Below are 72089 nucleotides of genomic sequence, written 5' to 3' on the forward strand. Positions count from 1 at the left end.
AGTCTATGTAGTTGTTGTTTGTTTTATGACTATCATTTGGACACTGCTTTACAGTTTCTAAAATGTTTTCATGTGTCTTATTTTCTTAATTCATAAAACATTATATTATACACTGTGCTCTCTTGTATCAGAGTGGTCTTGAAATTTATTTGGTTAAATAAAATATAGCTTAGTTAAGAGAGAGAAACTACAAATAAAGCTTTCAACCTTCAAAGAAACTAAGACCAGAACTTCCTAGTAGCCAAAGAATGTTGCATCTTAATCCCCAGCATGTTGTAAAACACATCTTTGAACTCTTCATTTCCCTATTCTACAGAGGAAGAAGGGAATTAAAATTGAAAAGAAATATAATTGAGTTTAAATACCTTCTAATAAAAAGAAACTGTAAATGGGGCAAAGGACACTAGGTCAAGCAGTTTTCTTTAGCTTACTCTACCTCAATTAACCTCAGAGTGGATGGATGATGGATACAGGGTCACAATATGTAGCCTAAGCTAGCTTCTTCCTTCAGCCTCCCAAGTGCTGGGATTGCAGGCATGTACTACTAGGCTTTGCTTCACCTTTATTTCCTTCCTTACTGATAGGGTCTTATGTAGCCCAGGCTGCCCTGGTTCTCATATGAACCTAAAGATGGCCTTGAACTCCTAATACTCCTACCTCCCTGCCCAAGTGCTAGGATTACAAGTTTGCACTACCATGCCAGGCTTTTGTGGTCCTGGGAATCAAATCCAGGCTCCCTTTTGTGTTAGAGAAGCACTCAGTCAACTGAGGTCCATCTTTAGCCAGCCTCAATTCTCAAATGAGTTTGTAATCATATTTCCCCTGTTTCCTTCTTAGGATTATCTTAGAATGTACATAGAAAATGGAAGAACTTGCTTGAAAATTACTGATACTCTCCCAAAGTGTTGGACATTTGTCATTTGAAAAATACTCCTCTGATAATAGAAACAGCAGTTTGTTGGTTGGGCTCTGCTTTTTTTTAACTATAAAATGCACAGCACTTAGTGCATTTGTATTTGGCAGCAATTGAGCTATTATAACTATGGCTGACTCAACCTGTCCATATGCTGGCCCAACAAGAAATGCTGGTTTTCTGTTTTTGTTAGGATATTAATTTCAAAACAAAACAAAAATACATCATATCCCATTTCCCAGTTATCATATATAAACTACCTTCTCTGTATTCCCCCACTTCTTGGTAATTTGCCAACTACCCTTGTAAGTAGTTCAGTTAATAACAACTCACTACCTTGATTCTACTCTCCTAGAAAGGAGGTTGGATGGGTTGCTTCCTGTTTTGTTTGTTTGCTTGGCTGATTGCAGTTGAACCCAGTACCTCACACATGCTCACCAGACGTTCTCCCACTTGCTACACTAGCCTGAACTCATCACCTTAAGAGAACGTTTTCTATCCTCAGAATTATTATTAGAAACTAAGCCTGTGTGTAGTTTGTTACTGTGGGAAATGCAGTGACACTCTTGCTTCTCCCAAGCCTTCTCTTCTCCAGTACAGAGCTCAGATAGACAAGTCTATCTTTCCCTGAGGTGGTGTCCCCCTTCAGGTCACTCCTCATAAGTGTTCTTCAAATGTGGCTCTTTGGAAACTGAAAGCTTCCCTCCACTGTTCACTCAGTAGCTCCCAAAGTGTGTGTGTGTGTCCTGTGATGACATTCTTTTTTTTTTGTGGTTTTTGAGACAGGATTTCTCTGTGTAGTTTTGGTGCCTACCTGGATCTCACTCTGTAGACCAGGCTGGCCTCAAACTCACAGAGATCCACCTGGTTCTGCCTCCTGAGTGCTGTGATGACATTCTTGATGTGAGACCTTTGAAATCACCTGTGCATCACTGTCTATCTATAGCCTATGGTAGTGGCTGTGTCTCCTGTAAATACTACTAAAGGCTCTTAACTGCACTTTGAGAGGAATTTGGAGCAATTCCAGTCTCCTTCACTTTTAGATGACAAATACAGACACCCATAGATCATTTACCCACAGCATGAGACAGAGTTGAAGCACACCACATTATTCCACTGAAGATTACCACTAATACATACCATTTTCTTTGCAGTACCTTAAAAGATAAGACCTGAGCCAGGTGTTGGTGGCACATGCCTTTAATTCCAGCACTCAGGAGGCAGAGACAGGTGGATCTCTGTGAGTTGAAGGCCATCCTGGTCTAAAACACAAGTTCCAGGACAGCCAGGACTAATACACAGAAAATCCCTGTCTCAGAAAATAAAAGGCAAGACCTGGTTTCCTTAGAGTTAGCATATGTCTGGCCAGTGATTTCTGTAATGTAATTACTACCTGCTATATTCTGAATTATAGGATCTTGTACTGGCAAACCAGTGGTTTAAATTTCCAGCCGGAACATTTTCTGAGTATTTGGTGCCAAGGAAATGGTACTAGTTGTAGAATATATTGCATATTACTATTCATGTCAAATGAATTTTATACCATAGTAAGTTTTATGAGGAAAAATATGGTTGAAAATTTGAATGTTAGGTGATTGTGAGTAATGTTGTAATACATGAAAGGGTGCTGTGGAATGCTCTGTGTAAATAAAGGTTCTGATTGCCAGTGCAGTGCAGCAAGTATACGGGACGAAGAGAGAAGAGAATTCTGGGAGTGAAGGCTGGAAACAGACACCTGCAGCGCCACCAATGAGAAGCAGCATGAAAAGACACTGGGCACAAGCCATGTGCAAAGTATAGACTAACAGAAATGGGTTAATTTAAGAATAGAAAGAAGTAGATAAAAGAAGCCTGCCACAGCCATACAGTTTCTAAACAATGTAAAGTTTCTGTGTCTTACTTGGTTGGGTCTTGAGTGCTGTGGGACTGCGGGTGAGAGAGATTTGTCCTGACTGTGGGCCAGGCAGGAACTCTACCCAACAAAATGGAGAATCAGTTATTTCAGGGCAGTGGCGCTCTGTGGCTTTTCCTTTAAAGTCCTTCTAAGGACTCAATTCAGGTCAATAAACTTTTATTGAATACTCATTGGGCCACACCCAGTAATGCACTCTCTGGATAGAGATAACTATGAATGCGCACTTGTAGCATGAATTCTAATTGGTCTTAATAATAAAAACCTAGAGTAAGATTTAGGGGTAATTGCTGAAAGATCAGAGAGACACAAGAGCAAGCCACAGCTCCTTACCTCATCAACTCCTCAGCCTGAAAGGGGCTGAGCTCCTGTCCCTCCAGCCTTGTATTCCTATCTCTGCCCAGCCATAGCACTTCCTGTCGCGACCTCCCTAGTGCTGGGATTGAAGGCATGAGCCTCCACCGCCTGGCTCTGTTTCTCTTTTAGACTGGATCAATCTCATGTAGCCCAAGGTGGTCTTGAACCCCTGGTCTTCCTACTTCCTCCTCCCAAGTGCTAGGATTAAAGGTGTGTGCCACCACTTCCTGGCCTCTATGGCTAGCTCCACACTCTGATCTCAGGCAAGCTTTGTTAGAGCACAAGCAAAATATCACCACACCCACTCATCTTAGGGACTCCCAGTTCATGCAGTCTTTCTCAGAGGTTATTGTTTATACTGAATGATTATGTCTGGGATAGATCAGCCCATAACTGTAATTTTCTTAAACAGTCATCTCAAGTAATTAGTAAGCAAGAGTTTAACTCTGCACTGAAAAAAGTTCAGAGGGGTTTTGAGTCTTTGTGTGCATAATAAAGGATACTGAACTATACAAATGTCCTACTCCAAGAACATAATGGTGGGATTGTCCTCTCTAGCTCTGTTGTTGCTGTTGTTTGGGACTTGTTCTTCCCATGTCAGCCAGGACACATAGACCAGGCCTGCTTCAAAACTTGGGGCAACCTGCTTAAGCCTCCCACTTTCTGGAATTAGAGGTATATGCAATGTTGCCTATTTGTTCCCTGGACTTTTAAGCTGGTTTTTATGCACCTATGTGAAATATGGGAAAGCAAGCCTGCAGAATGATACCCCTGGGAACCCTGGCATCATAGCTTGCCATAGCTCTCACCCCACATTGCTCTTCTGCCAACACTTCTCCCGTATTTCCTCCTCTCTGTGTATGTGTTTTTTCACACTCTGGTTCCTCTTATACTAGCAATGTATCAGTGTCCAGGTGCTTCCCCTTCCTTTTTCCATACCAGCACCCCTAGACATTTCAACTTCATTCAAAACTATCGTTTTTCTAGGTACTGACAAGTGCCAGTTAGTATTTAAAAAAGCAAGAATGGGCTGTTGGTTGATTAATGACCACACACACACCAATACAAAACAAACTATAGGATCAAACACAGGAATCAAAAGTAATATTGGGATCTGGGAGTGTGGCTCAGTTGGTAGAGTACTTGCCTAGCATGCTTGAAACTCTGGGTTCGATCTCCAACACTGCATAAACCAGGTATAGTAGTACATTCCTATAATCACATCATTTAAGAAGTAGATGCAGAGGAATGAGAAGTTCCAGGTCATCCTCAGCTACATAATGAGTTCAAGTCCTGCCTGGGCTACATGAGGCTCTCTTATTAAAAAAAAAAAAAAATGTTTTTAAAAAATAATGGGCCAAATCTGGTGGTATATGCCTGAAATCCCAGCACTCAGAAGGCAAGAGAATAGCTAGTTTGAGGTTAACCTGGGTTTCAGAGTGAGATGCTCTCAAAACAGACAAAAATCTGGAGGTTCAACTAATAGTCTGTCTTTATGATCTGTGTTTCTAAAGGTGATTTCTATGGCACCTCTCCCGGCATTGCTTCTTGAATACAATGACTTGGCAAGTGACGTCTCAAGAATGGGTCTGTACTGCTTCTCCATTATATCCCCAGGGCCTAACAATGTGCTGTGCATACGGTATTCGGTTAATATCATTCAGCTGAAAGAAATTCAGAGGCAAACTCAGAGAGATTGGGATGAAATTGCTGAGACTTTTCAGCTTATGATTTTCTCCACGCTTACTCTCATACTATACAGGTTTCTTGCCTCCTGTTTAAAGCAGTTACTACTTAAATCATCTAATTCAACATATGTCCATTGGCTGCTCTGCCTGTCCATGTTGATGACTCAAAAGCAAGTTAAAATGTAAGTTGATGTCTTCCAACCCCATGGAGGTGGTGAATAACTTCTGATTTCATCTGAACACACCTCTGGTTGTGCAGTGCTCCGATACTGCTGCAGAGATCTGCCAACTGAGAATTGGATGCCATTCACATAAATAACCATTCCTATGTAATGTGTATTTGGATATAAGCATAATATTTTGTATTTGAAAGAAGTGCATGCTTTTTTAATGTTTTTTGTTGTTGTTGTTTAAATGATAAATAACTAGATACTGAAAAAAAACTGAGTTGCTTTTTACACCTATTACATTTTTCAGGCCTGAGGTGGTACATTTTTATAATCCCAATATTCAGAACCATGAGCCAGGAGTATTAACCACAAATTTGAGGACAGCCTATATAGCAAGACTCTGGAGGGTGCAGGGTTAGGAAAGAGCAGGACTGAGGGTGTGGCTCGGTTGTATAGGCCTTGTTCTTGTTTTGGTTCCCAAGACCTCATAAAACTAGACATGGTGGCACATGGCTATAATCCCAGGAGCACTCAGGAGGTAGAGACAAGAAGACCAGAAGTTTACCATCATCCTTGACTACAAGAGACTCTGTCCTTAAAGAAATCCTAAAAAATAGTGTTTTCTTTTTGTTTTTTTTTTGTTTTTTCCTTTAGAATATCTACTTTGTAACAATCTATCCTTCCAGCCTGTATTGTACCTCTGTAATAGAGTTCCTAGCATGCTCAAGGTTCTGGGTTGAATCTCCATCACTGCAAAAGAAATAAAAGAAAACATTTTAAATTGGCGGTGGTGTTGGACATCTTGTAATCTCAGTACTAAGGATAGTAAAGCACAGGATTGCCATGATTTCAAGGCTAGCCTGGGCTTCATAGTAACAATCCAGCAAGAGAGGAACATCAAGACTATGTCTCTAAACACCAAGCCAAACAAAATGCACTTCCTTTGCCCAAGCTCACCCTCTCCACTTAGCCAATGGGTTCCTAGCAAACATTTTGAAGCCTTTGCTGAACAGATAGACACACCTACCCAGAATGGACCTGTCTCATTTAAGTGCCTCAAGGGTCAGAGAAAGAAATGACAGTACTACACACACACACACACACACACACACACACACACACACACACACACCCCACACACACACCATGTGCTAGCAGGTCACAGATGGGGTAGATGTTGGAGGTGGGCCAACACATAACCCTGGGTTGGGCCTGGGTACTTGCAGGGTTGGTTAGCCTAGCCGCTCTCTCCACCTTCAACACCAGGGTGGGCTCTCCAGGATCGCCCTGGCTAGTTCGCCCTTTGCACAGATGAGCAAGGGGCGGGACCAGTTCTCCAGTTTTCTCCCTGGTTAGTACTTAGATGGGAGGCTCTTGTTTTTTAAAGATTTGTTTTTATTTATGTGTGTATCTGAGTGTAGGCCACATGTGTGTGGGTATCTTTGGAGGACAAGAGAGGGCATCAGATTCTCTGGAGCTGGAGTTATGAGCTGCTCAATTAGGTCCAATGAAAGAGCAGAAAGTACTCTACTGTTGAGCCATCTCTCCAACCCTTTTTATTTAAAAAAGGCTTTTTATGATAATTCAATTTCTTATCGATAAATTTGCCCATTTGAGCTAAAGTAAATTTAAGATGGGCATGTGCTTTTACTGTTAAAGGAAGACAGGTTAGGCTGGGAATGTAATGTTGGAGAGTGCTTGCCCAGCATGCATTAGGCTCTGGGCCACTAGACTGTGTGACTTAGAGGATTCTCTTTTCTATTTAGGTGTTTTTTGGTTTTTTGGTCATACTCACATGTTACCCCAGAATGTATGTTAATCAAGAGATTATTTAGATGAGGAATTCCTGATAAATAAGATGCTGTAACAGGGTAAGTGTCTTCTTTGCTTCTTAGTATTCTTAATATCCTAAGTCACAAGAAATAGAACAACAACAAAAACAGAACAGGTATGTGAGGCTTGCTTACAGAGGAGGTTGGTCAGGGATCAGGTATTCTGGAACTATCCATTAGATGAAAGAGGTCTTTAAGGACCAGCATGTTGTACAGATTTCCAAAGCATCTATCTTTAAATATTCTACCTTCAAGAAATATATATATATATATATATATATATATATATATATATATATATATATATATATATATATTTGTTTTTTTCAAGACAGGGTTTCTCTGTGTAGTTTTGGTGCCTGTCCTGGATCTCTCTCTCTCTCTCTCTCTCTCTCTCACAGAGATCTGCCTGCCTCTGCCTCCCGAGTGCTGGTACTAAAGGCGTGTGCCACTGCCGCCCAGCTTTCAGGAATTGTATTATGAGTTCCCTTGTTTTTAGTTTAGTTTTAGTCTAAACTAAAGACTGGAAGAGACTTAAACACATGGGTGTGCTTAGATGAGCCAAAGATATGCTATTGACCTCATCATGAGCAATGATGACCAGACCTATGAAAGTGAGAGAATGGCCTCAATCCTCAGAAACAAAGCCCAATGTTTTGGGCTTTGTACACACATTTGTCATCATCAGACAAGGTCTCAACATGTTGTCTTGGCCTAGAACTCACAGAACTCCACCTGCCCCTGCCTACTGAGTGCTAGGTTAAAGACATGTGCCACCACACCTGGCCATCACACTCTTTCAACCCTGGTCTATGCCAGAGCATGCCATCTCAAACACTTTTAAAAACATTTATGGAAGACAGGAATTGTTAACTGCTAAGTTCATTGATTGGATCAGAGAAATTTCAGGGGAAAATCTTTGAGATTTTTTTCCCCCTAGAACATTATGAAAATATTACATTACAATTGCTGCCAACATATTTCTAACCACTCTAGGAAAAGAAAACAACAAACAAATTTCCAACTCTTCTGAGATATACTAGACCCCAGATATTCTTGCATGCCATTTGACTTCAACTGCTTTCCTTTTTTAGTCAATTCTGTTTAATATGCTTTATATGTCTAATCCCAGTGGAGCTGTCCTTTAGAAGGGTGCTGAGCTGGAAGCTGTTTTAATTCTGGCTTTTGTTTCAGCCACTAAATGTAATGCCACATGATTATTGACCAAACAGTAATCCAGTTTTTAAAAAAAGTCTTCCAGGTTACTATATCGTCAAAATTAACCCTGAGATATCAAATTATGTCGAAACAGACCACAGATGTTTGCCCTGTTGCATCAACTGCTTGAGGACTCATTCAGAAGATGCATCTTAGTGTCAGGAAGATATGTTTGGGGTTTATTTTTGCTACACAACACAAATGTACAAGAGAAAACATCCTGTTCCCTATCCAATGCTTGGCAGGAGCTGAAAACTTTGTGGCTCATCTAGCACTTAAAAATCATCTCCATTCCCAAAGAGAAGGGACCCAAGACCTTTTGTCTATCTTTCTGTAAGGGGAAAAATAGCATAAGAAGAAAAGTCAAACCCATTGAACACGCCATTGTGAACAAAAACCTGACTAGAGGAAAGGTGGTGTTTTCCTTAGGTTGCAAGTGGTGGTGTGCTAGAGCTGGCTCATGCCAGGTGATGAGAATGGATTATTCAGTTGTAAACTATCTTATAAGCTGGTTATTAAATATTATTTAAATTGGAACCCTGCTCATACATTGCAGGTAGGTAAAGCTGCTATGGAAAATAATCCAGCAGTGCTTAAATAGTTGGACAGGGCACTGGAGAGAGATCTTAGCAGATCAGAGCTCATGCTTCTCTCACAGAGCATTGGGGTCTGTTTCCCAGCACCCACATGGTGGCTCACAAAAGTTGTAACTTCAGTTCCAGGGGTCTGACACCATCTTTGGGCTCTGTAGGCTCCTGTGCACATATACTCATTCAAGAAAACAGTCATACATATAAAATATGAAAATACATACTTTTTAAAAGTTGAAAAGACCAGATCTGAGGGGGCTACTATTATGGTTTGGGGTTGAAATGTCCCTTACATGCTCAGGTTCTGAATGATTATTTACCAGCTGGTGATGGTATTTGGAAGGCTATGGAACCTTTAAGAGGTGGGGCCTAGCTGACAAAAGTAGGCCCCTAGGGCCAGGACTTTGAAGACTATACTTGTCCCCATCCCCACCCCATTCCAGCTCCATTCTGCCTTCCTTATTCTGTGCTATGAAGAGTTTCTGTCACATACTCTCACTGCCATCAACTTGCAATGCATGCCAGGTATGGTGGTGCATACCTTCAACCTCAGCAATTGGCAGGCAGATCTCCCAGGAATTTGAGACTAGAATGCATAGCACCAAGCCAGTCAGGGATACAAATCGAGACACTGTCTTTCTTTCCTTTTTCCCCCCTGTCCTAAATTGTTTATTGGATATGAATTTTACAAACATTATGGGTATTAACAGTAATGGTGGAGCTGGGGGAGTATTTCACCTTCTCCAGGATGCAAGGCAGCCACCAACAGTGTAGTGGAAATTGCAGCACTTTTCTCAGGCCACAGCTCTTGCAGTCCATGGATGTCAGCTCACGCATCTCTCCATACTTGTTAACAGGGTGTCAGGGTTCCTTCTATTATTTTTATGGAATGAAGCAATTAGGATTACCTACAAGAATTTATATATGGAATATTCACAAACCCAATTTCAGAACTCTCAAAGTGTCCAGAGTGGGAGGTGTTGCCAGGGCAAATCCTCAGGAGGAAGCACATCATGTTGAACTTCTATAGCTCCTAGATGTATTTGTATCCACCATCTTGGCTCACCTGATGGCTGCCACCATCATGCAGAGGAGACCTTGTCTTTAAAAAAATGGTGGTGGAGTGGGGGAGGCTGGAAAGATTGCTCAGAAGCTAAGAGTACTTACTACTTTTTCAGAGGACCAGTGGAAAAGAACTTAGTCTCTAGATCCCTCATGGTGGCTCAAAGCCATTCATTACTCCAGCTCCAGGAGATCCAATGCCCTCTCCTCTATGGGCACCAGACACATGTGGTTCACACATATACATGCAGGCAAAACACACACACACAAAATCTTTAAAAACATTTTTTTTTTAATCTTGAAAGTACATGTTCATCATAGCTTTCATAATAGCCTAAAATACAAACAACTAAAATATCTATCAGTTGGTGAACAAGTGAGTAAAATTTGGTATATCCACTTAGTGGAATATAGTTCATCTGTTAAAAAAAGAATGAAATTCTGAAAAGTGTTACAACAGCGAATGTGCCTTGGACACATACAAAGTGGTCAGGCATGGTGACAAATGCTTTTACTTCCAGCACTTGGATAGCAGAGGCAGACAAATATCCTTGTGTTTAAGACAATGGAGCTACAGGGCCAGGGCTACACAGTGAGACCCTATCTCAAAAAGAAAACTTGTTTCTTTAAGAAATGGAGTCTCAAAACACTGAGTCATATATGTCTGCAGTTAAATAATCTTAATAACAAATGGAATATTCTGGACAGGGTGGTACACAAATCTGTAATTCCAGCAGTGGAGGAAAGAGGTGCTGGAGACCAAGGTTATCCTCAACTAGAGTTCAAGGCCTTCAGTACATGACACCAGGTATTTTAATAAAGAGGCAGCAGATGTATACTTTCCAAACCATTATTTGCTCTTGACTTTTCATTACATTATTATGTTAGTGTTACTTATGTTACATATCTTTATGCTGGAAATACTAAATAATGGTGTGTTAGTGTGCATCTCTTGACATGAAATTGATGGCCTGAAATGGTCAATGGGTGGTCAGTGGATGAGTGTTTCCTGGCAGATCCTACAAAGCCATTTCCTCCCTCCTGGAGAGCCAGTTTCTAAAACATTCAACAGCTCCTCACAAAGTTTGGACCAGTCATCTTGGGGACTTGCGAAGAAATACCTGAGGCCTTTGAATCTCCTACAAAACCAAAGAGCAGATCTGCAACCTGCAGACCCACATCGTATGCAATGCAACTTGGGTTGCAGGGGCAAGTGGTTGTTTCCTTTGTAGGGGTGGGCCTGGAATTTCTGCATAGGTTAGGCCTCCAACCACGACAATCTTCTTCCCTTTGCTTCTTGAGTGCTGGGATTACAAGAATTGCCAACGATCCTGCCTAGCAGAAGGATTTCTGCTCATATTCAATGAAATCACTTGGAATCGGGATGTGATTTCCCCTGCTTTTCTGGTGATGTGTGGGGAGAGACGTCTAGTGCTAGGACTGCAGGACTGTCAATCAAGCCAGAGTCAGGGTAACCAGAGATTCAGTGCTTAGTCCAGAGAGGAAGAAATCAGGCATCAACCTTACTGGCTGGATGGGGAAACTAAAGGTGAACAGAGTTAGCTCCATGGGGCCTCAGGGTAGAAATCAAAAGGTCAAAGGAACCAAAGATTTTGAAATTCCCCAAGAGTTACTGCTATTAACTAGGCAAGCTCTCCAGCCCTGCTACTTACTAGGCAAGCTCTCCAGCCCTGCTATTAACTAGGCAAGCTCTTCAGCCCTAAACTACACTCCCAGCTCTACAGCCATGTGGGGGGTGTGGGGAGAGGGCGATTTCAGGATTCCCTGAATCTGCTCAGCCTTTTTGGCTGGGTTGATGGCTATGGTATTCTGGGTGTTCCAGTAGTCCATGGTTCTACTTGTCATCCTTTTAAGGATGGATTCTTTCAATCTCACAACAAATACATAATGCCCATGTATTGTGTATCTGACCTCAAAAATTAAGATAGACTCCTGCCCCCAAAGAACTCACAACTCTGGCTAAGTATTTGCAGTAAAGAAGGTGTGGCAGGCTCTAGGGAAATGGGTCTTGACATGTATTCAAGATCTAATTTGAGCTACTTCTCTGTGGAGCAGGTAAGGAGCTGCTCCTTGTTCATAGTACTCAGTATTTTCTAGGAGACTGTGACAACTGGATTTTCAGCAGGATCTGTGGAACAGAGAGATGTTGCTTTGACCACCATGGCAAGAGAAAGGATATCTAAAGAAACACTGATGTGTATCCTTTCCTCCAGCAATCAGACTACTAAAAAAATGAAGAAACACACACACACACACACACACACACACACACAGACACACACACACACCCTTTTTCCAGAGTTTTCATGCTGGAGGAAGGACTTGATTCCTAGGAAGAGATTCCATACAGTTCTGACAATTCAGGGGACCAGCTTCCAGGATAGACTGGAGCTAGGACAATGATGGGTCAGTGATAGCAGTGATAGACAGGACTACACCTTGACCAGAACTGCTTAGTTATGTATGTCTCTTGCCCTCTATTTAAACCTAAGCCTTAAGTCAGTGCTCCCACACACAAGGATGAACTGGAGTCAGGGGCATGGGTCACTGACACTTTTTATTTCTCAATATGGCCACATTGGACACATTTTCTTTCTCAGCTTTTCACTATTAAGTGTCTCTTTATTGGTATATAAGGACAGGTGACTGTAGCTTGCTGAGGTTGCCTGGGACTAGATTTTCAGTTTATGACTCTAGTAACATTGTCACCCCCACCACTATTGATGCCATGTCCTACAAAGCTAACTGTCACAGAACATATAGCACTGGTCTGTTGTTTGTGGTTTGTTTGTTTGTTTTTTGAGACAGGGGCTCACTATGTAGCTCTGGCAGTCCTGGAATACACAGTATAGACCAGTCTGGCTTTGAACTCACAGAGATCTACCTGCTTCTGCCTCCCAGAGTGCTGATATTAAAGGCATGTACCACAATGTCTGGTTGGTTCTGGATATTAACAAAGGTGAAATTGGAAAACTGGACTAGCTTAAACTTTTCAAAGAAGTTTATCAAATATCAACACAAAGGAAGTCCAATTAGGTCTTAGTCACACTCCAAGCCCATCATCCTCAGCCTCGGGTAACTAAGAGGGTAATTGAATGTGTGTAATAAAGTTTGCTCAAAGCAACCAGTAGCACATAATGTCCCCCAAAGGTGCGTGTCCTGAAAGCCATCAGCTAAGATGGCTCATCTGCTCACACTGACTTTTTCACAGCAGCATTCAGCTCTGAAATTAACCTGTCATCTAAATTGAAGGGGAGAAAAGGCATAAGGTCTAGGACACAATCGTCCAACCCGACGAGCAGGCCAGTCACTGACGTCAAGCCCAAAGAGAATGGTATTAATCATTCCAGCCTGGTGGTGTGCAGTTGAGGACAGCTCTCTCCAGCTCTCCCAACCCATTCCTGGGATCTTTCCACCAGCCATGCACCTGCTGCTGGCCACAAACCCTCAACTTTGAGACAGGCACGCATGCGGGCTGCCATTGATAACATTTAAAGCCATACTGCACCCTTTACAGACCAGGCTTTGTGGAGGAGAAAGGAAACAAGGCGGAGGTAGTGTCTGGATCCCACCCCATCCCCACCCCCCCCCAAGATGTGCATGTCTTTAATCTCTGCAGGGTAAACTCCCCTAAAATGGTCATTTCCTGGGAACTTAATGAGAATATAGGATTAATGTCCCAAAGAACTCTGGGGGCTGGCTATTAATTCCCCTTAGGAAATACCAGTGGTCTTTAATCAAAATCGCCTAAATTAAACGCTAGTGAAGCATGTCCTTACAGGGCTTAGGGGGCAGCTGTCACACCAGCTATTTCTGATAGGTGGCGCCCACTTTCATGTAAATAAATCATTCATATAATTTGTCTTCCTTTTTTCCCCACGGAGATGGGGGGCAGGGGACACCAGAGAGTGTGGAAAGGACTCAGTAAAGGTCCAGAGTGGAGCATTCTGTCCAAGGGCTGTTTCCACACCTAACACACTTCTGAGACTCTGAAGACAGAGCCAGAGACCCCCTCACCAGTCCTGCTTGCTTTGTGCAGCTCATTCTGGGCAGCCAGTGATAAGAAAGGGAGGGTGAAAGTCAGGGCAGGGGAGCCAGAGCACTATGCAGGGCCCCTTTCTCTAAGCTTTGCGGAATGATCCGGGTGTTCAGAAGACTTCCCAAAACCCATGCTCTGTAAGTGTTGTGTTTCAAGACCCTTCCTGCCTTTGATCACAAAACACCAGACTTCTGTTTGTTTCCATGAGGACTTACAAATAACAACCCAGGTCTTTGTTAAACAAAAGCAACCTAAACCTAAACTAACAACCAAAGAGTCTCCCAGCCTGTGTCTTGAATCCTGTAAGTCTCAGATAAGTATTCCTACACTCCTAGGACAGGATCAGGCATATTTCTGCTTGACTTTCATCACAAACCCGAGAGGCAGCCAATCCCTGCAGATTTATCAGGCTGCAATCCTGGAGACTTGGCACCATGACTTAGACGTGAATGGAGTCAGCGTTGCTCTATTTTGACTGGGAGACACTGCCCTCTGATTGATTTGGCAGACTAAGTATTTTGAATATTTATGTCTCACAAAGAGTTTAAGGTCCTGGGAGCCAGAAGTTTTAAATGGCCATAATTCTACTGGTGGCTTAATCCCTAAATTAAAAAGTCAAGGACGATATTGTCCCAGATATAGCCTAAGCATTCTGGCTTCATATTCCATGCAACAGCACACTGGCTATTTGAAGGTCAGCGAAAACAATGAGCGCAAGGGGAGTGGTCTCTTCACCTCCCAGGCTGCCTACCTAGCAAAGCTATGCACATGGTAGGGACTGGTTTTCACAAACTGATTGAAGTGGTTGAAGAATTCTCCAATCCAATCAAAATCTACTGAACTAAAGGATGTCCAACTATCTAAAACAACTAGCTTGGCTGCACCAAAACAGAGAAATGAACAAAATATCTAGAAACTAAGGTTCTGCAAAGGCATTGCAAGTTTCTGCTTCTCCAGCTCCTCCATCAGCTGCACAATTCCCCACTGATAAAGTGGGTTACTAAGCAACTTCTCAGAGAAACTAGAGTATAGCCTACCTCTTAATGCTGTTTGTAAGGGTGCTTTGTGAGTTAAAAAAAGAACTCAAAGAGTTTTGGTTTGGGCTTTCTTTTTCCTACGCCTTCCCCCTGGAGCAGTGGTGTTATGTGTGTGCACTTCCTTGTACTTTTTCTCAACACAAGGCGGTGAGAAAGAGATCGTTGTGTTCATATTTATAGATGAGAGATCTCACTGCCTAAGCAAATGAGTAGAAACTCTGAAAGTTTGTTTTTTTTAATCACAGTTTCTTATTCTTCTACACCGTCTTGCTTTTCAATTCACTATGAAATACACTGACTAATTTTTGCTTCCTCCATTCTGCAACTCTTAGAATTTCCTTCTACTGGATTTGGTTTTTCCAGAGGCAATATGGGAGAGAGCCACCTGGACTTTGTTTCCTAGCAATAAGCACCCCCCCCCGCCCCCCACCCTCCCCACGTTTGATTTGCAGGCATTATAGCAAACCTATCACTCTGAAAAAACCGGTGAGACGATCCCTCTCCTGGCCTCCCAACACACCTGGATTAGAAACGGCTGCTCAGTCAGCTGTTGGGCTTCAGGCTATCTGTAAAATGGGCATAATTACTGGCTACCTGATTTGTAGGTGAGCGAACACGATCACTGTGAACAATGAATGCAAAAGTTCCCCCAGCACAGAGTAGGTCTGTTTCCTTCTGTGTCCTAGAGCTGTGAGAGTGGAACATGCAGGGAAGCAGGACGCTCATTTCAGCCAGAATCGGACTTACTGAAACCTGAAACTGTGGGAATGGACAGGAAACTGGAGCAGCCCTTGGATCTCTCTCCCACACTACCCTAGGGGGTTGGAGTGTGTGTGTGTGTGTGTGTGTGTGTGTGTGTGTGTGTGTGTGTGTTCACTCGCCCTAGCACCAACACCAGCACCAGCCGGCAGCATGTCTTCACGACCCTGCCTGCAGCTGGAGGCTTGGGTTGGGGGAGGTAAACAAAATAACAGCCAAGATCCTGAGGGCGCACCAGCTGGCAACAGCTCTCAAGTCCTCCCTGCCTCCATGCCCTTAGGGTCTGGAGCCTGGGTAGTTGGCCTCTGTGCGGGCTGCCCTCGGGGACACCTTGGGGCTATGGGCGTGGCGAGTACTGGCCAGCTGAGGCGCCCTGCTAGGGTTGGCCTTGTGTGTAAGTGTGTGTGTGTGTGTGTGTGTGTGTGTGTGTGTGTAAGTGTGTGTGTGTGTGTGTGTGTGTGTGTGTGTGTGTGTGTGTGTGCGTGCGGGCATGCACAGGCGAGAGCGAGCGCGCGCGGCTGGGTGGCAGTGTTATCAAGGGCGCGCAGGCAGTCGAGCCCACGTGCCGCGCTGCCTTGTCCTCACCCCCGGGGCTGCCCGACCCCTCCTCTCCCCTGCGAGCTGCGCACTGGCAGCCGGCTGACTCAGCAGCCCGCGCCCGCGCCCTTGTCCCCACGAGCTGTCAGCAGGCTCCAGTGAGCCGACATGAGCAGTGTCAGCCGTGGCTACAACGTGGTGTGCACCGGCTGGCTGAGGAAATCGCCTCCCGAGAAGAAGTTGAGGTGCTATGTGAGTGAGGCGTGCTGGCGCGGCCGGGCGGGCTGGCGGGAGGGCGAGCAGGAGGACGAGGGGCGTCTCGCCCGGCCTCCCGGGTGGGGGCGCTGAGAGAGGCTGGGCGCTGCGGGCCGGGACCCCGCGGCCTCGGAGGGTGCGAGCAGCTGGGTGTAGGCGGGGCACCTCACACCTCTCACAGGTGCTGCCGCCGAGGGGCAGGGCGTGATGCTTAGCGCCCGGCCTCCCCGGGAACGCAAAACTGTGCTGAAGTTTGTAGCTATTGTTCCAGGAGACCCAGAGAGTTGACGCCCGGGGCTGGAGGGGGACATGAGTGACCCCGAGTGGAAGGGTAGGCTGAGGGGCCGCGCGGCCCCGGGGCCCACAAAGGGCTAGGCGCTGCGCCCCTCTCCGGGTCCCTTTCTCTGTCCGCCCCTCCCTGGTGGCTGGTGGCTTCCTTCCAGTCGGCAGCAGCTGCATCACCGGCAACGTCAGCAGCATGTGCAGCGCTTTTATTAAGTGACTCATTTTTTTGTCCCCACTGTTCTTTCCCATTATTCCGTATGTCTCTCACAGCCCCCACCCCCCCCCCCACCTCCCTTAACTACCCGCGCGGTCGTCCGCTCTCTGGGGTGACACTGCAATTTGGTCCGCTGTAACTGGCCAGAGTTTTGTGTTGAGCAGCCCTTGGTGTCTGGGGTCTGGAGAGATCATGGTTCTGAATTGCTAGGTGGTGCTAGCTGACAGTGTTTACTGAAATTGCTGGGGCAAGCTGTCCCCTCTAGGTGAGAAACTGACAACTTGGGGGGGAAGCACCCCCCTCCTCCTTGCCTAGCGAGGTCAGAGAACAAAGTGGTGCCAGGATCTGAGGTTGGGGTAGTCCGAGGAGTTTAGAAATGGAAAGTCCGTTAGAGGAGTGCAGGTTCTCCCATGGTCTCCCTCTTCACTTGCCAAGAAACGTCCTTGTTCCGCTGCCTGGCAGTGCTGGACTCTGAGAAATCACTCCCACAGTCTGGAAGTGAGAAGTTGCTTCCAGCTGCAGTGCATCAAGGGAGCTCCCAACAGACCCGGCCCTCTGTCAGCTACACTAGTGGCTGGCCATGGGGAACAGAAGCTTACCAGAGTTTCCTGTCTCTTCTCCCCAGATCAGAATCAAGGGACTTCTGGCCTCTGGACTGAAGAAGTGACATTCTGTTTTTCAAAGGAAGTGTTGTTGTTGGGGAGTGCAAGTGTGTCAATGAAATCAGGCTCTGACTTAGGTCATTTGTGCGGGGGTGGGGGGAAATCTCAGGATTTAGTGCATAGCTTTTGATCACGAACAAAGATTTGACATATAGTAATATAATAGAGGCGTTTAAGCTTTAAAGCTCATTTGGGGGGTTTTGATGTGGATAAAATATTTTAATTACCAAGAGGGAGTTTTGTTTTGTTTTGGTTTGGTTTTGCTTGTTGCTGGAACCCAGGCTTGTAATTTCAGCACTTGCATTTGGGCGACAGACAGGAGGATTACAGGTTCAAAGCCAGCATAGTTCCAGCATTCTAGGCCAGCTTAAGCTATTTGAGTTCCTGTCTGTCTTTCGAATACACATAAGCCAGCCCCCCCAACCCAACACACACACACACACACCCACACACAAGTGAACACCACCAAGATGGCTCAGTGGGTAAAAGTGCTTGTCCTGCAAGCATGGTGACTTAAATTTGATCCCCTGGAAAGCATATAAAGATAGAAGGAGAGTTCTGACTTCCATGTTCATGCTGATGTGTGTACATACACTCACATACTCTCCCTCATATACACAATAATAATATTAATTTAAAAAATTAGGGAGGATTTCTTTTTTGTCTTGGGGGTGTGATTGTTCATGGCTGTAATCCGAGCACTACTTGGAAGGTAGAGGCAGGAGGATCAAAAGTTCAAGACTATCCTTGGCTGCATAGTGAGCTCAAGGCCATTGGAATGCTACAAGACCAGCCAGTGGAATAGTGTCCTGTTTTTAAAAAATGCAATTTTCTAATTAGAAGGGAATGTAACATAGTTGGTAGAATGCTTGCTTAGCATACAAGATGGCCTGGGTTTTTTCCCAGCACTGCATAAACAGGGCTGGGTGGCACAAGCCTGTAATACCAGCATTCCAAGAAGGAAAGAGGATTAGAAGTTCAAGTCATCTTTGAATTGAAAAAAAAAATGCTACTTTAGAGATCTTTGAAACTTTGTTTGTGAAACAGCTTGTAAAAAATTTGATTCTGTTGTACTTGGACTCACGGCTACATCAACCCTGACCATGTAGAGTCTCTTTATTACCTAGCTCTTGAGTGTTTTTTAGACCAGCTTTGGATCAAAATAGACAAGTTGGGGGCTTGTGTCAACCCCAGGTTTTACCCATTTAAACTCCTCAGTGCTCTCTGGTCCTCTGATGACCTCAGCTTCCCCCTTTCACACATTCCCTTTGGCTCCAGTCCCCAAGGCATCTGACACAAGCTACAGCTTGGTGTGACTAGAAGCCCCTCCAGGGGTAGAAGTCCAGTCGTCCTGCTTGAAACAGCCAATCTAAATGACCTATGCTTCCAGAGTGTAGCCTCCTCCATCCACTGAGTTTCTGGGATAACAGTTGGCTTTTACACGAACATCCTCATACTAAGGATTGAGCTGAAGGTCTTGCCTGTGAACTCAAGGTCTTGCCAGTTCTGGGCAAATGGTCCATCACTGAATTTCCAACCCTTACATTTACATTTCCTTTTAAAATCTCTACCAACCGTTTTAAGATATAGCTCTGTTTTTGGTTTGGTTTCTTAGAAGCTCAAATTAATTAGATTCAAACTTAGAGATATTTCCCAGCCATATTGTTACATACATAACCCCTAAATAGTTGTTGTGACTAGTATACATAATAGTCATATTTGGTATTGTAGATTGACATGTCTTCATTTTAAGGGTGCATCAAGCATCAGAGATAAAGGAGAAAGTAGCATATTAAGGCTATTTTGAAAACATAACTCCAGTATGTGGGGAAAGGTAGGCAATAGGGAAAAAATACAACTTGGAAGAAGTTATGTTGTCAGAGATGAGTTGTGTTGTTTTGTTTTGTGATAGAGTCTCATCCTCACACTGACCTGAAACTCATTGTGTAGCCCAGGCTAACCTTGAATTTGGGGTGATCTCCTGATTCTCTCAAGTGCTGGTATTGAAGGCATGTGCTAACACATCTGGCAATGGGGACTTTATTTTAGGGTTTTTTTTTCTCATTGGATTTTCTAATTGATTAACCATAAGAAAGAAGAAATGATCTAGAGCAGTGGTTCTCAACATGTGGGTCGCTACACCTTTCACAGGGGCTCACATGTCAGATATCCTGCATATCAGACATTTACATTAGGATTCGCAATTGCAACAAAATTACAGTTATGAAGTAGCAACGAGACAATTTTATGTTTGGGGGTCACTACAACATGACGAACTGTATTAAAGGGTCGCAGCATTAGGAAGGTTGCAAATCACTGAGCTAGTGAGTATTTGTTGTGTTTTCTAATGAAATTGGATGGGGAGGAGAAGGAATATACTGAGTATTACTCCTGGTGTATCATGTAACAACACTGAGAGTTGACAAAAGAAAGAGCATCATTCCTGTGTATGGCTGTGAGTTCACACATGCATTAGAATGCCATTATAAAGATTGGACAGGATTTTGTGGAGGGAAAATTTACAACATTCAATGTATTATATAGTCTTATAATTTCAAAGTGTTCCAAGATTTGAGGGAAAGAAGATTGGTCACAGCATTGCCCCCTGGTGGTTTATTTGAGGAAAGTTGTATTGGGTCTAATGAACAGCTGCAGGAAGCAAACAGTAACTGTTTGTTCTTCTTTTATTATCTTTATTAAATATGTGTATTCCTGGCTTTGGATTAGTTGACCTACCCATCCCTTCAGTGTTTGCTGATGACCCTGCCTTCTCGTCACAAAGAAGGTGGATCAGGGTATGGCCATCTGCACAAATCACAGTCAAATGTCCTAGTTTACTCAGTATTTACATGATTTCTTTCTTTTCTCCTCTTCTCAGAGTCCATGAGGCACCCCACTGTCAGAGCTAATTCTACTCCCTGTACTTCACCTCATATTCTCTCCTACCTGCTCAGATAATTCTTGCCCCTTTTGGCAATTTTTCAATTAGGTCTTTGAGAATTTGGTACAATGTATTTTGACCATAGTTATCCTTCCCTAACTCTTCCCAGATCCAGTCCCTTCCTTACCCACTCAACTTTGTGTCCTCAACCAAACGCATCAAGTCTAATTATGTTACCCATATGATGTTGGAAGTGTGGCCTGGTTCTGGAGCATGACCAACCCACCATAGGCCAGGATAAAGGGTGCCACCATCCTACCTTATTGATAATTTTAAAGGACCAGCTGTTTATTTCACTGATTTTATCTATTGCTTTTCTGTTTACAATTTCACTGGTTTCTGTTCTCTATTATAACATTTCTTTCTAGGAGCATTTGATTTATTTTACTTTTCTAAGTTTGTATGTAATTTATTTTATTTAATTTCATGTGCCTTGGTATGAGGTATCGGATCCCCTGGAATTGGAGCTATAGGCACTTGTGGGACTCCATGTGGGTGCTGGGAATTGAACCCAGGTCCTCTGGGAGAGCAGCCTGTGCTCCTAACTGCTGAGCCATCCCTCCAGCCCCAATGTGGGAGTTTAAATGACTGATTTGAGACTTTTCTTCTAGTACTAATATACACATTTAGTGCTATAAGTCCCCTTTGAATATTGTGTTTGTTTATTCTAAAATTTTTTGTAATTTGTATTTTCATTTAGCTCAATTTTTTTTTTTTACTTCTCTTGAGACTTACTTTGACTCATGGATTATTTAGATGTATGTTGCTTAGTTTCCAAATGTTTAAAGATTTTCTTGTTATTTCTGTTTCCAATTCTTAGCTTGACTCTATTGTGGGAATAAAAATAAAAAGTAAAATATTATACTTTTGTATAATAACAATCATTTTAAGTTTGTTGAGATTTATTTTATGGCCCAAGATAAGATTGTTTTTCCTTATGTTCCTTGACTACTTGAAATGATGTTTATGCTGCTATCATGAAGTAAGGTGTCTACAAATGCCAATTAGACCAGCTGTGGTGGTACATGTGTATAATACTGCACTTGAGGTGATAGGAGTGTTATGAGTTTGATAGCCAGAATTACATGGAGAGTTTGAGGTCAGCCTAGGGCTACATAGCAAGACTCTGTCTCCAAAATGCAACAAAAATATCACCTCAAATCAGGACATTCTCCTGAGCTTCACAAATGTAAGTGTTTTGCATGCATGTTTGTATGTGTATCATGTGTGCTCTGGTGCCTGTGGGGGCCACCAGGGGGCATTGGATACCCTGGAACTGGAATTACAGATGGTTGTAAACCACCATAAGAACTGGAAACAGAACCCTTGTCCTCTAGAAGAGCAGTAGATGCTCTTAACTGCCAATTCATCTCTCCAGCCCCCTGAGTTTTACTATATTTTATTTTAGAGATAGGAACTCATGTAGCCCATGGTAGTCTTGAATAACCTATGTAGTCCATGTTGCCCTTGAATCTCTTGCACATTTTTTCACTACTATTATATACTATTTCCTCATGTAGAAGTAATCTACATGTTCATCAATGAATAAATGGATAATAAAAATGTTATTTTTGCATATAAAAGAATAGCCTTGCTGGGCAGTGTTAGCACACACCTTTAATCATAGCACTCAGGAATAAAGGCAGGCAGATCTCTGTGAGTTCAAGGCCAGCCAGGTCTACCAAGTGAGTTCCAGGGTAGTCACACTACACAAAGAAACCTGTCTTGTAAAAAAACAAACAAACAAAAAGAATAGCCTTTAAAATGTTGACACATAGATATGTTACAAACTATATGAACTTTGATGATATTGTGATAAATAAGCTACTCACAAAGGACAAATATATGACTATTTTCATAACTTATCTAGATTAGTGATGGAAAGAATGGTGATTTGGAAGGTCTGAGGCTAGAAATTATAAAGAACTGTTTATTGTGCAGTGGATTCAAAGTTTCAGTGATACAAGTTGGAAGAGTTCTGAATAAGGATGGTAATGATGGTGCCACAACAATGTGAATGTCTTTAATGCCAGCTCAGGGTGTTTCATTTACTTGAAAACAGTCAAGATGGTAAATTTCATATTTTGTGTACTTTACCACAATTAAAAATAAAACAACTTCTAGGAGGCTGGAGAGCTGACTTCTGGGTTCAATTCCCAGGGACCACATGGGGACTCACAACCATCTGTAAGTCCAGTTCCAAGGGATCTGATACCCTCTTCTGGTCTCTGTGGGCACCAGGTCATATACATAGTACACAAACATACATGCAGACAAAACACCTATATGCATACAATAATAAATTTTAATTAAAAAAATCTGCATTTGGTAGGGGTTAGGAATGTTGCTAGTGTTACTTTTCTTTATTGCTGATATTTCTAATTCAAGAAAAGACAAAAATGGACTCTCCATAGCCTTAACTCATCAACATCTGAGAAACAGAGGCAGTGGATGTACACAGAGCTTGAAAGCACATCTGTTCCTTCACCGAATGAAACATCTCTGGCATTGCTGTCTATCTCTGGCTGGTCTTTCTCTAGATCACAGGGAATAATGGAATATGATAACTTAGTGCTGCAGCAAAATGTGCAGAAGTGTAAAGCAGGCCGTTGCCAGCATCAAGAATAATTTTGACAACTGTAACTAAAGAATATGTCACATTCTTTCTCTTCCTAAATGAATAAATCAGTACTTAGCCCTGCCTTCAAAGAATTTACAGACAGGGGAGACACATGAGAAGCAGAATGCTGTACTTATATGGATTTATATGATCCTTCAAACGAACTGTAAAGGCAAGAGCTCTAGGTACAGAAGATAACAGGAGTTTTGAGACAGAAGGAAACCTGAGTTGGACTCAGAAGATTGTGGGCTAAAAAGAAGTACGATGTGTAGGATGACAGAGGCTGTGAATATGAGATTAGGAAACAGTGAATTCATCCAGAAAGGAGGGATCAAGTCCGTAGAAGAAAACCGAAAGAGTGTTGAGGAGGGATGTTCTGTAGAAGGCCCTCAATGGTAGGATGACATTTACAGGCGAAGCGCATCCCTCTTACTCACTTAGTCTTTGCCTCACAGCTTGCCATTTTCTTCATTTGAAATGTTAGTGTGAGATGACAGTGTTTATCTTCAGAAGACCTGCCTCAGTGTTTGCATTCTTGAGTGGATTAGTTCCTTCTCTGCTTCCTACTTTATTGCCTGTGAAACTGGAATGATGCTTCTTACTCCATGGAGTTTGAGGATGATAATGTGGAAAATAAATCTTGAGCACCATGTCTAGCACAGAGATGTGTGGAAGTATTTAGTGTTGGAGGAAGTAGCAGAATGGGATGATGCAAATTTATATTTATTAAACCTTTCATAGGAAATCTGACCATGAGCATGAGTGTCTTCACATCCATTTCACACTGGGGTCAGATTCGATGTGCAATGTAAGTGGAATTCTGAAGCTAGAATTGAGTGCTAAGGAGTTAGATTTTCCTGGAACGAACATCTCAAGGGTCTTCCAGTTTGGGGGGCTGGAAATTAAATTACAGTGATTTGCCTGAAGGTGTGACTTGGAGAAATATGTGTGTGCTGAGAGTGTAGAGATGCATGTGAGATTCTGGAACCCACATTTGAGAGTGGTCTAAGATTCAAACACCTTCTAGCGAGTGGTATATTTGTTTTTGTTGCTCTGATAAAATATTATAACTTAGGTATAGGTAACTTAGGAAAGAAAGAGTTTGTTTTGGTTTATAGTTCCAGAGTGTTTGAGTCCATACTGGCAGGGAGGGTGCTGGAGCAGGAAGCTGGCTAATCGCATTTCATCTACACACCAGGAAACAGTGAACTGGGAGCTGACCCTCAGTGTCCTGCAAGGTGGTACCTCTTAAAGGCTCCATATCCTCCTCAAACAGCACCCACCAAATTGGAACTAAGTATTCAAAAATTGGAGTTTATGGGAGACATTCCTCATTCAAACTACTACTAGTAGTAATCCTTCAAACTTAACTCAGAGATCCTCTCCAAGTTTCTCCAAAGCGAGCCTTTTGCTGGACGTGTTTCTAAAATACGATTTTACCTCTAGCATTCTGATACTGGGCTATATTCCTTTTGCACTTTTTTTTTGTTTTTTTTTTCAAGACAGGGTTTCTCTGAGTAGCTTTGTGCGCCTTTCCTGGAACTCACTTTGGAGACCAGGCTTGGCCTCGAACTCACAGCGATCTGCCTGCCTCTGCCTCCCGAATGCTGGGATTAAAGGCGTGTGCCACCACTGCCCGGCTTCCTTTTGAACTTTACACATAATGTAATGTCTCATTCAGCACAGGGTATAGGTATGGTGCCATTGTTGGACAACAGCTCAAAGCAAGGAACTGTCAGTCATTGTTATCAATGTATTGTAACTAAGGTACTCTCAAATTTATGCTTGCTGCTTTTACTGATTTACAAGTTGTTGGAATAATGGGTGTACAGGGCTGGGGAGATATCTTAGTTAATAAACCACGAAAATGTGGTAGTCTGAGTTCAATTCCAGAATCCACACAAAGCCAGATGTGGAGGCACATGCTTGTATTTACAGTACGGGGAGGGGGTAGAAACAGGAAGATCTTTGGGGCTCCCTGGCCAATCAGCATAACTTAATTTGTGAGCCCCAGGTTCCAGATAATGTACCACGGGTAGACTACTCCTGAGGAGTGACACCTGATATTGTCCTTTGGCCTCCATAAACTCTTGTACACACATGCACAGAACATATAAAGAACAGTGAGCTGCTTCCATAATACCCCTCAAATAGATCAATGATGATAATTTGAGATAGTATCTATATGTGTTACAATAAAGAACAGTGAGCTGCTTCCATAATACCCCTCAAATAGATCAATTATGATGTTTTTGAGATAGTATCTATATGTGTTATGCAGGCTGATCTTGAACTTAGTATAAAGTCTTCCCACCCCAGCCTCCTGAGTAAATGGAATTATGGGCATACACTATAATCTGGCTCTCAGTATTTTTTTATACTTATGGGCACACATACTTAAATATATTGAACATTCTGGGTGGTGGTGGTGCACACCTTTAATCCCAGCACTCAGGAGGCAGAGCCAGGTGGATCTCTCTGAGTTTGAGACCAGCCTGGTCTACAGAGCGAGATCCAGGACAGAAACCAAAACTACACAGAGAAACCCTGTCTTGAAAAACTATATATAAAAACATATTTGGACCTATATTATATTTGTTTTTGTTTCTGAAGTTCAGATTGTACTATCCTTAGCCTGTGGGACCCTATTCAAATTGGCTTCTGATATGATACTACTAGTTTAATGGTTTCTTTGCTACATGCTATGACAAGGACTTCCAGGTTTATTTTGTACATATCTTAATCCAGATATGGAATTATCCAGTTCCTTAAAGGATCCTGATTCTTCTTATGAAGAATGTTATATAGAAACTCACTGTGGAAAGTAAAGAATGCTGTCATTTTGTTGGTTGTACAGTTGGTTTTTTACTTGGCAGTCAACTATCAATGAGCTAGCATTTTGTATTCTGCTTCTCCCCATACACTGTAATTATGAATAGGTACATTTACTTCTGCATAATATTTGTCCAGTTTTGAATTATAAAAAAAATCTTGATTATATAGAAAAATAAAGCAAAATGTGCTGTGGATATCACTCTGTATAAATAAAGTGCTGATTGGCTAGTAGCCAGGCAGGAAGGATAGGGTAGGCGGGACAAGGAAGAGGAAAAGGCTGGGAACAGGAAGGTTGGGAGGGGAGAAACTGCCAGCCACTGTCATGAGAAGCAAAATGTAAAGACACCAGTAAGCCACAAGCCATGTGGCAAAGTATAGACTAAAAGAAATGGGCTAAATATAAGTGTAAGAGCTAGACAATGGTAGGCCTGAGCTAATGGCCAAGCAGTTTAAATAATATGAATGTCTGTATGATTATTTTATATGTGGGTTGTGGGACTGCTGGGGCTTGGTGGAACCTGAAGAGAAGCTCTCCAACTATAAAAATGTGAAAAGAATAAAGATTCATATGGTATCACATATTATCAAGACATCACATTTGTTTCATCTGTTCTTTTACTAGATCTTTTTTTTCTTTTTAAAAAACTTATAGCACCTGGTATTCCCAGGTGGCTTCCCATCCAAATACTAACCAGGCTCATCCCTGCTTAGCTTCTGAGATCAGAAGAGATTGGGTGTGGTCTCCTTTTAATATTTCTTTGCTTTCATATTATAAAATCCTAGAAGTGTATGCAAATCTTAAAATTGTCATCTTAGTAAAGATGCCATATATTACATATATATCTCCCCAGTTGGACATTTATGTTGCTTCCAGTTATTTACTATCTTATGCAATGTATCTGTCATGTAGGTGACACTCTTCTAAGAATTTCACTAAGCTTTTAACTGTTGTTACATATATAGCATGTTATAACTAAAATTCACATGGGAGATTTCTTGGAAAGAAAATCAGCATCTTTCGTTAGCCTGCCTTAAAAGAATGTGACAGTTGGAGCTCTGGTGGTTTGCACAGCCCTGTTCTTTGTTCTTTCAAGTTTTGAATAAACATTACATTAGGGTTGATGGCATTTCCTTGAATAAGAAAGAATTGGAGAGGGCTGGTGAGATGGCTCAGCGGGTAAAAGCACTTGCTACCAAGCCTGATGTCTTGGGTGTGACCTCCAGAACCCACATGGTAGAAGGCAAGAGCTGACTCCCCCAAGTTGCTCTTCATACATGGGCTCTGGCAGGTGCATGCCCTCCTCCCTCTTGCACACAGGCAATTAATTGATTAATTAATTATGTTTTAAAAAGGAAACAACTGGAACAAGAACTGAATTGAAAGCAAGATTGTTTTAGCTACAGGTTCTGGGAACTTGCACAGGATGCTGTTTTCATGCCATATATGGTGGCATATGCCTTCTAGTCCTAGTACTTGACAGGCTGAGGTGGAACCTGGGCAACATAGTGAGATGCAATCCCAGAATCAAACAGGAGGAGGGACTTGCAAGGCCTCACTCCTCCCTGAGGGTCTGTAGGCAGTTAATGGTTGCTAGAGGAGGAGGGAACATTTTTTTCAGCAGTGTGGCTGAAGATGCCCAGGTAAGATGCTCAGGCTTCTATTATCACTGTGCTCCTGTAACCAGCTCTAATGAAATTCACTGGGACACACACACACACACACACACACACACACACACACACACACACACATGTAAAAGGAGGTCTTCTTGGAAAGAGGAAGGAGATCAACAGGAATGGGATAGGGACAAGACAGGATAATAAAGGGAGTTAATATGGTCAAAATATATTATAAACATGTATGAAACTTCATTTAAATATATTTTATGTATAATATGCTTAACACATAAAAAAATAGAATTTTAGTGACACTTAAATTTTACTTCTATAGTGTAGTTAGTATAAACACAGGTAACAGAAAAGTAACAATATTGGCAGCACTTGCAGCAAAGGGATACACAACATTTAAATGTATTTCTTTTGTCTTTTTCCTGTATTTATATATTTGTACAGTTTACAAACTGTGAAAGACTATTTACCCTGTGTATTACCTTAAGTTGGTATATTAAAAATATTCTGTGTCATAAAACAGTCTCCTATGATATGGCTTGTTTGTTTATTTGTTTGAGAGAGGGTTATATAGCCTTGGCTAGCCCAGAACTCACTATGTAGTCTAGGCTGGCCTCATACTCATAGAGATCCACCTGCCCCTGCCTCCTGATTGCTATGTAATATTTGTTATATTTTGTAATATTTAATCCTGGGATTAAAGATGTTCACCATCATTTCCAGTAAGCTATGGCTTTTTAATGACCATATAAGTAGAATGGCATTAACATGCATCTTCTCAAGAAATATCACTTTTAACCATTTCATACTCCTTTTAAAGATGTGTAGTTTTATTAATTTTTTGACAGTTTTATATAATGTATTTTGATCATATGTACCTCCCAACTAATTCCTACCTCCCTAACCACTTGAACTTCTTGTCCTATTTTGTCCTTTAAAAAACAAGCCATGGAATTCAGTTGTGCTTTCCAATATACTCCTGAATGTGAGGCCATCAGCTGGAGTATGGTTGACCTACTAGGAACAGCACATTTATAGAAAACTGACTCTCCTTCCCCCAGAGCCATCACCTGTCCATACTTCTTTGGTTAAGGATGGGGCCCTGTAAACTTTCCTCCTCTATGGTAGAATGTTGACTTGCTTGATACAGGCATGCACAGCTACTTGGAGTTCATGAGTGCAGCAGCATTTCATGTCCTTGGTGTTTACTGGTTTATTATAAACAATGTATGTAACTGTAGATGTTTACCTGGCTGTGGATTGATGGGTGTGACCCTTCTTCCACATGACCTTATGTTGGAGGTGCAGTGAAATGTTGATTTCTATAACAAACATACTGGCTTTAATTGCTATGGTCATATTAATTGCATATTGTCTCTCTTGTACTTTCTTATTAGGTTATTATTATTATTATTATTATTATTATTATTATTATTTTGGTTTTTGAGACAGAGTTTCTCTGTGTAACAGTCCTGGCTGTCCTGGAACTTGCTTTGTAGACCAGGCTGGCCTTGACCTCACAGAGATCCACCTGCCTCTGCCTCCCAAGTACTGGGATTAAAGGCATGCATGGCCACTGCCCAGCTTGAGGTTATTATTGCATGAAAAGTGAAGAACTTAGCACTTTGTATCAGTTAAGTTTTAGAATGCTTTACTGGTTAGCAAGAAACAGCATTCATTGCTAAGATAATCATTCAGACACTCAAGTCTATGCTTATATATTTTTAAAATCATTCTGGAGATGAAAAATTCAAGACCAAAAAGCGTTTATTGTTATATATTCTTCATACAGTGTTGGGTCTCATTCAGACAATTTCTTTCAAGTATATCATATATATTGACCATGTTCACTCTTCCCCATTCCATCATTTTAGTTCCCCACTCTTTTTCTGTTTCCCAACTTGTCTTCTCCTTCCATAATCTTTCTTATGCTTTCATGACATAAAATTATATTAAATGGTTTTATTTATCTATAAAAAGTTCTAGGACCCTTAAAGAAAATGTGGCATTTGTTTTTCCGCACCTGACTTTTTTACTTAGTATAATAATCTCTTTTATTCTGTTTTTCAGCAAATATGGTTTTATTATTATTTATGGCTGTGTATGAAAATAATTCAAGTGAATTTTCAGATGCTAAAGATACATATACTCAGATTCTATTTTGGGAAATCCTCAAATAACTGTAAAAAGCATGGTCTCTGAAGTTAGTCCTGGATTGGAGTCCAAACCTCCCATTGTTGTGTGGGATTGAGTAAATTTTTTTCTTTTTTCTTTTGCCTTTCAGAGCTTTAATTTCCTATTGTGACTGGGCCAGAAAGGAAACGAGACTGTCCTTGGGGAGTCTGTATAAAGGGAAAGATATCTAAACACAGTCTTATGGTAGTATCTGAAGAGCTGCACACAGTGATGCCAGGTCTGGGGGAAAGACATCATCTCCTCCAGGAGAAATAAATCAAAGGGGTGACATTTGAGATAGGCCTCCAAAATGAATAACAATCAAATGTCACATGAGGTAAGTCTACAGAGTCACAATTGGGAAGTCCTGAAAAGAGAACCACTAAATTAATGAGCACATCTGGTCAGATCACATACTCATTCCTACTGAACTACAGGAAATTCTCTGCTCAAGTTATTTTTTTCTCTTTTTGATACTGGGCCATATTTATTCCAGATAGCTTTGAACTTGGTAAGTGTATGAGGATGGCTTTGAAATCCCAATCCTCCTTGTATCAACCATATGAATGCTGGGATTATAAGCATGTGATATCACATCTAGCTTCATGTTAAGTTTTCTTGTCTACAACACCCAAAGTCACTTCCTAACTACATTATCTATTTATGTCACAGAGTATCTAACATTTGAACAAGCAATTTCTTTAAAAACACATAGCTTGATCTGCTTGGGAGGCACCCAGGCTGTGGGACCAGGACCTGTCCTTAATGTATGAGCTGGCTGTTTGGAACTTTGGGCTTACACAGAGACACATGCTCAGCCTGGAAGGAGGGGACAGGACATGCCTTTACTGAATCCACCAGGTTTAAATGAATCCCCAGGGGTGTCTTGGTCCTGGAGGACATGGGAATGGAGGGGAGGGGCTGGAGGGAAGGTGGGGGTGGGAGCAGGAGGAGGGAGGACAGGGGAACCCATGGCTGATGTATAAAATTAAAACACAAAATAATAAAAAAATTAAAAAACCATGAGTTGGTAATACATGAAAATATATTCAAACTCAGTAGCAATCAAAGAAATCTAAATGAAATTGTCAAGAATTAAAAAAATTATGTCTACTATCAAAGATGAATCATGGAAACCAAAACTCTACCTATCCTTTCTGAAAGTCTATTTGTTACAGTGCATCCAAAAGCTTTATGAATAACTCTACCCTGTGAATTAGAAATTTCATTTATAGGAATTAATCCTAACTATAGAAATCTTTGTTTTAAAGGGTCATAATATCATTTAAACTAGTCAAGATCTGGGAGATATACATAGAGCATGTGCTTAGCATGAGTGAAACCCTGGGTTCAATTTGTCAGCAAAACAAGCAAACATAATAGACCTTAGTCAAAAGACAAAGAAGCAATATAATAATAAATAGTAAAATACCTAGTGTCCAAGAACAGAAGAACCACATAAATTTGTCACTGTAATAATTATGTTACTATTTTTTTAATATTTATTTATTTGTTTGTTTGTTTGTTTGTTTATTTATGTTTTTGAGGCAGGATTTCTCTGTGTAGCTTTGTGCCTTTCCTGGATCTTGCTCTGTAGACCAGGCTAGCATCAAACTCACAAAGATCTGCCTGCCTCTGCCTCCCAAGTGCTGGGATTAAAGGTGTGCATGACTACCACCCAGGTATGTTACTATTTATAGCACTTAAAATATTCCTCATATTATATTCAATATCTCAGCAACCTATAAAGTAATTGTATAAGAGAATGCCAAATAGGATTTTCTGTTACCATACAAATGGTAAATAGAATGCACAGCTAAACAGTAGAGGTAAGATCCTACAAGGTAAAGAGAGCAGTCAGTAAGCAGGGCAGACGTTATTCTAAGACTTAAAGAAGTTATAGTGTGAGATATTCTAACCCAGCAATGGCATGTGTCCCTCCCTGTACATCAACCTTTGCCACAATCCACAAGAGACTAGGGAGAAATTGTGGGCCCCCTGATCTAGTGGGTTCTAAGAGAAATCAACTACAGGAGTTAAGGGGAAAGAAAAGAAAAAGGGAGAGAGCCCATGCCTGGTGAATATTTGTTTAGGCAGGCAACTTACAGATCTGCCTGCTCCAATCTGGACAAAAGGGAAATGGAATGAGTAGAGGCAGGAAGCTATCACCCCACCATTGGTATAGAGAGAAGTCTGATGGGTCTAGTGGGCTCATGGAAATTTCTGGTGTTAAGCCCACTCTATCTGAGAGGGCTCAGGGCAGTAGAGGAGAGCAGAGAATTGTCTGACAGAGAACAATAGAGCTGAATACAGTCTTTATGTCTGAAGACCATACCACAGTGAAGAGACTCATCCTCCAAATGCATATCTAGGCAATGCTGGTTAAGCAACTGGGAACTCTGTTCAGGAGAATCCAAAGCAGCCAGCAGCTGTAAGTCCTTGTTCCTTACTCCCGTACCCATACCTCATAGAAGAACAAGTAGAGTCTAGAAGGGTACAGTAAAGAAATATCAGCGATTGTGCACATTCTCCACAGTGAGAAACAGAACAGAGTTGGGGAAAAAAATAATACAAAACAAATCTACCATTCACATCTGCAGAACCACTGGAATAGTCTGAGGTAGACCAGATACATGGAAAATTTTCAGTGATGGATTTTGAATAATCTAGCATGGCCAGAAAGTTGTATGGGCTCTGTATGAGGATCATGAAGGAGAAATGATTTGATGAGGTTTAAAAATATAAACACTAGGGCCAGCTATGATGGTGCATATCTCTAATCCCAGTATTCAGGAGATAGAAGCAGTCAGATCTCTGTGACTTTGAGGCACTCTGGTCTACTTAAGTGAGTTTCAGGCCAGCCAGGGCTACATAGTGAAAGTCTTAAAAATTGTGCACACACACACACACACACACACACACACACACATGCACACATGCACATGCACACACACACGCACACACACACAGAGGTGAAGGTTCTTGCCACCAAGCCTAACAACTTGAATGAAATCCCTAGAACCCACATGATAGAAGAACTGACTTGCAGAAGTGGCATGTGTTCTGATCACCACATGCATGTCATGGCATGCACACCCTCCCCACAAACAAACAAAATCAAATAACTGTAATGTATTTTTGAGACAGGAACTCACTATGTATTGCTGACTGGCCTTGAACTCACAGAGCTCTACATGCTCCTGAGTGCTGATGTTTGACACTATTCCTTGCTATAGTCAAAAATATTTTTTTGAGAAAGAGTCTCACTATGTAGCCCTGGCTGACCTAGAACTCACTATGTAGGCCCAGCTGGTCTTGAACTCACAGGGATCCATGTGCCTCTATTTCCTGAGTGCTGGGATTAAAGGTGTGCACTACTATATCCAGCTATAAAAATTTTAAATAAAATAAAAATAGTGATTTACTTTTATCCTAAGTAAATCAGAGCCTGTAAGGGATAGAACTTGAGGTAGGTGTCATTCAAAAGTTCATATGAGTTTGCCTATCCACTGATTAAAAACCTTCATGTATAGAGAAAAATGGAGGTACAAATGTCATGGTGTTCTGGAAATGAATCTTTTTGTGAGACTACCCAAGGTGGCTGTTCAGTTGGACTTTACTAATAGCAATGTTTACAGATTGCTGTTGTGGACACTAATGTGTAAGATGCTTTCCAACTGCTTTTTAAACCAAGGAGAATGATACTAAGTACTTGCTTATTTGTACAAACTTCCATCTCAAAGTTTTCTATTAACTGTAGTTGTGGTTGAGATTTATGCCAGAAAATACTATGCTTTTTGTCACTATGTGTGGTGTATATGTTGATAATGCACAGTGTACCTCTAAAGATGCCTACCCTATAAACTGTTGAATTTGTGTGATAAAAAGTACAACAGAGTTTAGAGCATCCTGAAAAATCACAGAGCAAATATTAGTTAACAAATAACTAAAATGCCTGTCTGTACATGAAAGTAGCACCATTGGTTTACATTGTGAGAGATAAAAATATTCCAGCAAGAAGTCACACTACAATGGTAACAGTAAGGACTTAGAAGAGAGAGATGGCCAAACTTCAACTTTTTAGTCTTCTTCCCCATTTATTTTCAGGCTGACCCCAAACTCCTGGGCTCAAGGTGATCATTTTTTTGGTGACTGAATAATATCCTATTATATATTGATCTGAATATCATGCTTTATTTATGCATTTTCATTAGAGCAGTTTGGTTGTTTTTACTGCTTGCCTATTATGAATAATGCCATTATGACCATTCATGTGTTAGTTTTTGAATGGATATGTTTTTAATTCTCTTGGTCATATGTCTAAAATAATTTTTTGGTCATATAGCATGTTTAACCTGTAAGATCAAAATGGTTCTCAAAGTTGATCCTATTTGAGGTCCTTATTATTCATAGACACAAATAAGTATTTTCTATTTCCAAACATTCAGAGAATTTATTGGAGTTGGGGGAACAGTATTTTTCAGTGTTTTGTGTGTTTAGAGAAATAGACTTTGTTATGGCTAAGTCTAAAGGGGCTTCTAATTGTTATTGGCTTTGAAAAAGAGAAATCAAACATTTTCCATGCATAGTGATTTAACTTTGTATTGAAGACTCCGCAATACACACAGACTTACATAATTGCTCCTTTTTTGAAGGTCCATTAGATATAAATCTTCCCCTTTGAGAATCCAAAGAAGCTTTCTTTTGGAAAACTGTGGCTCAGAAGAAGAGCACTAAGAAAATACAGACTACTCATTGCAAGCAGGGTGCCTCTCTCTGAAGATGTCAACTATATGCTCTTTGGCCTTTAGGAGCCTAGAGTATAATTAGTTAATGGGTAACAGTCAGAGAACCACTGAGAAAGTGCTATAGTGTTGACATAAAGTACTGTGAGAGCACAGAAGAGTGATAGTTAAAAGATAGGATGATCAGAGAAGGTTTTCATGAGATGTAATATGAACTAGGTTTAGAAGGACCAATAAGAGTTGGTCTAGCAGAAGAGAAGAGAAGAACTTTGTAAGAGAGTACACCTTGTAAGACTGGCTACAGCGTGCTGAATGATTGGAATGGAGCTGAAAAATGGGAGAAAAGGTGTTATTTGTAAGCTAATTATTAGGCTCTTAAACGGTAAATCCATTTAATTTACTTAATGTGGTCAAATGTATTCAAATACATGTGTCTTTTGCTTTTTATTAGTGTATTTATGGACTATGAAAACATGGAAAGGAAGAGGTGTGAGAAAAAGTTTATAGAGAAATTAGACAAGAAGTTTGCTCATCAATCTGTCAATATAAGTCAGGGCTGGGAGATATTTCTTAATACCATAGGCAGCCCCTGTACTCCAGGTAAGGAAGTTGAGGCTTTTATCCTATTTCTGATGTTAATTGAACTTTATGCCTTTGGCCAGTTCACTTCTTATTGAGATTCATCCTCAAGAAAAGACAGTACTGCTTGACCACAAGCTGGATTCTATGCGAAGAACAGCTTGCATTTGCTCATTAAATACTTTCAGAGATAAGAAAATTGATCAATAGAAAGACTAAAGAAAATACTGAGGGTTACATTCTAGTAAATGAGATGGATGGGATGGAATATGTTCAGAAGAAATTAATTAAATGGACATAAATCTAATATTCAGGTCACAAGAGGAAAGGGTAGGTTTATATCAGGTTGTAGAAAAACTTGGAATGCCATGGTTTTTTTTTTGTTCTGTAGCTAATAGGGAATCATAAAACTTTCAAATTAAACCTTAGAAATATTCTCATTTAATGTTAATCAAATGTAGGGTGCAATATATTTAAGCATACATCATTATTTTATATACCACTACACAAGAAAACAACAAAAAAGCCATTGTGGGGCTGGAAAGATGACTCAGTGGCTAAGATCACTTACTGGTCTTGCAGAGGACCAACATTTGGTTCTCAGCTATATCATGCATCTCACAACTGCTTATTACTCCAGCTCCATTAGGGTCCAAAATATCTGCTTCAGTGGATATCTGCACTCACATTTGTGTACCTACATGCTGCAACACATGTGTGCACCCATAATTAAAATAAAAAACCCTATAAGAAAAACCGTGGTTTCAGAATGTAGCCTGGACTAGCCTGAAAATCATTCTATAGCTCTGACAGAATCTTTAACCTTCTCCCTCGTCTAGGTGCTGGGATTATAGGAATTTGTTGTCAAGTTCAGCTTGGAAAGAACATTATTAAACTTTACTGGACATAGATGTGCAGTCTGTCACATGCATACATTCACAATAAGGAAAAATACAAGTGAAAGCCTGGCTGCTAGACATGGCAGTTCCTATCTATAATCCAGCAGTCAGTGGCTGAAGCAAGAGGACCATGAGTTGAAAACCAGCCTAGGCTACAGAGTGAAACCCATTTCAAAACAAACTGGTAATACTGGTAATGTATTCCTAAAGTGTCTTCATATTCAGTTCTCTATCTCTCAATCACCTTTTGACTTATTGATCATATTCATCTATATAAATAAATGCGCTGAGGAATGTTGATTATATAACACTTCTTTAAAATATTTTGTGTATTTGTTTTGGGGCTGGGGAGCATTCAGTAAGCATGTGAAAGTCAAAGGACAACTTGCAGGAGCTGGCTCTGTCCACTGTGTGTGTTCTAGGGATCAAACTCAGGTTTTCAGGCTTTGCAGAGTTGTCTAACCAGGCAAGGCGACTCATGACAGTCTTCAAAAGTTATTCACATATTCCACGCATTTAATTGTATTTTGACATCCGTAGAGATTAATCCTTTTCCTCTGAAATGCCCTTAAATTATTTGTTTAGGGTTGTATTTGTGTAACTGCATTACCAGAAAAGACAACCAATTATACCCATGTGCAGACAGTGACAGTTTGTATGACTGAGGCTTATAAGACACCATTTGCAGGAAGAAACATTCTAATTTTGATATTAATTTTTAATACTGAAATATAGTATTGGAGACCTCACAGTGGTGGGATTCTCAGGACCAAAACTTAGAAGTAAGGAATGTAGATTCTGGAACCAAACTGCTTACATTACATGCCAGGCCCCTTCATTTGTAAGTTTTGTGACTTGGGGCAAGTTCCTTCACCTCTAGGTCCTCATCTGGAAGATTTGGATAATAACACTTGTGTTATAAAATTGTTGAGAAGAATAACTACAAAGTACTTAGACTAGTGTCTGATACCTCTTAATTCTCTCTCCCCCATCTTACACACACACACACACACACACACAGACACACACACAGACACACACACAGACACACACACACACACACACACACACACACACACACACACACATATATATACATCTGTCTGTATAGAATTACCATCTGTAGAGCATTTCAGTATATCTTCAAGCCTATTGAATAGATAGTAACTTAGAACACAGAGATAATTCCCTGATAGCCTTATACCTACTCCACAGCAGACCTGGAATGTGTGGCTTCTGACTCTTTCCATTGTTTTATGTTGTCCCCACTTCTTCTGGTTACATTGGTAACATGGACAGAGGATTGTGGCTACTGTTTCTTAGTGTTAGCCTACATTTGGAATAAATACTGGTCTTTTCATTTTTGACATGTCTACATATTGGAGAATGCTGGAATTATTTTGGCCCTAGTACTGTCTATCAAAGATTCGACTTGATTTATGTTTTTTGACAATCACTAGTTTTCTGAACAGAACTTAGTATGCAGGCATTATTCATCTGAAGGGGATGTTTTTACTCACTCATTTTTAAATTTAGTAGGGAAGTTGTATCTAGTATTACATATCAGACTTGGGTAAACCCTGTGAGCTGAAGTTTGGAGTATGACAAGGCCTGTCCCCTCTCTGTAAAAGCCACTTCAGCTTTCTCCTTGTCAAGCATGTCAAAGCTCCTACATAACCTTTTTCCAGCTATGCCTCTAGTTGACTATTAATATTTCTGCTTTCTCCCCCTGTAAGCAGAGCGGGGAGATGGAAGAGACAAGACAAACTTCCCTGGAGTGCAATATACATGTAAGAGGCTCTTCTCCCTTTTTAACCCCAGGCTTAACTCTTGCAAGCTTTTCTGAATAAGCTGGGTTTTGTGAACATCTTCTCTTTTTTCTGTACCCTTGGAGCACAGGGTATAATTAATTATCTGGGGTCATAGCTTCATTTATTATACTCTTCATTGTCTCTCTTTATTAGGAGCTGTGCTAGAGAGATAGACAGCACATGCCAGTACAGCCACCAGGGCTCAATTGAGGCCCTGAAAGGAAACTTCTAAGATGAACACATAGAACATGTAGACATGAGTCTAAAATAAAGATTCAGTTTCAGAGTTAAAGGGCCAGACAAAGATAAGAAGTAGATCAGAAACTCTGGCTCTGCTGGGACAAAGGCAACTACAGAGACAATGTGGTCCTGTTTTGAGATCCCATAGCATGAATCTTTGCTCTGCAAACCGCTTTCTCCAGTAAAATCTCTTTGAGTCATAGGTGCAGTTTCTGTTTACAGCTAGATGCTTCACTGACAAGATGATGGAGACCATTTTTGAACAAATGATTATATTTAGCTTGACTGGACATCTTCTGTGGTTGTAGCTAAAGCTTTTGGAGTCAGACCCACTTGTTTTGAATTTGGTTTTTCTACAAGTGTATTTTAGGCAAATATATTTAGTATCTGTTTCTCTTTTCCTCTCCACTTCTGTTCCCTACTTTCTCCCTTCAACCTCCCTTACTCCCCCCACCACCTTAGAACAATGTAATTCTATCAATGAGGTGGGAGAAAAATGTGCTTCCACCTCAGTATATAAGAAATACTGAGACATACTTCAGGTTCCTTGAGTCCGGGATCTGTAGCTTTTGTGCTGTGTGCCTAGCGCAATGTCATGTTGGCTTGCATTTGTTTATCTTTTAAGTATTCCTTGCATACTTGCTAGATGTAAGACATGGTACCAAAGGTTTTATTTGAGTAATTTCATGTCCTCACACATCTTAATACCATAGACATGCTATTGTTCAATTGAGGAAATATTTATATTTGTCATACTACATGTATGTTCTACCTCTGTTTAGGATATTTTGTATATTAATATATATTTAGGATTATTGTCATATTGCATATAGTACTATGTATACATTCCTACCTCTGTTTAAGCTATTTTGTGTATTGTCACAATCTTGAAGTCATTGTCCTTGTACTGTACATCTGCTTACAGACTGTTTATCTTGTTAATGTGAATTCTTAGTCCTTAAGTTATTTTAATGGAGACTTACTGAGTTATAACCACTCACAATTGTCATTTCTGTAGTTATGTAAGGTTCTTCAGACTTACAGAAACATATGGCAGATGGATAGGTAGTCTTCAAATACTTCATAGACCTAGAGAATATTGCATTTAAATAATTTAGAATTCTGTTGACATAAGACACGATTGCTCCTGACAGCATCGATCTGATCCCGAGATAATGTTGGGCTTCTGAGACATTTCCATTTAGAAGTTTGTCTTCTTCTTGGCATAAAAAAAAAAATGGCCTATTGGGCAAAGAACTGCCCCTGCCTAGACTGTTGACAGTACGAATACTGTCCCTTTGGTACGAGCAGGACACAAGGAAAAACAGCTGTTGAACTCTGCCAAGACAGGGTAGGATAGTCTTTCAAAAAAGCTGCTTCTAAAAATGGTCTGACAGATATTCTAGGCCTGTAGCCAATTTGAACACACCAACAGTACTGAGAAATTCTAGGTGAGTGTCCAGGCTGCCAGATGTCTCTGTCTATGCTTGCAAGACTCCCAAAAGTTACTTGCATCCTTCTCCCATTTCTCAGGTATTATTATATTCCTTCTCAGGTCTTTAATGGGATTAGAGACTAACAGTTATAATTACAATCTCCTTGTATCTTAGCTAGAACATATTAAGTATTAGATTCAGGTTCTTCAATGTAGGACATCTTTTGTAATGATCTCTGTAACAGGTCATTTACCTATGTTCCAGACTCCTCTGGATTTTAGTATTTGTTTCTTGATTGGTAGTGTTCTTGTTGGTATAGTTTCATCTTGTATAGGTCATTATTCCTTAATCCTCCAGGACAATATTTGGTAATCATCCCTATTGTAATAGGGTTTTTATTAGGTTAGAATTTTCTTATTTAGACAAAACAGGGAGATGTAGTAGGTAGCTGTTCCAGCTTTGACGTTGAAACACTGCCCCTAGAGTGACAGCAGGTAACTGCCACACCTGCCTATGACCTGCCCCTGGGGCGTGGCTGTGAGAGAACCCTTAAAGACTCGAGGTGAGTATGTGTTTGGCCCTTCTGGATGGGACATCAAGCCAGAGTTCTCTGCTGGATGGTACCCCATCTCTCCCGGATCCTGTAACCAACCCCTATTGACTGTAAGTGATCCCAGAAATAAACCTCTCTTGATTACCAGATAAATTACGTGTAATTGCCTCATTAATTACAGTAATAGATTAGCATTGAGCTGTGTGCAATCCTTTCTAATTATCTTCATAAGCTTGCTCAGATTGACATGGTCAGGTACAAAGAAGTTGGGTTTTTGTCTGGGATGATATCTGCATCTCACCCTTGTGTCATCCATTTTTGCCTATCACTAAAATGTTAGTAGGGTGAAGCCCTCTGAGGAACTAGATTCTTCTGCTCCTACTGAGAAGGTGTGGTATTGCTCAAAGGTCTCACTCAGCTTGTGTAGATGTAACTGTCTTGTTAAATAAGAAACACAGAGCCAATTGCAGTGTTAAAAGCCAAGAGGTCAGAGCAATAGCTGAGAGCTGAAAACCTTACCCTTCACTGCTGCTCTGTCTTTCCTCTCCACAAGAGAGCTACTTCTGTGTGTTTTTTTTCTTTTTTATAGACTTTCTGTTCTGCTTTCTCATTGGTTGTAAATCTAGCCACATGACCCCCTTGTCACTGCCTGTCTGTACAGACCTCCAGGTCTTCTATGGTTGGTATTGAGATTAAAGGCGTGTTGCCATGCTGGCTGTATCCTTGAACACATAGAGATCCGCCTAGCTCTGCCTCCCAAGTGCTGGGATTAAAGACGTGCACCACCACCACCCAGTTTCTGCTATGGCTTGCTCTGACCCCAAGGCAACTTTATTAATGTGCAAATAAAATCACATTTCAGTACAAATAAAATATCACTATAAGCTTGTAGGTATGGGGTCAGTAGTTGCTGACTTCCCTTGTCTGTACTTCCCTAGTCTGTGCACTTCTATATAATGTTGGAATCACTAGAGGTTCTGACCAGAGTCAGAAGAAGTAAGGGTGAAGGAGGGAGGAAAAGAAGGTAGGCAAGCCAGAGAAATAGTCTGTTCTAGTGAATACATGTGGGTATAGTTCATAGAACCCTTCTAGCTAAACGTTTGTCTAAAGCCTTTTATCATACAGTGTACTTCAACTTTTTAAGAAGAGGACAGGCTTGTGTAATAATGTTTATACTACTGTTATTTTTAAAACCCAAAACCTGGAAGCCCACTCAAATAGGTGCTATGTTGCACAACTGCACAATTCATAATCATTAATCATTTCAGGTGAATCACAGCCACCCTGTGTTGAGTCTTTTTAAAAGTTTGTACATTTTATTTATTCATTCTCTCTCTCTCTCTCTCTCTCTCTCTCTCTCTCTCTCTCTCTCTCTCTCTCTCTGTGTGTGTGTGTGTGTGTGTGGCAGTTGACAATTTGAAGGAATCAGTTCCCTCCTTCCCACTATGTAGATGTTAGGGATTGATCTCAGGCCATCAGATTTGGTGGCAAGTGCCTTTACTACTGAGAAACCTTGCCAGTTCCTGTTTAATCTTCTTATCAATCAGATGAGTTAGGTTATGGAACCCTTATTTTTATAGGCCAGGAAATGATGCTCATAGAAAGACCAGTCTTATTCAAGGTGAGAGGTTATCCATCACTACTCTGAAGGTAATGAGCAGCTGATCAATTGACAAACCAAGGTCTCCTGTGTCCCCATCCAGTGCTGGGTAATGTTATCATCCACTCATTGCAATAACAGAAATTTCTATTAAAAAAAAAAAGAAAGAAAAGAAAACTCACTTGCTCAGTGTTAACAGTCCAAACAGAGAGAAATCTGTTGTGTTGGTGGTCAAAACCCTTTCCTAATGAGCTTTGCATTATTCTCCTGTGGTCTTGTGCTCACACTTAGTAAGGAGGAAGCCAAGGCAAGGAGACAGCAGGGACATTTTAATTAAGTTGGGGGGGGTAGAGGTTGCTTTTAATCAGATCTTCATAGTTGCAGTTTCTAGAAAGTATCTTTAGATCTCTTGCTCTTGCCATATCAGCACTTCAGTTTGGTTCTCAGAATGAGTGCTTAGAGAGTCAGTGATAAACTAGCTGACTTCCCTGTGGAGATACCTACTCCCTGGAGAACAATGGTCTTAAATTAGACGAAAGAAATGCTAGCTTACAGCAGGAAGTGATGTGAACAGAAGGAGTTATTATTGATTAGATGATTCAGAAATCTAAACAGTCTGAAAAAATTGTTCATTCTAATTTTCCTTGTTGAATATGCGTCAACACTGACTGACTGCTTCCCCTGAAGTTATCTCTTTTTTCTCCTTGGTAGCACCTAGTTTCTCTTCAGCTGTCTAAGTGTGCTTCTTAAGAAGTTGGCTTCATCTACCCTGTATTTCAGTGTGGCTAGACAGCACATTCCATCTTGCCCTGGCCTCCATAAGTATTTAACTAATTGGCCCTAGGCAGGTACAGTGTGAATGTATTTTCATTGGTGGGATAGGTGGCTGTGAAGTCTGCATTCTGCTACCAACTTGGTTACTATAAGAAGTGACAATCCTGACTTGGGGCTTACAGTGCAGTTCACGTTGTTATGATATGTAGCAGGTGCCTTCCCGTTAGGCCTGCTGTGAGGACTGAATGGGATCTTGATTATAAAGCACCTTACAGAAAGCCTAGCAGAAGATGTAAATTTGGGTTTTAAATATTTTTATAAGCTGCACAATGACAAAACCCAACTCAGACAAAGTTAAGAAAGAAATAGAAATGTATTTGAGTGATAGTAAGGAAGCTTATAAAACTGGAAGAAGTATTTCGGATACCAGGGCAACTCTGGCCTTGGACATACAATCCTACTTAGGGCTTCCAAAGTTCTAACTACATTTCTTACTGTTCGGTTATGGTTGGTTTGCTTTTTCCCTGTTAGATAAGCTTTCTCCAGATGATAGGCAAGAAGTTTGCAATCAGCTCATGCCACCTCCTTCCCCACTTAGCCTATGTCTGAGACTCTTACAAGGTCTCTGTTCTTAGAACTCTAAATTAAAAGGCCTGGAATAGCCTAGGTCAGACTTCTGTCTACATCTTGCCTAATCACTGTGGCCAGGGATTGGAGAACCATGCCACTCAGCCCAGAGCCACATGTATTCCACCTGATTGCAATGATAGAGAGGTCCTGTTTGTACTGCATAGAGTAGTTTCCCAAAGGGAAATGGAATCATTGCTAATTATAAAGCATGTGTCTACAGTTTGACTTTTTGTCCTATGTATGTTCATCCCTTTTATCTTTCTAATAGATTGGGGGAAGTGAAAGTTAAAAAATGGGGGGGGGGGGATAAAGTATATTCTTGTGTGTTTATATGTAGTAAGTAAATCCCATGCATTGTTTTACTGTATTTATTTAATTTTTATTATTCTGTGAGGTAGATAATATACTCACTTTACCCAGAAACAAGCTCAAATTAAGGAACTTACCCCAGGGTGATAAAGTGATAAAGCCTAACACACTGGATCCACTTATCTCCAAAGCTTATTGGTCATTTCTGTACTATGTTCTTCAAAATAAAGTGAGCTTGACATGCCCCACCATCTCTCTCTAATCTCAAACCCTGGTTAGAATTTGAAATGAGGGGTTGGAGAAACAGCTCAGGGGTTAAAAGCACTGGCTCCTTTTTTGGAGGCCCTGTGTTCAGTTCCCAAATGGCAACTCACAACCAGCTCTAACTCCAATTCCAGGGGATCTGACATCCCCTCTTGGCCTCTGAGGGCATTGCATGTATGTGATGCACACATGCAAGCAAAACACCCACACATAAAATAAAAATGAAATTTAAAAATTTTAAAGGACTTGAAATGAAGGCTAGGGAGATGAATCAATCAAAAGTACTTACCACTCCTATGTGAGGACTTGAGCTTGTGTCCCCAACACCAGCATGAAAAGCCAGGGGCATCCTCGATGCGTTTATAATCCCAGTGCCAGCAAGAGGAAAGTTCTGGAGCCCCATGACCAGCTAGCTTAGACACATAAGATGTAGAGGGCTAGAGAGATGGCTGGCTCAGCAGTTAAGAGCACTTGCTGCTCTTCCGGAGAACTGGAGCTCACCATTGCCTGTAACTCCAGTTTCAGAGGATCTAACACCCTCTTCAAGCCTCTTTGGGCACCTGCATGTATGTGCACATACATATAACAAAAAAAAAAAAAGTCATGTGAACACATGAGCTTGTACACACGCAAATACAACACACATTAATTAATTAATAGGAATAAATTGAATTGTAGGATTTCCAGACATGTCATTCTTGTTCCATCCCACAGTAGAAAAAGGAAGTCTTCTTCCAAACAAGAATACTAGAATGGGGATATAGCTTAATGCTAGAGTGCTTACTTGTCGTACACAAGGCCTCTGGTTCACTCCGCAGTACTGCAACAAAATTAAAACAAAACAAAAATTAATAAAAATAAAAATGAAAAAATAATTTTAAAAAGGCTATGAATTTGAAAGAGAGCAAGGAGGGGTATATGGGAGGCTTTGGAGAGAGGAAAGGGAAGAAATGAATGCAATTATAATCTCAAAAATAAATGAAAAAAGCAGTAGTACTGTGATTGACCTCAACCTTGAGAACACATTTCTGAACATGGTCTTTTATTTTAAATAATGTTTAAAGTCATAGCATGAGCAGGATTTCTGTATTTGAGCCCTACTGCTTACTAGGCAATGTATTCTGTGTCTTGGTTTACTCATCTTTAAAGTGAGGCTTGTGATAGAATTTAGCTCATTAGGCTTATTGTGAAATCTAGATGAGTCAATATATAAAGTGCTGAGAACAGTGTCTTGTACACAACAAGTGTATATCAGCTGTCTCTATTGGGAATATCATTGTTATTCATCATAATGCCCTCCTCTGCTTAATGCAAAACAGATGAACCTTTGCATAGGGAATCATTATTCTGCTCCTTTGGTTCATGCCTGGGATATATATGCTTCACAAAGGAACAAACCCACCTCAACATAATCTAAGGCAGAAATAAACTAATTGTGATCTGGATTGAACAGCACTAAGGGAGAAGCATTTTCCATTCCTTCTTGTCCTGTATATACATGTATATTCCCATCTGTATCACCTTATTATACTTACATGCTGGTCTTTAAACGGGAAAGTTTAAATATTAAACATCCTATGTCAGCCTATGGGACATTGATGAGTCTGATATGCAGAGTTACTGCCTTGGAGGCACTCAGGGTGATATGACAGGATAGTATAAGAAGTATGATGAGCTTATTTGACAGAGGCCAGAAGCCATGGAGATTCGATATATGTAGCTTCTGAATGACTTGGAATGTGGCTTCCTTGGTAAGGACCTAGAACATTGTGGCTGACTTTCAGGGTTGCAGAGGCTCCTCCAGAGAACCTGAGCATACTGTATGATAAACCAGCTGGTAAGGGTATAGCAAATAGGAGATTTGTCACTATGTAAGCTTGATGAGTGTATTGGGGTTCTCTATGAGAAAGAGAACTAATATAATGAATATACGCACACAGAATTTATTATAGCTGCTTTCAGTCATTGGTCTGACTAGTCCAACCACAGCTGTCTCCCAACAGAAAGGCCAATAATTCAACAGATGTTTGGTCTATGAGACTGGATATCTCAGGTGGCCTTTGATATACAACAGAACCCTGAAGAAGTAGTCTCTAATGCAGAAATGAACTTGACAGCAAGAGTGAGGGCAAACAGATGAAGACCAAGAGTTTACTTCTTCCATGTCCTTTATATAGGCTGCCACTAGAAAGTGTGGTCCAGATTTAAAGTGAGTCTTCCCACCTTGAAAGATCGAATCAAGAAAAAATTCCTTATGGATATACCTGGCAGCTTGGGTTTTTGGCTAATTCCATATATAGTCAAGTTGGCAGCCAAGAACAGCCATCAGAATTATTATGGAGTGCTCTAGTTCTGCATCTTTTTTATGCTTCTTCCTAGCTCAGTCCAGATGAGGACCTGATGTTATGATCTGAACCTCATTAGTAGTTGACAAATCTCAAGATTTTTGCTTCTGCATCAATGGGCATATTGGAAACTATATCACTAAATATTAAGCTCTTTGGTAATTTCTGGTCTGATTATGGATCTGTTGGCACTGTAACAATATATTTATTATACTGTTAAATTATTTTTCATATCAGATATTTTACAATGAATACTTCCATGAAGAAAACTATTTCAAGATGAAAGTGAGTAGTTCTAGTCTTTGCTTTCAAAAGTCTCATAAAATGGAATGAGAATATTGTAGCGGTAGTAGCTTAACTCAGTCACTTAAATATTGGAAAATATGCAGTTTATAGTCTTCCTTCTGCTGCAAGTTTTCACTACATGATGTAATTAAAAGAATATTTAAGCTATGTGTGATGATACACACATCTAACCCCAGCACTTAGCAGGTGGAGGCTAGAGTATCAGGAGCTTAAGGCCCTACTATATACCAGGTTTGAGGCCAATCTGGACTATGTGAAGCCCTGTCTTACTTCTTGCCCACTCCCCCAAACCCTCATATTATTTTAGTAAACTCTATATTGTTAGTGATTGGAAATAACTAATTCTGATACTTGTTTCACTCCCCAGCCTCTGCCTTATTTTATGCTTAGAATTAATAAATTACTAACAGGTTCTCTCTTAATTCTTAGTTCCCTGGTGAATCTACCCACCTACTAGAAAGAATAATGGATCTCACCTTTATACTTTTTAGAACTCTGTGTATCCTTTTACTGAAGTACTTTCCATACTTTGTGCTTTCCAAGTCCAAAAGGATATCAGAACCTTTAGGATAGGGGTACTTTTATTCACCTCTGTATTTTTTTAGCATTCAGTTTGTTGCCTACTACATAATAACCATTCAACAAATATTTGAGTGAATCACTGAGACATTAAGAAATTGATGATTAGTGCTGAGGGTATAGTAAAGTACTTGTCACACAAGTTTGAAGACCTGAATTAACCCCAAAGACCCATTAAAGAAAGAGAGGAAGGGAGGGAGGGAGGGAGGAAGGAAGGAAGGAAGGAAGGAAGGAAGGAAGAAAGGAAGAAAAAAAGAAACAGACATTTATACTTACAGTCCTAGCACTGAGGAAGTGGAGATAAGGAATTCCTGGGACTCACTGCCAGCCTGCTTAGCCTTGGTACTCATTCAAGACCAGTAAGAAACCCTGCCTCAAAAAAAAAAACAAAAAAAAAAAACCAAAAACAGTAGACAGTGCAATGACACCTGAGGTTGTTTTCTAGCCTTCACACTCACACACACACACACACATGCGCGCGCGCACACACACACACACACACACACACACACACATTCATACTTGTACACACAGACACATGTACACACACAAAATGATCAGTGAGGCAGAACAATTTGCCTAACTGTATCTAGGCAATAGCAGAATTAAGACTAGAGCCTAGGACTAGAAATAGCCCTGTATATCAGTGAAGTCTTAAATAGATACAACTTTATATTTATAGTGATTCCAGGTAAGGCATAGCAACCTGGGATAAACCCAAGGTTATATATATGCTGGGCCTTGATATATGTGTGTGTGGGTGTGTGTGTGTGTGTGTGTGTGTGTAAGCCAGAGGCCAACACCAGACATCTTCAGTTACTCTCTGCCTTACATTTTGAGATTGAATTGTTCACTGAACCTGGATACTCCTGTCTCCACCTTCCTACTTCCTAGTGCTGGAATTACAGGTGTGCACCACTGTGCTCAGATTTTTATATAGTGCTAGGGATCCGAACATGGGTATTCATGTTTGTACAGCAAGCACTTTTGCCTTGGAGCCATCTCTCAGCTCTAGCCTGGATATTTTAAAGTTCTGCTTTTTCTTTGAGAGTTGCAGAGGAGGTCACAAGATGGGAGGGACACATGTAAGTAGTCAACTGCACGGGAAATGTTTATTGAGGAAGTGGTATTTTTGGAGTACAAAAATAAACCATTATCAACTTGATTTTTTAAGGTGTTTATTGGAAGATGTGACTAGTTAGTATTTTTATCATGTGTAATAATGTGATGTAGGTTCAGGCAAATCTTCTGACTTGTCACATTCCTACAAAAAGTGAATCTCATGGAAGGTTAACTGGAACTTGAATTCTTTTAAATGCAGAAGTCTCAGGCCTGCAGAATAGAGCTTGAGGGACTGGTTTGTTTTTCAACAAGCTCTTGTCCATCCCAACCATACAACACTTCTCAGGGCAATGCTAGAGCAATCAAAAATTAAAAAAAAAAAAAAAAAGGTTCTGCTTCCCAGGAGTTACTAGGTAAACAATTTTCTTCCCAGATTTGTGTGAATTTTGCCATACATATGATATCTAACCACACAGAAGCTAAGAATGAAGAGTGTGGTTAATAATAATAATTGCTATATCTGCTCAATACCAGGGCCAGGCAGTATAATAAGTATATATTTAGTGTTTGCCTACATTTTGGGACCTTTCCCCTATCCTAAGTCCCTTTAACATAGTCAAAAATTTTTAGCTTTACATTTAGAACCTTGATCTTTTGTTTGGTGGCTTCTCGCTTATTTAACAAGAGGCATTGTAATCACCTGGCTTTAGAGCTGGCTATTTCTATATGTACATTACAGAGAAAGTGGAGATGGAGAGATGGCTCAATGGTTAAAAGTTCTTGCTGCTATCAGAGGACCCAAGTTCAGTTCCCAGATCCTACATGGCAGCTTACAACCATCTGTAACTCCATTTCCAGGTAATCAGAGCCCTTTTCCAACATCCATGAGCACCAGGCACACACATATACACGTATATACATGCAGGCAAAACACTTATAAAACAAAAATAAATAGATTCTAAAAGCAAGAACAGAGAAAGCTAACTCACCTCATAATTGTATATAGTCATTATTTGTATATAAATAATTTATATTAACAGTTCCCCTGTTTTTTTTCTATCCCTGCCCCCCTAGTTGGTCCCTTCTGTTCCCACCCCACCCACCCCTAGTCCACTCTCAAGATCTGTCTATTTCTCTTTACCAGGGAATCCTTGTTGTCCCCCTTAAGCCCTCCTTGTTACTCAGCCTCTCCGGATCTGTGGACTGTAGCATGATTATCACTTTACAGCTAATATCCACTTATACGTCAATACATACCATGTTTATCTTTCTGGGTCTCTGGGCTACCTTCCTCAGGATGATTTTTTCCAAGTTCCATCCATCTGAATGAATCTTGTTCACTTCCAGGACTCCACTTTTATATGGTGGACGGAAGAAAGTAAAATTACAAAGATTAAGAAGATACATGGTATTTCCGTAATGAAGAGTTAGCCAGGCGGGCAGAGAGAGGGCTCAGCTGGTGAAGTGCTTGCTGTGTGAGCATGGTGTTCTGAGTTCAGAACCCACAGAAAAAGCCAAGTGCAGCACCACAAGCCAGGGATCCCAGTGTTGAGGAGGGAGAGAAGGTGGGTTCATGGAGCTTGCTGGCCAGCCGATCTAGTCAGATCATTGAGCTCTAGGTTTAGTGAGAGAGCCCATCACAAAACGTAAGGTAGAGAATGACTAAAGAAGACACTGGAAGTCAATCTCTGCCTACCATATGTACACTTATACACATGAATATGCCCCATTTACACACACACACACACACACACACACACACACACACATACACACACACACATCAGCCAAGTATGGTGAGCAGAAGGAAGGAGGAGGAATAAGAACAGGACAGAGGGAAGAATTATTTGGAACCTGGCACTAGTAAACACAGGAGGAGGAGGAGGAGTTCAGGGCCATCCTCATCTGTGTAGTTAGTCTGAGGCCCACCTTAGCTACATGAGAGCCTGTCTTGAAAAATTAGAATAAATAAAAATTTTAAACCCATAGGCTGATGTGAAATTACATTGCAAATCAAAGAGGATGGAATTTTGAACATAGTCTGGTACAGAGCTGATAACCAATGCAAATGTTTTATATGGAGAAAAAAAATGAGACGTGGAGGAGAGAGAAGCAGATACCTCGACTCATAGCAGAAATCCTTCCTTTCTCTTTTTCCCACCGTGGTCAGTCTTAGTCAAGAGTTTGGTTTAGTGCTCTGCACCATGGATGGGATACTTAGAGGCAAGGCCAGGCCTGCCAGACCCCTGCCAGTTCTAATTTGTTTGTTTTTGAGACAGGGTTCCATTATGTAGCACAGACTGGCCCTTAACTCACAGTGATTCTCCTGCCTCAGCCTCCTAAGTGTTAAGATTATTGTTGTCAGTTTTTAGCTTTTATTGTGTAATTCCAGTCCCCAAAGCAGTGCTAAAAAAACACACCATTGGTTGGGCAGTGGTGGCGCACACCTTTAATCCCAGCACTTGGGAGGCAGAGGCAGGCGGATCTCTGTGAGTTCAAGGCCAGCCTGGGTTACAGAGTGAGTTCCAGGAAAGGCACAAAGCTACACAGAGAAACCCTGTCTCTAAAAACAAAAAGAAACAAAAAACAAAAAAAAAAGAAGAAAGAAAAAGAAAAAAAAAACACCATTATTCTCATCTATGTTTAAAGTCCTTTATTAATATTTTATTTAAAAAAATAAAATTATTTTTGTTGCTACTTCATAACTGTAATTTTGTTAGTTATGAAACATAATGTATCTGACATGTAGGATATCTGATATGCAACCCCCTGTGAAAGGATTGTTTGACCCCCCAAGGGGTTGAGACCTATTTCTCTAGCCCTCTGTTACACATCTTACCATCTACAAATATCATTCACAAACAATGTTCCCATCACTTTCACAGGTTTTTTTTTTTAAGTTTTTTTGGTATATCTATAATAATGTATGAATAATTTGATTTAACCTATATTCGGTTGGTAAGTGTCTTGGTGTGATTTTAGTGTTTCTGTAACATCACACCATATACTGTGTAACTCTTGAAGAAAATAAATTTATTTCTTATAATTCTAGAGACTGGGACATCCAAGGTCACGTAGCTGCCTCTGATGAAAGCCTTGTTGTTAAATGGTGAGAGGCATCAACAATGGTAGGAGAGAGTCTCTTAAAAAGTCACCAATCTTATTGTGGGGGCTCCCACTCCTGTTACTTCACTTAACTCTAATTTCCTCAAAAAGAATTCTCACTTTCCAATACCATAAACATACAAGTTTAGGGATTAAGTTTCCTAGTAGTTGAACTTTGAACCTGGTCTAAATCATAATAATAAGCATTTACAATGTTTTCTTTATTTTTTAAATGCTGAAATGACTATCCTTGTAAATGCCTTTGTGTTTCTGTAATTAGCTGGAAATGTGTCTTGCTTTGAAAATGTTTATATAGATAATGGTATGTGTCAAATACAACTGTTTGCAGATGAAAGGCTCTAGACCAAGTCAAAACTCAAACAAAATGATCTGCCCTGATATGACTTCTCTTTCAGAATAAAGTAGAAACAGAAAATAGAATAGAGATGCAAGTTTCACATCCTAGAGTTTAGTAACCAAAAGAAGCCATAGGCCACATAGCTGGTCAGAGGTACATTTTTGAGCTACTCCATTACATTTTATGAACTATTTTGACTTTGACACAGTTTTATGCTGTCCCACATGGCCTGTCAGTGGATATGTAGTTGAGGATGACATTAACTGGATCCCTTTACTTAGGATTTTTTTTTTTTAAGCAGAGTCTATCATGTAGTCAATACTAGTCTTGGTCGTGAACTCATTGTGTAGCTGGAGATAACTTTGAACTCCTGATCTTCTTTGCCTCCACCTCCCAAGTACTGGGATTACAGGCATACACTGTCACCCATTACATTATAAATTTAGGTTTTGCTACCCTAAGTCATGGCTCAAATGTAGCAGAAGCACTGACTTACGTTCAGTTCATAAACAATGAACCAACAGACTCATCTGGAGATCTTAAGGGATGAGGAATTTTCCTGACATTATGATTTACCTAAATTGGAAGATGTTTGCTCAGGGTCTGAGTTTGGAGGTTTAAACCTATACAGTTTATTTTTGTCCCCTGTTCTTGAGCTTTGGATTATGCTATACAGTTATATAGATGATGTAGTCATTCACTGAAAGCCCACCCTTTTTATTAGAGTTTACTTTTTTTGTTATATACTAGCTAGTAAAATTCTTGCTTTTTTTTAGAGTATACTTTGTTTCAAATTTTGTTACAATATTTTTATTGTAACTATGTAACCATTTGTGGAACTTTATTTTAAATTGTAGCAGGCTTCTTAATTGCCAGTACTATATTTCAGTGACTTTGATGCAGACATGATTTAATTGTAGGAAATTTTTTGCTCAAAATAATTTGGAAAATATCCCTTCATTGAGAACTTGAGGTGACAGAACCTTCCTCAGAAATTTTCCAGATAGCAAGCCTATGACAGAGCAGATGGTAATTAATCATATTAATGAACAGTACTATCCTGTAGAACAGCCAGACAAACCAGCAAGACAGCTGCATTAGTAGTATTGCTGTTTATAGACTTTTTGGTTGAGCAAAGTAGTTTTGTCATCCTTAGCAAGGCAGTACCTAAGCAAGAAGTAGCACCACAGTGAGCCACAAGAACGATGAGAAATGAAAAAAAAAATGAATAAGGAATTAAGAACTGGAAATGCTTTAACATACATTCTGTAGGAGGCTCAGGCTAAATGCCCTTGGCTGCTTGATGCTTATCCGATCCACCTCTGCTACAAGTGGTGCCTCCTTGGCCAGGTGGTGGAGGGGGGCAATGGTCATTGTCAAGTATGACCTTCCTTGTATTTTCTGAGCCAGGGTATCTCACTGCACCTGTAGCTTGCCCTAATGGCTAGACTGGCTGGCCATCAAATACCCTATACATACCAACAGATTGGGATCCACTTGCCTCTGCCCCCTAGTGCTGGGTTTGTAGAAACATACCCAGCCTTTATGTGGAGGCTAAGTTAGGTCTGGACTCAGGTTCTTACTCTTGTGCAACAAGCAAGCACTTTACCCATGAGCCATCTCATCATCCCTCAGTGGTCTGCTTTGTAATGTTTTATAAGCTTAACAATTCCTCGCACATAAAAGATGCTGAAATCTTTCTTGAATGATTTCTCTTGAGGAAAACTTAGAAGTCTAGAAGGCTCAACAGCAAAGAGCCCTTGCTACTCTTCCGGAGGACCTGGGTTCTATTGCTAACACCAACATAGTGGCTCACAACCATCCATAATTCCAGGCCTATGGGATCCGATCCCCTCTTCTGGCCTCCTTGGGAACCAGGCATGATTATGGTACACATACATTCGTGTAGACAAAGTACTCATACACATAAAATATACCTGTAAAAAAACTTGTAAGTGAAAGCAGGGAAACTTAAATCTTTATGTTGTGGTGGGAGATCATAAAATGGCTCATTTAGTTATTTCCTCAACCATATTTTCCTTGTGTACACATTCTAATCATATTTTTTCACTGTCAGCAATTTTTTCATTGTTATCAACAATCCCTACCCTTACTTTTCAGTAGCAGCAGTGGATTAGCTCCTCCTCCTAAATTTTAGGCACCCTCTGTTTCAGTGCTCATTATATTATTTTGCAGTCTTATCTCCCAAACTTAGGCCATGATTGCCACATTAGTTAGAACTGTATATGATTTGCTTTTTGTGTGTCTGAGAGCTAATATTTATGTTATATTCCATGCCAACTTTGTATAGGCACTCTTCTAGAGACTCAGTAATGAAATTTGATAGAGTTTGTGTTTGGAGTTGTGTTAAAGCTCTACACCATGTTGTTACTTATACAACATTTGTATAGTGATTGTTCATTGGATCTTGAAGTCAATGCTGAAGGCTGCAATTAGAAAGCCAAAATGTAGAGAAAGTAGGCCAGAGTCACAGTGCAGATGATTGAATGTCCACACTGAACTTCCACAGAACAGTGCTACCTATGCAGAGAGCAACTGGATTACAGAGCGCTTGCCATTCTTGGCTGGGCAGTTTGGACTTGTATATATGAAAGCAAGAAGATAAAGGGGAATGTTTTATGATGAGTTATTTTTGGATGGGGTCTTTCTTTTTTGCTGCCCAAGTCCTCATCCCTTCAATCAGGAGGACAATAGCATTCCTTAGGGGAGTGAGGATTGTGAGTAATATTTCGTTTGTTTGCCTCACCCTGATTCCATTCCTACCTCCCAGAATTTCCTTGTTCCCACCCAGCTCTGCAACAACAATCAATCTGAACTGTGGCTGTACTTCCATTTCTTTTGGACCAAGTAAAACCCCTCCTCTCTCCACTTCCTCCTTAGGGCCTTGAAAAGGAGCCCTTTAATTACTCTAGACTTTAAAAAAAAAAAAAAAAAATCGGAGACCAGCCCCTGCATACCAGGAATGCCAATGGCTTTGTTAGCCTAGCAGGGCACTGAATTAGCACTGCCCTCTAAATCCCAGAGCAGGTGGAGGAAATCTAATTGGCATTCAGTATGCCAAGGTCCCTTGGGGGAATTTCTGATTTAAAATAAAAGGTCAGTGCAAAAGAAGGAACACTGATAGAAAGACTTCATTTTTTTCATGGTGGGAACTTCCTGAAATCGTCTGGGAATCAGATGAACTGGCTTCTAGTCCCTGCTCTGCTCCACTCTGGCTCACTGACTACAAGTAAAAGCCATCTGCACAATTCAGATTTCCTTCTTTCTTGTCTGTGTCTAGGCCTTTGCGAAGCCCCACTTCCTAAATAAATATTTGTTTTGTTAAGAGGGGAAGGGGCCTCAAATCACCCAGGCACTATCACCTGGTAAGCTTTTCCCAACATTCGCATGTCCAAATCACACTTTGTACCCACTGAACCACAAGATCTATTCATTAGCTCTGTTGTAAATATGTAATTTGGGAAAGATTTTTCTGGGAAATTTTGATGAAATTCTTATGCTTTTAAAAGCTTAATTATAGAGAGCTCAATAAAGCCTAGCACCATGTTTGTTTGAACTATTATGATTATTTAGTGTATATGTGTGGTTTTTTTCCTGGATTAAGAAAGGACCTGGAGGGGCAGATAGCTCAGTGCTTAAGAGCACTGGCTGCTCTTGCAGAAAACCCAGGTTTGATTCACAGCACCCACATGTCAGCTCACAACTATCTGAACTCCAGCCCCAGGGGATACGATGCCCTCTTCTGGTCTCCTTGGGCATTAGACATACACACAGACATACATTCATGCAAAATATTCATATACACAAAATAAGTAAACTTATTAAAAGAAAAGACATAGAGGTGAAATTCTAGCTGATTGTAACAATCACACAATAAATATTTTACACAGTGGTGCTTGAGAGCAATTAATGAGTAGTGAAGTCAATGGTAATAAGTTGCTACCATCCTTTTGATACCATCTAGGAATGCAGGAATGGGTTCCTTTTCTCTGTTGATTAAAGAATTATATTAGAATTTAAAAGAAAAAGCCCAGGACAGGTAAGCTGTAAGCAGGAAATCAGCAGCTATCCAGAGGAGAGAAGGAAAAAAAAACTTATGCTGCTGGTGTTAATCCATCATGGAAGTCAGCCATGTAGTGACACAGCCACATGATGGGGAGTGGCTTTAAAGAAAGTGAAGTCCAAAGTGGTAGGGAAGCATGCTTAGAAAAGAGGTAGAAAGAAGAGAAAGGTTATCACGTATAAATGCATGTCTGCTCTCTGTAAGAGACAAAAATCCTGGGAAGGAAAAGTACAGTATCTCATTAAAGGGATAATTATTCTGCCTGTCTCTTCAGGATGGGTTAAGTGATCCGGTCTTTCTATGAGTGGTCTGTCTTCCAGAGGAGTGGTCCCTTGGCCTGGTGATTAACTAGTCCAACTGGATTAACTATGGAATAATTCATTTATATTTTGGGTATCTTGAAGTATTCGATCTCCACCCAGGTCAGAGATTTCATCCTCTTGACCAGAAGGAATTAGTTTTCCCTTAATAGGCCTTTGCTGCTGTTGTGTCAATTAAAAAGAAGGAGAAGAAGAAGAAGAAGAAGAAGAAGAAGGAGGAGGAGGAGGAGGAGGAGGAGGAGGAGGAGGAGGAGGAGGAGGAGAAGAAGAAGAAGATTTAAAAGTGGCATGCATTGTTTCCAACAAGGGTATTCATAAAACTTTCAAGTTCAAGCTGGGCATAGTGGAACACTCCTTCAATCACAGCACTTGAGAGGCAGAGGCAGATGGATCTATGAGTTTGAAGCCAGCTTGGTCTACAGAGCGAGTTCCAGGACAGCCAGAGCTACATAAAGAGAGCCTGTCTCAATAAACAAACAAATAAACAAACTTTAAAGTTCCTTGTGTTTCTAAATACTGTGCTGCAATTTAGATATCATTTGATTAGTTTATAGTCAATAGTACTTGAGCTAGACAGGGCAAGTATTGAAGTAAAGAGAGGTCTAGGAGGAAAAAGTGTAAATGGACAATGTAGAGAAGATACTAGATGGTAGGTTGTGTTCTATGCCCAAGCCTTTTGACTTTGAGCAATTACATTTTCTCCTAAGCCTTACATTCTTTCTTATCACCTTGCATCTCCCCTGTGGATATTACCCAACATTTGCTTCTTAAGACTAACTTAAAGGCTTTAATAACTTCCTGATTCTGGCATCGATGGTACTTATTAAATGCATCATATACTTTAGAACATTTCCTTCAAACATTCAGATCCTTTCTCTGGGCATCTTTACCCACTACTCTGTTGATAGATTGTGTTGTCTGGTGGTTTGTTTCAGGGGTTGCTTATTTTCTTCTATTTTAAAAACATTATAAGCTTCTGGAGACCAAACACCCTTATTCATCTGTATGTTCTCAGTACTTGATATCTAGTACAAGATAGGCACTTCAAAAGTTCTGGCATGAATATCTTTAAGGAAAGTATATAATGAATTAGTCAATAAATTGCTTGATGAATATTTACTGTGTATCAAGCATTGTGGTTTGTGTGGAGATAAGTACAGATATGTATAAGAAAGCACTGTCATCTTCTGAGAACTTTAAGAAGTGGAACCATAAGCACACAGGGTTGCTGACACAGACATCATGTTCACATGTAGCTGCCTGGTTGTTTATGCAGCTAATGTGTGAGTTCCCATTTCTGTTTTTGAATATTAGTCATTGGAACCAGACAGGAAGCATGTCTTTCTATCTTGATAAATTTTCTCAGGAATGTAGGAGAAAATCTTTGTTCTGACACAATGACTGAACAGTTCTAAGAAAGGTTAACTGGAGAACAAAAGAGAAGTCTCACCCTTTTTATACCAAGTAGTAAGAGGTTTTGTAATATTCCCCACAATGATAATGTGATTGTTGGAGTCCACTTGCAGAGACAGCAGTTATTGCCTTAATATATTTTGTGGCTGTGCTTTTTAAGTGCACATACTTTTAGAATAATATATCTTGTTGGACTTTTAACCTTCTATCTTTGAAAATAAATCTCTTTACCTTTTAGCATTTTGCTGACTGTTCACATAGGTATGCCAGCATTCTTTTGAAGAAATATATTATACATAAGTTTTTCCATCTCTTGGCTTTCAACCTTCCTAGAGTGTTAAATTTTAGAATACCTTTTGAAAATATTATACTAGTTACAAGATTGTGTTTTCATATAGTCTGAGCCTCTCTTTTAACTTGTGAATTCACATAATTCACATTGATTATGGTTAAGACAGTAAGGTAATTGACTCTTTACTGAGAATCTGACTGATCTACTAATTTGGACATTGTATTCTGTATACTTTATTAGTTTTCCTAGATATTTTATTATACATATTTGTTGTGGTTTGAAAGTTTCCAGAGTTTCCTGTGATGGAAACTTAATTCCTAGTTTAACAGTGTTGGTGAGTGGGCCCTTTAAGAGGTGATTAAGTCATGAGTGCTCTTCTTTCCTGAATGGATCAATGTTACAATGGATATATGTTTGTTATATATGTGAGTTCAGCTCCTCCTTGCTTGTTTCTGCTTATCTTGCTCTTCTGCCTTTCATTAGAGGGTAATACATCAAGAAGACTTTTGCCAGCCCCTTGACCTTGAACTTTACCTGCCTCAAGAACTGTAAAAACTAAATGACTTTATTCTTTATAAATTACTCATCTCAGCATTGCTATTGCAGCCTGACATATAATAAAATGCTTATTAATTTAAAAATTTTTCATAGAAAATACATGCATATGGCTTAACCATAAATTACTTAAGAAATTACTCCCTTTGGCCCTTCTGCTTCAATCTGCTCAATTCTAATCCTTTGGTAAACAAATCTATAATAATATATGTTAACTTATACATTCTAATACAGATCAAAATTATAAATACAAATATATACATATTCTGGTTGACTTATTTTTTGTAAGTGATACCACAAAGCACAACTTTATTTATGCTTATTTACTTAGCACATCTTAATAGTCATTACATATTAATATGTTAAAAGTTTCCTTCCCCATACTTTTCATTTAAGTATTTGAGTGCTATTACAAAAAAATAGTGGAGTCATTACTAAATCTCGGTATCTATTTATCTCCCTCTTCCTACCCCTGACTGAGTCATTCAGAACTCCTGGACTCAAGAAATTCCGTTACCACAGCCTACTGAGTAATTGGGAATGTGATCCCTTGTCATGATGCCCATCTACTTAAATTTGTTTATAGACATTTCCATTGTTTTATATCTTATTTAAAAAACTGTAAACTATGTGTATGTCATTTTATATATGTCCTTATTCTAAAATTAATTTCTAGGGAGGAATTGCCTGATTAAAGAGAGTGTGTGTGGCCAGGCGTTGGTGGCACATGATTTTATTCCCAGCACTTGGGAGGCAGAGCCAGGCAGATCTCTGTGAGTTCGAGGCCAGCCTGGGCTACCAAGTGAGTGCCAGGAAAGGCACAAAGCTACACAGAGAAACCCTGTCTCGAAAAACCAAAAAAAAAAAAAAAAAAAAGAGTGTGTGTGTGTGTGTGTGTGTGTGTGTATGAAAAATGCCTGCTTAGAGAATATAAGTACTATTATAATTTTGTTTGGTTTTATGTTACTTTACCATCTTACTCTCCAAAGACATAATAGGACTCATTTGGCAAAAGAATACCTGTTTTTCCACAGTCTTGCCAACATTATTGAGTTTCTGGATTTTTTGCCTGTCTACTAGCAAAACAGTATTTCAGAGTACTTTTAATTTGCATTGCTTTTGTAAGTGAGCGCTGGTTACGTTTTCACTATATTTAAATATCTGTCTATATCTTTGCTAATTTTTAATAGGTTTGCTAGTCTCATTGATAGTAGGTACTCTTTATATAAGAGATGGATCTTATATAACAGGAATTATGATGAAATATGTGATCTTTAACAGTTTGTAATTTGTTTATCTTGTAATTTGCTTAGATTTGTAAATTTTATAATCACTATAATGATTTTTTTACTTGTTTGTTTGTATTTGGAGTCAGGGTTTTTCTGTGTAGTGCTGGATGCCCTGGAACTCACAGAGACCAGCCTGCCTCTACCTCCTGATTTTTGGGATTAAAGGCATGAGCCACCACCGCCTGGCTGTAATGATCTTTTTAATGGATCTGGATATCAGATATAAGAAATATTTTCCCACTCTGTGCTTATAAAAAAAATGTGCCACACTATTTTGTATGTCTTGCCTCTCCTTCCCTTCCTCCCTCTTTCTTGCTCCCTCTCTTTCTTTCTCTTCTCTCCTGTGTTGCCCAGCAGCCTAGAACTCTCAGTCCTCCTACCTTAGATTCCAGATGTTGAGATCACAAGTGTGAGCCAGCATACCCAGATCTATCCAGTCACTTGTATTTTACATTGCATTTAAATTTAAATGCCATCTCAAATCTTTTATCCATGGATCTGAGATCCTACTCCTATCATAATCCAAGTATTGATGCATTAGTAACCATTTATGGATTTAATTAAAATACTCAGTTCCATTGGTTGATCCATGTGTATGGCAATCTACTTTGTTTTTATTAATAATACTTCAAGGTGTATTTTTTATCCTGGTTGCAGTGGTCTCCCCTTATTAATGTTCTTGGGTTTTTTTTTCCTATATCAACTTTAAAATTGCTTTCTAATTTTAATATATGTAAAATTAATAAAATATCTTAGTGCATTTGTTATTTTCTTGTGCTGTGATAAAACACCATGATTAAGGCAAGTTGTAGGAGGAAGAGTTTATTTGGGTTTACAGTTCCAGAGGGTCAGAGTCCATGATGGCAGAGCAGAGGCGGCGGCACCTGCAAGCATTGCCAACTGGAGCAGAAGCTAAAGGCTCACATCTTGAACCAAAAGCACACAGCAGAGAGAGCTAACTGAAAATGGCAGGAGTCTTTAAAAGCACTCAAAATCCATCTCTAGTGACATGTTTTCTCTAACAAGGCCATACTTCCTAAACTTCCCAAACAGCTCAATCAACTGGGGACTAACTATTCAGATGTCAGAGAGTATGGGAGACATATACCATTCAAACCACCACAAAGAAAATGAGTACCTTACTAGTATATATATTTTTTAATTTGGCATAAAGTAATACATTTACTCTCTGTTCTAATTTCCCATAGTTGCTGTAACAGGTTGCCATAAATGCCTTGGCTTAAGAATGGTAATTTATTCTCTTACAGTTGCAGAAGTCTAAACTCCAAACTCAAGGTGCCCTAAGGCTGAGCTCTCCTATGGCTGTAGGGATGAATCACCTCCAGCTGCTGGTGGCTGCATCCTTCCAGTCTTTGCCCCCATGGTTATACTATTTCCTCCTCCTCTGTGTTTTCTCTCTGAATCTTTGTTCTTCCTGTCTCTTATGCCTCCTTCCAGGACCTTACACACACACACACACACACACACACACACACACACACACACACACACACATACACACACCCCCCCCACACACAGAGCACACCTTCTGCTACCAATTAGTGTCCATAGTTTTCAGAGCATAGGATGTGAATGTGTCTTTGGAAGCATTACCAACTACCTCATTACACTTGTCTCCTGGATGGTTTAAAAATTAGGCTCTGATCACTTTTCCTAAATTGTCCAAATATACTTCTATCTTGTGCATGTATAACCACACAAATTAGGTGTTGTTCTTATTTTACACTGGTGGTATTCATGTTTGTCACATATTTAACAATATTTGTGTTGTTTTTAGGGTTTATTTGGGTTTTTTTTGTCAGACTTTCCACCTGGGATTTTGTGTGTGTGTGTGTGTGTGTGTGTGTGTGTGTGTAGTACATACTTTGGAATTGCCTCTAATAAGAGGCTATCTATGGCAATCGCTCTGTTTTGTCTGGAAATATTGTATCGTGTGTGTGTGTGTGTGTGTGTGTGTGTGTGTGTGTGTGTGTGTGTGTTATGGAGAATGAAAATGGAACTCAGGGTCTCCTATGTACTAGGTAAGCATTCTATCACCTAGCCACACTCTCATCCCTATTTTACTTTCATATTGAAGGACTTTCATTGGCTATAAGCATTGAAAATTCATTTTTCTCATATTGAAAATGCCCTACAACAGTCTCTAGATTTTAGTGTCACTGCTATGGAGTCTGCTATTTGTCTACTAGACATTGTTTCATTGGTGATCTGTTATTTTGTTTGAATATCATTTTTGCCTTTGGTTCACCAACTTTATAGCAATATATAGTTTTAGTTCTGTTTATTCTGCTTGAGAATATTGAATTTCCTGTATTTGAGGTTTGATATTCTTTCAGTGACTCTGAAAAGTCTTATTTGGAGGCACAGAATAATGTCTCTATCTTCTTCTTTTAATCTTTGGACTTAAGTTCTAAGATTAGTTATATTTTAAATCCTCTTATTCTGTCATTCATCTCTAAAACTTTAATATACTTTTAAAAGATTTACTTATTTTTTACTTAATGTATATGAATGTTTTGCCTGCATGTATGTATATATACATAGGCCGGAAGAGGGCATTGGATCTTCTGGAACCAGATTTACAGATGGCTGTGAGCTGCCATGTCAATGCTGGAATCAAACCAGGTCCTCTGAAAGAGCAGCAAGTGCTCTTAACCATTTAGCCCGCTTTCCAGCCTTATCATTTATTTCTTGATCTTATTTTCCTCCTTTCTCCTCCTCCTTCCCCTTTTCTCTTCCCACCCCCATCCCTTGCTAAAAATTGAACCTAGAACATCCCATGTATTCTACTACTGAACTCTATTTCCAGCTCTCTTGACATTCTTTTTTTTTAATTTTGAAAGTCTCACTGGCTGGACTTGAATTTGCAGTATCTCTGACCTTAACCTCTTGAGTAACAGGATTACAGGTGTGTGCCACTAGCCCCAGCTTCTATGGAATATCTTTCTCTCTCTCTCTCTCTCTCTCTCTCTCTCTCTCTCTCTCTCTCTCTCTCTCCCTCCCTCCCTCCCTCCCTCCCTCCCTCCCTCCCTCCCTTTTCTCTCCCCATCTATCTATTTAGCTATATCTTAAGCTATATCTTATTTGCTGTTCACCTTGACCATTGACTTTTGTTTTTTGAGAGGGAGTCTCTTGTAGTCTGTGTTGGCCTTAAACTCTCTTTGTAGTTGAAGATGACCTTGAACTCCTGATTCTCCTGTCTTTATACACCAGGTGCTGGCTGGATTACAGACATGTGTTACTACACTTATATGATAACATTGACTTTTTTCCATTTCAGTTAAAATTCTACATTCTTTTGTCTTTGCTATTTTTAAAAAACTTTTTTAAGTCTTAAAACATGGGATAGGGGATATAGTGCAGTGGTAGAATATTTGCCTAGAATGTGCCAGTCCCATGAGGAACAGATTTATAAAGGAGTCTTTGTAAGTCTGTCACTTAGAGTGAATCTTAGGTTTCATAATTTGTTCCCCAGACTCAATGGTTACCATAGATGTCACTAGTGTATCTTGTGTAGCCTTGGTGCAGAAGATTATTTTAGTGCCTACTCTCCTCCCTGGAGCTCTGCTTTCATGTAAGTGTTTTTACTGTGGTAAAATATTCATAATTTATACCATTTTGAACATTTTTACATGAACAGTCCGGTGATGTTAACATTCCCCATGTTGAGCAAACAGTGCTACTATCCACTTTCAGAACTTCTCATCTTGCCAAACTGAAACTCTGCACCCATTGAACAATAGCTATACATTGCCCCATTGGCCTCAAACCTTGGTTCCCAGTCTTCACTCTGCCTCTCAGAACCTGCCTACTCTGTTTGCCACATTAGTGAGTCATGCAGTATTTCTCCTTTTGTGATGACTTGTTTCACTTTGCATATTTTCACATTCATTCATGTTGTAATTTGTGTCAGAAGTTCATTTCTTTTGGTGGCATAATATGAGAGAAAAAGAGAGAGAAAGCTATACATACCACATTATTTTAATTTGTGGTTATCCATCCATTGTTAAATGACTTTTGGGTTGTATCCATGCTTTCATTTAATTTTTGTTCTCCACAGATATTAAACATAATAATATTTTAGTACTGCTTCATTTGATTTGTTAAATTGGTTTTCTTTGAACTAAAAGGGGAAGATTCTAAGGTTCTGAGATATGGAGCAGTTGATGTATAGTTTTTATATGTTTTGATTCTTTCTTTGAGCTCTATTAGGTAATTTCCCCTTACATATAAGAAAATCTTTTAAAAACAATAAGAAAAACAGCTCTATTTTGTATTTTGGCATTGTTAATGCATCATTTTGCCAATCTCCCGCCTACCTTCAAGTGCCCCATGGAAGCGTTTGAAACTTGATTCACTGCTCTCTCCATTGGAGGAGACTGTGATTGTTTTGTGTGTTCTGAGCTTGAGCTTCTGAAGATGTTGAGGATGTTGCTGACAATGATCTGATGCTAATGTATGGGTGGAACAGAGGCAAGAATCCAAATAGAGTCAGCCTTCCCTATTTTCCATCACTCTGTCTCTGTTATTGGAGTCTTTTTACATAATAGGATGGTAGAGCTGAGAGTGGGTGGAGCAAGCTCCTGAGATCATTTGATCTGATCTCAATTGTTTCCAGTGATGTTTTAGGATGCACTGGAGCATTGCATTACAGATGAAGATACTGAAACTTATGAGCTACAAGTTATTTCCACACTATCACATATTCACAGCAAAGCCTGAGTGAGACACAGACTTCTATTCCTTTTCCAGGGAGAATTGCCCTTAGACTAAAGTATTAAGTGATTGTGAAATATCCTAAGGACATTTTGTCTTTAAAAATAAGCCGGACCTTGGATGGTTAATAAAAATGAATCAGTGAATGGGGAGTCCTTTTCTCCTCTCCTCAGCTAAAGAGCTGCTGGGCTGTTTCACTTGCACCACATGTGTTCCATTACGGTATAATGATGTAATTACCAGTAACACTGCTGCTGCCTGAGTAGTGGTGGAGAGGCAGCATTAAGGAAAAGACTAGCCCATTCTCTCCTAAGAGCCCACTAGAGTCTATTAGATTGAAGATGCTGGGAGGCGAATGGCTTCTGCAGAGGAAAAGGTCAGATGTAAAAGCTTTTCTGGGCTTGGCATTTATTATTGCCTTTTTGACCTTCAGAAAAGTCCCTTGTGTGTTTGTCCTTGATTTTTGCCTTTTCCATTAATACATGAAAGCTGTATTGCTAGCCAGACCCAGTCTCTGGCATAAATGGTTTCCTCCATAGTGTTATTGAAGAAGGCGTAGCCCCTATCCAGATCACCAGTCTAGTGTCAAGTCCTCATACACTTGAACATTTTAGTTTTCAGCAACACACACACACACACACACACACACACACACACACACACGCCCCTCCACACCTCCACAGGCATGATTAGAATCAGGAAATAAAAGGAATAAGATGGGATACCTTATGCAAATCACTTAACCTTCCTGTAAACTTCTTCAAAAGCATGACTCCTGCTACCTGATTATGAGGAGGTATTGATGGAACTTCTAAATTGTTTCTCCTGTTAGAGAGTAGCTGTCATTCTTTTGGTAATGTCAAGCACCTGTTGGGTTCAAGGCACAATCTATAGAAGAGCATGAGCAAGTTTTATTTATTTCAGTGCTTCTCAGAGTGCAAACCTGAGATTAGAAACACTCAGGTCATAGGAACATATTAGAAATGCAGGGTCTTAGGCTAAGCCTGGCCTACTGGTTCATAAGTTCCAGGAATGGAAATTTTGTGTGTTTTACCATTCTCTCTGGAGATTCTGTTGCACATCAATGTTTTTCTACTTTAGTACCAGGAACTGTTGGATTATGGAAGATTCCTTATTTTAATTCAGACCTGGTCTCTCTAATATATAGGTCGCTGACCATTAACATTTTTTAAATTTTAATAAATGAAAACTAAATAAAATTAAAAATCTTTCTCAGTTGCACTAGCTACATTCCAAGAGCTATGTTGACATTTGTGTTTAGTTGCAACTATACTAGATATCTCAAATAAAAACATGCCATCACTGTAGAAAGTTCAGTTGAATAAAAACTGAGTTCAGAGCAATAGTCTTTAAACTTTAGCATGAATCAGTTCAGCTAGAGGACTTCATAAATTCCCAAATTGTGTGCCCCATTCCTGATATTTCTGATTCAATTGGTACAAGACCTACCTAGCTTTTAAGTGATACTCATGGTGGTGGTCCAGTTTCATATACTAAAAGGTAACAAGTTTTGGGTTTTTGTTTGTTGTTATTTTGTGGCTCAAATGTTGCTAAGAAAATTAGGTACTTTTTGTCCTCCAGAAAAACCCTTATGTTTAGTTTTGAGAATCTTTTCTTTTCCTTCTCTCCTAGATCAGTCCCAGCTAAGGGGAACAGTATATGAATAATTGTTTTAGACCAGCGGTGTTTCGACTCCTGTAACTAGAAGAGTGTACCTTCCCTTGGAAGAAAAGAATAAATCTATAACCTTTGTAGGTTTTGGTTTTCACTTTTTTGAGGCAGGGTCTCATGTGGCTCAGGCTAGCCTCTAACTTGCTGTATAGCTGAGGCTTTCCTTGATACCCTGATCTTCCTGCTACCTCCAAAGTGGTGCATTTATAGAAGTATACACCATGCCTGGCTTTATATCTATATTCTATTATAGGAAGGAAACTGACTGATCCAAAAATGGGCATCCACCTGCACCATTCATTAACTGGCTTACTTCATCATGCTAGGCAAGTTAGAGCCTAGACATACTATGCTGTGACCCCTTCAAGCATTTGCCTTTCTACCTTAGGGTGAGAGAGTATGGGACTTAAGAACCTGATCTGGATCTCTGGGAATCAGTATCAGGTAAGTCTTAAGGCTGATTCCTTTCTGTTGGAGCCCCCAGTTTATGAAAAGGGTTCTTACTTGCTTCCTTTTGGTCAAGTCCTTGACAAAGTGCAAGTCCTTATATTTTGAGTCCATGGTCATTTTCTACTTTGGTCCATGATTCTTTTCTCTCCTTGTTCCTCTGAGAACTAGAAATCTGGCCCTAAATTTTCAGACTAAGCACTTGGATTCTGGATCTAGTCTTCTAGATCCCTGTTCATTTCCTCCTACCAGTGTACTTTAGATTCCTTCTTTGCTAAGTATGGAGATAAATTTTTAAAAGGTCTAATGTGAGAATCTTCCATATAGAAACGATAAATGAAACACTGGGAGTTATTGATGTCATCAGAAAGTTAAATACATCTTCTTGAGTCTTTAGAACCATACTTAAGACCTGGCCATCTAGGTTTTATCCAGAGACTCTGTGGTACTATAAGCCTAAGACTGGAAATCAGCAGAATCAAGACCAAAATCCAGACATTGCTGTTTTGTTTTGAGACAGGGTCTCACTGTGGAGCTCTGGCTGGCCTGGAGTTTGTTTTGTAGACCAGGCTGGCCTCAAACTCAGAGATCCATCTGCCTCTGCCTCCTGAATGTTGGGACTAAAGGTGTGCACTGAAATGGGTGAGGCCTGTGTCCCCTTCTGGCCAGTGTAGGACAGCTTGGACTTATAGCTTGTGGTTCGATGGAAAATATAGAACTATACAAAATAACAATATACAAGATACTATATATAGAAATATAAAAATACAATATATAGAAATACACAAAATACAAAATATGCAAAATACACAAATGGGGAAAGAGTTCTGTGTGACAGAGAGAAAGGACAAAGTGAGATATAGAAAGATATAAACTGGCTAAATGATCTCTAAGAACCCTTCCAACACTGGCATTGAGCTCAAGGGTGACCGTACAGAAACTGTAACAAGTAAAACAGATTGTGGTACTCTCTTACTTTAGACAGAATCCTGACCTCCTGTTTTTGACCTGGCAGTTGTCCAGCCAACAGCTGGATGCAGTATCCAATTATTTGCTGCCCAAATCCTGCAGTCTCCTTTCTCTAACAACTGATCTTTGCAGCTTTCCTCCCTGGTCCTCACAGGACAGAAGTAGACTTGAAGGGGTGTGTGTTTCAGTTCTCTGCCCTCTGTGTGTCTCCCTCTCACATCTTTGTTCAAAACATCTAGGGAATTTTTATTTTCCAAAGTTGCTTACCAGAAACAATTTGGCCAATACACTCTGGGGAGGAGGCTTTAATCAAATGAGCACAAAAGAATATAACTCTATGATGCATTCTTTGTGCATGGGAAAGGGAAGCAAAGGAGCTTTCATAAAATTGTAGCCCAGGCTAAATCAAGGATGGGAATGAGGAACAACTCAAAATACCACAATTTCGTTCTAAAGAGCCTCATCCCTGGCTCTCAATAACACTCTGATTTTTACAGGATTCAGAGGATGCTTGTACATACTCTCATTTTTTTATTTGGCATTATAATTTATAATGAGACATTGAAAAGCACCTATTTTTATAATACAGAGTTCAGAAAGTGAAGCTGGCTGATGGCGAATAAACAGGCAGCAGAGTGGCTTTCGCAGAGGAAGTGCATCAAAGTTTGATGGCTTAGGAAAGTTACATTTGGTTAGAAATGAAGGGCCTTTTTAAAACATTGAAAAACATGGTTCACTGAAAACTAGTACTTGTGGGTTATAAGGTTAAAGGAGACATGGGCAAGTGGAAAGGAAATCCCAGAGCCCAGTCGCATTCTGTTCTCCAGTGTTGGTCTCTCTTAGAGCTCCCTTTTCCAGAGTTCTCCTTTGGGGGTACAAGTGTCAGCAGCTCCATCCATATTCTCCTTGATTTTTGGTCTGATCTCAGTGGATATAGACTATAGCTGGTCTGAAATCAGAAGACAGTAAATTTATTTAAGCTTTCAGCATGACCTATTTGCCCTTTTTCACTGTGGTGAATGAAAATCCAGACAACAGAATGTTTCACAAGACAGAGCGCAAAGAGAATAAGAATGAGAAGTGTGTGATATGTTTTGGCCTTTAAAAAAAGAAACACAGTTCAGACTTTTTTTTTAAACCTCTGTCATCTGTGATCCATCACCCTTTTAGCCAAGATATTTTGGCTTTTTGACTCTGGGAAACCAGTGGGTAGGTAATTTTGGAGAAGCTAAGAGCAAAATACCAGCAGATGCTAGAGCCAAGCAAGAAAATTCTCCTTTGCTCCACAAGCAGAGGTGTACCCCACTTGCAGCTCTTCAAGATTCCTTTGAAAAAGACTACAGAAACCTCATAGCCAACTCCTATCTAGAGATGACTGTTATTCCTGTCCTAGGCAGTCAGCAATGAGGAGAATCTAAGCAGTGGAAGAAATATTACCATGGTCTTTGAAGCTATCTGATCTAAATCCAGATCCATCATGAAATCCAAATCTGCCATTTTTCATCTGATTAAAGTTTTAAGGGTCCTTAAGCCTTCTGAGCCTTTTTCTCCATCTATACCAAACATAATAGTACTACTTTAGCAAATTTGCTAGACCTAGATGCTTGGCACAGTGCCAAATGCCTGATTGATACGCAAGAAACAGAAAGTGTTTCCCAGTACATTTTTCTGGCAGCAGCTTTCCCACTACCTCCACAGCTTTGGATGCAGTTTATTTCTCTTAATATTGTAAAGTTAGAAATGCATATTATAAATTTCGAGGATAATTTGCTGGCTGCAGTGTGACTTGCATCATGTCACCAAGGCATTGGAACTTTGGTGTTCTTAGGTAAGATGAGTATTGTTGAATTATTAGTTAGTCTTATACAGACTTGCATTTACACCTAAAATTTGTCCCCTTCCATAACTGTGTATAGAGTATTTTGACTCCAGCAATTAAAATGAGGAAATTAGTTCCTATCTTAAGTCATAAACCATATGGGCCAACAATATTTATATTCACATTTATAGAATAAGTAGGTCTTAAGTTTTGTATTCATATACCTTGTGTTCACTTTTTTTCTTGGAGTTTCTAATGGCCTTTTTGTTTCATGATTGAAGAAATAAGTGTGTGACTTTACCCATTATTAAGATCATTTAGTGTCTTAGTCATACCATTTATATGTCTAAATGATTCTCCTCTTAATACATTTGTTAAATCCTCATAGTTTTTCCTCTAATTTCAAGACCTACAACCATTTATTTGAGGTTTTAAGTTAGATTACATTAGTTGCAACCCATGCCATCCTCTCTATTTTTCTTATACCCATTGTGTGTGTGTGTGTGTGTGTGTGTGTGTGTGTGTGTGTCTATGTCTTTGTATGTGTGTATACACGCATGTGTGTGCATCACAGCATGTATGTGGAGATCAGAAGACAACTTTCAGGAGTCCATTCTCTCTTTCCACCATATGGGTCACCACTCAGGTCATTAGGCTTCATGTCAAGTGCCTTTTATACACCAAACTGTCTTGCTGGCCCTTATCCTTTCTTCATTTTCATGTTCTATAGGCAACCTTAATAATTTTTTTTAGACAGAATACTTAGGAGGTAAACTCTCCTAGCCCATCTCAAATATTTTACTGTGCCTTTCTTGGGCAGTTCTTTCTTGGAGTCACTTTGTTTCTGCTGCTCTTCCCATCTTGCTTTCCTTATCCTCTGATTCTTCTCTGTCCAGTGTTACCTCTAGCCATTTGTATCTTTTGAGTATTTGAAATCTGGCTCATCTGAGCTGATATTTGCTGTACATATAACATATATAATGTATGTAGAAGACTTAGAACCATAAGCAGAAAATAAAATATCTAATTTTTTTGTATTGATTATATGTTTAAATGGTAATACCTTGGATATATTGTGCTAAAAATATCAAAGTTAACCTGTTTCTCTTTTACTTTTTAAATGTGGCTACTACAAAACTTTGAAATCACATGCACGCTCTGTGTTGTTTCTCTTTAGCTATGGGCCGTGTTCCTCAGCCCAATACATTTCCAGGCCCCAGACATAGGCAGCCTTTCCTCACTTTCCTCAACCTTGTTTCCTTCACTTGGGTTGATACATGGATGTTGTGGTAATCTATAATTTTTGTCCCTGTTAGTGTAGCACCGTATATTTCAGTCTTTGTAAAATGTGAAGAATTTCTAGTCTTTTCTTCTCTTGTTCTTCTGTCTACCCTAAACACAATAATTGCTTTATTTCTTCTTTAAGTATTTTGCATTTTCTTTGATATTTTAGAGGTAATTTTATTTTTAATCTGTGAACTGAGAAATGGGTGATTTTACTATTTTTTCACTATTTTACACAGTAGTTTGGTGGTCATCCTCACATATATAAGACTGTCTAAATATTTACCTAACATGTATTTCTAGAAATAGAAATTTACTAAATTGAATTAACTTTTTAAATTTCTTTCATGTGTGCACATGTGTGTGCACAGGCCAGAGAACAACTTTGAGGAGCTGGTTCTTACCATGATGTGATTTCTGAGGATTGAACTTGGCTCATCAGGCTTGGCCAGCAAGAACTAACCAATCTTAGATTAATTCCTTAAGGCTCTTGATATAAATATTGATAGGCTGCTCCTTTATACCCCTCGCCCCAGAGACTGGTCTGTTTTCAGTGGGTTGTTCAATAAAAGATAGGAACAGTTACCCAGGAAGAACACACTTCACAACTGAACCCGTTAATGGACAGCATTAATGGACTTGTGTTTGGAAAGAACTTCTTTTCTGAATCACTGAGCAGGGCTGAGCTTTCATTTTCTTATTTTAAAATTAGGAAAATGATGCCCTGAATAACTTTACTAAGGTGGCCTTGTCAATAGTTCACATCAGTGAGGGCTTGAGAGCACTTTAGTTGAATAGAGTATGAGCGCTACTTTAAAAACTATGAAAAATGTCTCAATGACAGAGCCCCTAGCCTTGAACTGTTGTTTTCTGAGTGGAACAGAATAGGAAATGAGAAGCTACTATACCATCTTTTTTGTGATATGTGCTAAGAGATATAAGCAAAGTATTGGAAAGATTAGATGAGGGAGAGTGTGCATTCTCCTTACAAAATCAAGGACAGTGTATCAACTGAGGGGGTGGCATTTAAGGCAGGTCTTGAAGCATGAGTATAATGTTCACACAGTTAGGGAATTGCCTGGGGGCGGTGAAGTATGAAGATGAGCCTACGCAGCCCCCAAGATGGTGGCTGTCAGTGCACTTCAGCTGAGAGCATTCCCTAGAGTAATAAGCAAAGAAAAATTGGAATTAGTCTCCCTGAGTAGAGTTATTTGGATGTGCCAGATGAGGGTAGTAATCTCCCTATTTTTGTAATACTTCATTCAATAGAGAAGGTAGAAAGAAATCATTTCCTCTATTTTTAGGTCTAGCCAGAATTTGTTAAGCAAATTCTTTAGGCAAATTCTCTAGGAACAAGAACAAGTTAAACCTGGCCCTTTTCTCCCTTCACCAAGGTTGGGAGTGGGAATGGTAGAGGAAAGTGTTGTGTTTCTAAGCCATCTTAAGTAGTCTAGGGCTATTTGACTTTGTGCTGATCTAGTCAGATGACAACTTGAACCAGCAATTTTGAGCAGTGCTTACAGTTAGAAGATACATGAAGAGAAGGATAATAAGTAGGTTGGTAAAAAAACAAATTATGAAAGGTAGATCTTTGGTGTCATCATATAAAGCCTAAGACTTTTGTGAAAGAAATCTAAGGAGTTTGTTTTCTATCTAGCCTTCTGCCTCTTTACTTTTTGGAAATTCCTTGTCTTCTCACAATAGTTGTTTGTTAGTGTTCACCTTTTCTTCCTCAGTGCCCAAGATTTTTTTTCTTAGCAGCATTAAGAAATTCTCTTCCTCATTGCCTATAAAATAAAGTTAGATTCCCAGGTCTGGTATCTAAGATGGCCTCAGTCTAAC

The sequence above is a fragment of the Onychomys torridus genome, chromosome 1, assembly GCF_903995425.1.
Source record: "Onychomys torridus chromosome 1, mOncTor1.1, whole genome shotgun sequence".
NCBI classification, from domain to species: domain Eukaryota; kingdom Metazoa; phylum Chordata; class Mammalia; order Rodentia; family Cricetidae; genus Onychomys; species Onychomys torridus.